A 68054-nucleotide genomic window follows, 5' to 3' on the forward strand; every position below is an offset into this window, starting at 1 on the left:
TCACAACCAGAAACCTCCACGAGGACACACTTGGTCCCAGTGCCTGATGCAGCCAGGCTCAGTGAAGCCCTCCCTCTTCCTGAGAAGAGTCACGCTGGAGAGAATTCCCCAGACCTCGAAATGCCACCCTTCACTCTACAAATAAGGAAACAAGCTGAGCAGGAAGGGGCTTGTGCAAGCTCAAGTGACAAGTGAATCGGTGACAGTCAGATCTGGAACACTCATGGCATCTCCCCACCCAGCTTCTGTAGGCCTTTCCGGGCTGTCCCTCAGCCAGCTGGGCACCTGCTCTACGGGAGGCACTGGGGCTGCTGAGTCAAGGCAGCAGCCTAGGTGTGAAGGATGCCTGAAATGGGGGGAGGGGGCGAGGCAGCTCACCTGAGCTCCTGGAGAGCAAGGACCTGTCCCCCCTCAGCCTCTACAGAGAGGGGCTGCAGCCTCCAGAGTCAAGTTCAGATCCTGCCTCGGGTGATCACACTTTCTAGGTATGTTCTCTTATGTGAGTTAACTTTGCTTTGCTTTTCTTTCTTTCCTTCTTTCTCTTTCTTTTTTCCTTCCTGTCTTTTTTTTTTTTTTGGCCTTTTTAGGGCTGCAGCCATGGCATATGGAGGTTCCTAGGCTAGGGGTCCAAGCAGAGCTGCAGCTGCTGGCCTACATCAGAGTCACAGCAATGCCAGATCCGAGCCGCGTCTGCAACCTACACCATAGCTCATGGCAACGTGGGATCCTTAATCCACTGAGTGAGGCCAGGGATTGAACCCGAAACCTCATGGTCCCTAGTGGGATTCCTTTTCCATGGCGCCAAAATGGGAACTCCCAGCTTCGCTTTTCTGATCCTCGTTCCCCGAGGAGTAAAGCGGGATGAGTAATACAAGCTGGCTGGATTTCCTGAAGGCCTGGAGCAAGTCGGCACATAAGTACTCAGTGAGGCATAAAGTGCTACTGGGGAAGGTACCGCGGCACACAGAGAACACTCTGGAACTGGGGGGGATCATTTCATGAAGGGGATGGGCCAGTAGCCAGGACAACAGGCTCAGGCAGGGGCACCTCCTCCCACCCCACCCTGGCCGCACACTTGAACCCACGCAGACACTCCCACTCGCACTTTATTATGTCCGGGAGGACTAGTTACAAGAGGGGAGGGGGCGGCGGGGAAGGCCCAGCCCCCACCCCCACCCCCACCGGCACAGGATAATAAATAAATAACTGGGGGGTGGGCACAGGAGGGAGGTGGCACAGCAAACACTGACAGCACAGGAGGGCACTAAAGCCCCCTTCCCAAGCTGTGGGCACTGTCAACACTGGTCTGGTACCATGATTAGGGAGGGGTGGGGCTCTCAGCTACGGAAGCCCCCAGAGCCTCCAAGTGGCCCCCTTCTTTGGAGAGAAGAGGTGTCTTCAGCATTTGGACCCTTATTTATAAACAGAAGTCTGGATCCCTGGCTGGTCCAGTCAGACCCAGATTGTTAAGAGGCCACTGTCTCTCAGACTTCTGGATTGTTCTATTCAGGATCCAAGAGACCAATGGGTCATTAATACCAGGGGTCCCTGATTGGTCGACCCAGGACCTAGGACATGAGATGGTCGTCATGACTTAGGCTCCCGTCTGGTCCACTCAGGACCCGCCATCAATGCGTCAGCATCACTTAGCCTTCTGATTGGTCCATTCAGGGCTCAGGACAATAATGATTCGTGGTTACCCAGGCCTCTGGCTGGTCCACTGGAACCCAAGGCCAGGACCCAGGAGCAGGTCAAACTCTAGAGACCCCAGGGAGGAGGTGGGGGATTCAGTGCTCAGGGTAGGGGGACACCTTCAGCGGGCAGCAGGGCCCAGATTTCAACAAGGGGAGGGCACAGGGCAGGAAATAAGGCCACCTGGCTGGGTCAGGCCAGGGCGAACGGGTGGGGCAGAGGGAGCAGCTTCTGGGACAGCAGAGGGCATCCAGTCCCTGATGGGACAGGGTCTGAGGGCCCGGACACCTTCCCTGGGTCCCAGCCCCATCGGGCTAGACACTGGAGCCAGGGAGCTTAGCCCTTGATGCAGCTCTTGGCCCCTCACCTCCATCTATGGGATCAGGGAGAGGGAGGGCTGCGGCTGCGCTGGCAGGTCAGGTGGGCTCAGCCCTCCAAGCCCTCCATCAAGTCCGCGATGCTCTCCACGTAGTAATGGGGCACGAGGTCGTGCTGGCCGGCCGCCAGGTAGGCCTGGGCCTCCTCCAGGCGGGAGACACCCGTGAGCGTGAGCACGGTGGTCAGGCCACAGCGGTGGCCGAAGAGAATGTCGGTCTCCAGGCGGTCGCCCACCATCAGCGTGCGGCCGGGCTCCACGCTGAAGGCCTCGGTGATGCACTCGAACATGTAGGGGCTGGGCTTGCCCACCACCAGGGCCTGGCGTCCTGAGGCCGTCTCCACGGCGGCAGTGAGGCTCCCGGTGCCTGGGGGGGGGGACACGGAGACTCAGTCATTGCGGGTGGCAGCCACGCCCTCAAACTGGAACTCCCCCAGAGGCAGCCTGGCTCGGCGGCGGTCAGATTAGTCACCGAAATGAGTCAAAAGCCTGCCTGCTTCCAAGGCTTAGCACAGGAAATTTTTTTTTCTTTTTTTTTTTGTCTTTTTAGGGCTGCACCCATTGCATAGGGATTCCTAGGTAGAAGCTGAACTGGCGCTGCAGCTGCTGGCCTACACCATAGCCACAGCCATGCCAGATCCAAGCCACATCTGCAATCTATGCTGCAGCTCACGGCAACACCAGATCCCTAACCCACTAAGCGGGGCCAGGCATCGAACCTGCGTCCTCTTGGATACTAGTCAGGTTCTTAACCCACTAAGCCACAATGGGAACTCCAGCATACAGATTAAGAGCACAGACTCTGCAACCAGCTTGCCTGCGTTCACACCCCATCTCCGCCTTTCTTGGGCAGGCTATTTAGATTTCTTTTTTTTTTTCTTTTTTGGCTGTCCTCCGGCATATGGAGTTCCCAGCCCAGGGATCAGATCCGAGGAACAGTTGCAACCTATGCCACAGCTGTAGCAATGCCAGAGCCTTTAACCCACTGTGCTGAGCTGGGGATCGAACCTACATCCTGGCCCAACCGAGATGCCGCCAATCCCGTTGTGCCATAGCGGGAACTCCCTTGGGCAAGCTATTTAACTCCGCTGTGCCTCAGGTATCCCTTCTCTAACATGGGGGTATCAGTGGTACTTTCTCATGTGGGCGTTGTAAGGCCTGGATGAAGCATGGCAGGTAACCAGGCCTGGCTCAGTCAGCCCTGCCCGAGGGTCCCTATTTCACCCCGGCAGCCGCCCACCTTCGAGCAAGCCACCTCTGAGTTGCCCTGGACTCGCTGGAAAGGGTGATCCAAGCAAAGCCTGCTTTCAAAGGGGCGCTGTGGGCACCACAGGGGCAAGGGCTTTGGAAACGGGAAAGCATGTAAGAAACAGCAGTTGTGGTTATTGCTCCAAGAATGTGCGACCCTGGCCTCGGGAACTGCCACAACCCTTGTGGAGCACAGCCTGGCGCTGACACGTGTGCCCCTCTGACCCAGTCAGCCTCCGCCGGGAAAACGATCACAAGGCGAGAATTCAAACTGGGGACAAAAAGCTGCAGGCTTGAAGATGTCCGTGGCCGCAGCAACTCTAATAAGGAAAATCGTGGAACGCACCCAAGCGGTTAACAATAGGAGGACTGTTTAGCAAAGGACAGTTCTGAGTCCCAGCTCAGTACCATCCCGCCCCACACAATGAGTCCACTGTGCCCGTCCCAGAGGCACATCTTTGTTCCAGAAGGTTCTACCTTCATACTAATGTCCCCGAGCAAATGATGATAATAATCACAATGTACTGGGCACACTCTAAGGTGCCACGGGCTGTGCGGGTGCCCATGAAAGCCCATTTCACAGATGAGAAAGCTGATGTTCAGCATTGTTAATTACGTGTCCAGGGGCGTACAGCTTCCCAAGTGACGGATAAAAGATATGCATTCCGGCAGGTCTGACCCTGACAGGTGCGGGGCCAGCTTGTACTGGCTTGGAAATGCTGAATGCTTCATTTTCAGGAATTCTATGAGCTGGTGGTTAAACACAGCCGCTAACTGGGGGGCCACGGCCATGGCCTGCAGAAGTTCCGGGGCCAGGGATGGAACCTGCGCCACAGCAGTGACCGGAACCAGAGCAGTGACAACACTAGATCCTTAACCACTAGGCCAACAGGGAACTCCCAAAGCCACTATTAAAAGTCAGCTTAGGAGTTCCCTTGGTGGCTCAGTAGGTTAAGGATCTGGCTTTATCATTGCTGTGACTCTGGTTACTGCTATGGTGCGTGACTGACCCCTGGCCTGGGAGCTTCTGCATGCCACAGGTACTGCCGAAAAAAGAAAAAAAAAAGTCAACATATATGAACTGACAATCAAATGAAATATTAAAACAAAGGTAATTGGAGTTCCCGTCGTGGCGCAGTGGTTAACGAATCCGACTAGGAACCATGAGGTTGCGGGTTCGGTCCCTGCCCTTGCTCAGTGGGTTAACGATCTGGCGTTGCCGTGAGCTGTGGTGTAGGTTGCAGACGCGGCTCGGATCCCGCGTTGCTGTGGCTCTGGCGTAGGCTGAGGGCTACAGCTCTGATTAGACCCCTAGCCTGGGAACCTCCATATGCCGCGGGAGCGGCCCAAGAAATAGCAACAACAACAACAACAACAACAAAAAGACAAAAAAGACAAAAAAAAAGGTAATAAATTCTCAGAACTCATCACTTCGTAATTATTTACCATTATCTATGCTCTTGAGGTTTTTTAGAGCCATAATGATGGAAATACTACACAATGGTGTGTCCATATCTTCCCAAGCCCACATTGGGAAGGGACTTAACGTCGGTAGCCTGAAAATGGCCATGGGCAGGGGCAGTAATTTACACCACAGAAATGGGGGAATGGTATAAACCAAGGCTCTTCCAGTTACTAAACATTTATTTATCAGTACTCCACTGGGTCTGACCCCAAATGCTCTGGGCTTCGTGTCTCCCTCCTCACAGCGGATGACACTGAACTTGATTAAGCCAAAGGCACAGAGGTGCACAAAAGCTAGATTCCTCTGCCCTGCGGTCCCCAGATGAGAAAGAGAAACTTCCGCAGCATCAAAGCAGAGCCGACCCAGAGCAACCCCATTGGGAAGACCTCCCCGACCTCTGACCGAGGACTTGCCCGCTTGTTTTCCCGAGTAGGGAAGAAAAGTCATTTGCTCTGTTGGATAGAAATCCCTTCCAGGAGGGCAAGGGCTCAACTGAGTCACCCCAGAGTGACTTTCTCAGCTCAAGGATGGGAGCTCTTGGAGGTCCTGTCGTGGCTCAGGGGGTTAAGAATCCAACTAGTATCCATGAGGCTGCAGGCTCATTCCCTGGCCTTGCTCAGTGGGTTAAGGATCTGGCGCTGCCACAAGCTGCGGAGAAGGTCGCAGACGCAGCTCAGACTGGGCATGGCTATGGCACAGGCCAGTTGCTGCAGCTCTGATTCGACCCCTAGCCTGGGAATTTCACATGCTGCAGGTGCTGCCCTAAAAAGAAAAAAAAAAAAAAAAAAAGAAAGGATGGTAACTCTTTCAGCAACTTCTTTTCCCACCAGGTCACAGCCGATTGATCACCCTTGGCCCCCATGTCCCACCTCCCTCACTCAGCCATTGTCACTGAGACGCCGCCTAGGCATGGGGGATAGGGCAGTGGATGCTCCGTACCCTAGTGGAGCGAGCATCTGAGCAGGGGAGTCTACGAACTTAATTCTGTCCCAGGCCACCACAGCCTACTCTTCTCCACATCCTGTCATCCAAGGCTGGCATATGTTTTGCTGGTGACGTATGCCTAAGACAGCAGGCATTTCTATCTGCCAGCTCAAGTGGCTGCCAGGTGGTAGTAAGGTAAAACACACAATTTAGGAGACCCATAAGGACGGAGGAGAGGGAAGAGGGGTGCGAGATCTGCATTTCAGATTTTATGCATATTTGGGATATTTAATAAGATTTTTACTCCACGCTCAAAGCTGCATGATTCTGTTGTGCACACACAGGACAGCGGCACTGTGTTTGTTAAGCTCTGCCTCCCCCTCTTGGCTGTGGGGATGACCAGCAGAGCCGGCAGGCAGAGCCAAGTGGGTGTTGAGACCCAAGGGGCACATGTGGGCGGGGCCTGGTCTCTCCCCAGCTCCCCCACACCATCCTTCCAGAGCCCCTGGGGGAGCGTCTTAACCTGAGCTTTGAGGCCTCTGGAGAAACCCACTTTTCATGGCATGGCCTAGCGCAGGCAGGAGCTGCTGCAGCTGGGAGCCCTGACCAGTGCCCTCACCTGGGATTTATCGGGAAACGGAGACAGAAGTGGTCATGCAGCTAGGAGGTCTGCAGCAAAGCTAAGACAGGCCTAGGATGATAAGATTCCCAGCCTGGAACTGGTTCTGCCATGGTCCAAACCCTGCTCTATCCCCTGGTGTCCTGTCCCGCAAGATGCCTCCTCCAGGAAGCCCTCCCAGATCTCCTCGGCTCTAGACTCTCCCTGCCTTCGCATCATAATACTGCATCTATTCCTCCGTCAATTCCACTCTGCCCTCCCAGGATCTGATATCAATTGAGTCAGTGGCCAGCAGGGAGGGTGTGATGGAGAGCCATCTCCACCCTCAGCCTACCGCCTGCACACTCACTATTGTCACTTAGCTTCTTCTTACCATCTGCTCTTGTCTAACTTGAACGCTCCAAGATGTAGGAGTCTCGACTGTTCCCGCCTCCTCTGCAGTTCTGAATTCCCAGATGACAGCCTTGGATGGAGGGGGTGGGATTTCGGGGTTCAGGTAAGGTGGTCTCAAGAGCCAAGTTCAGGTCCTCTTGCTCTTGGGCAGCTCACTTCCCTCCTCTTAGCCTCAGTTTCTTTAACTAACAAATGGGACAATAACTTCCATCTCCAGAGTAATTTTGAAACTAAATAACAGATACCAAGACGCTTCACACAACTCTGTAACATGAGAAGGCTCCGGATAAAATTGGCATCATCTGAGCACCTACTATGTAACAGACATTCCCCTGATCACTCTCTCCATGAAACTGCCATGTTTAGTAGTCCCACTTTACACCCAGTGTAGAGATGCTCCAAGGTTACATAACTCAAAAAGATTACAGAGCCTTGGAGCTGGAAGTGGAACTCAGGTCAAACTCCATCCACCTCGGGCTCCCCACGCACCTGCCTTCAACCTGCCCCTGGAAACGTGTTCCAACAGTCCAGTTCTTCCACTTTATCCCCAGCTCTCCGACCTCACCCCGACGACGAGTGGGGCAAAATGAGCCCCTGAAGATGGTTCAAGAAGGCTTGGGTTCCTAATCCAGGGAGTCGGAGCCCTGGATTCTGTCTGCAGCTCCCTGATCCACAGTGGGCCTCGGTTTCCTCATTTGTCAAAGGGAGACCCCAGGGCTGCCCTTCACAGGCTGCAAGAATCACCAGATGTGGACATGAAAGCATCCTGGGGGCCATCCTCACGTCCCTCCTGCTCGCCACCTGTCACCTGGGGCCGCCCTTCCCCTCTCACCCCTAGGCCTAGAGGTGAAACCGCAGGCTGCGCCCCAGCTCAGTTTCCCTGCCAGCCCCGCTCTCACCTGGGGTCCGGCTGCCGTCGCTGAGCGGGTGCCACGGGTCGCGGTCGGTGGCCACCAGCAGGCAGTCGGGGTCGCGCAGGTGCGCGCAGGCCTCGCTCAGCTTGGCGAAGGAGAAGTGCTCGTCGTAGCCCACCAGCACGGCGCGCACGCGCGGGGCCGCGCCCGGGTCCTCGCCGGGGTCCCCTGCCAGGCGCAGCCCCGCGGCGCGCAGCTCGGCCCGCAGCCCCTCGCCGCCCAGCACGAATACCGCGCCCTGCGTGTCCGGAGGCCCGAGCAGGCGTTGGCGCAGCAAGCGCGCGGCGCACAGCGCGGAGCTGAAGAGCTGCTCGGCGCGCAGCCCCCTGAAGCCAAGGCGCGCGAAGCGGAGGGCCAGCTCGGGCCGCGCGCGCCGGCTGTTATTGCTCACGAAGAACGCCGCCTTGCCAGCCCGCGCCAGGCGCTCCAGCAGCTCCGGGGCGCCCGGCACAGCGCGCTCGCCGTTCCACAGCACCCCGTCGCAGTCGAACAGGACCCCCTGCGTCCGGCCCAGCACGTCGCGCAGGGCCGCGCCGCGAAGCCGCTCGCAGCGCGCCATGCAGCCGGGTGGCTGCCCGCACGCCCGCGCCGCGCCGCTCTCTTTCCACGGGCACGGCGCGCTCGCCTCGCAGCCAGCCAGTCCCCGCCACCTGCCAATCGGCGCGCTGGAAGAGCCAGGGGGCGGGGTCACCGGGGGCGAGTCTTGGGAGCAGAGAGGCTGCGAGATAACCCCGCCGAAGAAAAGAGCGGAATTACGGCCGCCGCGGCGGCAAGAGGACTAATAAAGGCCTAGCCTGCTCCTTCGTCCCTCCCCTTGCTCCGTTGGGCGAGCAGCCGTGGAGCTTCTGCCCAACAGGAGGGTGGGAAGCTCAGAGACTGACACTCCTTTTGCCCAATAAGAAGTTAGGACTAGAAACTCTAGCCCGCCCCGCGTCTGCCCAGCCAATCAGAAGCTTAAGACAGCTGGTTGCTAGGAGGAAAATAGATGGTAAAGATGTTATCTTTGGGTCAAATCTCATTGCCCTCTGACCCGTGGACGCTCTAGTTCCGAGCGAAGTCCTGAGAAGCGGGTAGGTGTGCTGGGGAGAGTGGCACATGGTGTCCTCTCGGACGCTGGAGCTGTTGGCCTAGACCAGTGGCTTTCCACCCTGGCCGTAGAGTCCCCTGGGGAATGGATTTTTTTTTTTTTTTTTGAGATATAATTTCCGTCCAGCAAGATGCGTAGGTCTTAACTGTGCAGTTCGATGACTTTTGACAAACGTTTTAAAAAATACCGATGTGTGGCAGGACCTCAGAATTGTTAGCTTAATTGCTTTGGATGAGGCCCGGCTTTAAAAAAAAAAATTAACGAAAAAATTACCCAGGGATTCTGTCGTGAGGCCAGAGAGGCACTGGGCTAGAGGCAGCCGGTCACCGGTGGACCCTGGAGAGGGGAGACAGAGCAGCAGTGGCCAGTTGCCCAGGGTAGAGATAGGACCTGGCTGCCTAGGTCCTTACTAGGGGAGGGATGTGTCACACAATTCTGAGATTGTCTGCCAACCTCTGAGAGGGCTCTGAAGACCTGTCTGACCCTCAGGAGCAAATGAAGCTTCAAAGACCTGGGAAAAGCCACATCCTGTCACTCAGGCTCTGAGGCTGACAGTTCTTGCTCCCCAGCGCCCCGGACTTTTGCTCCTGGCCTTTGCATAGCTGGTCTCCTCAGGTCAGAATATTCTTCCTTCTTTTCTTTTTTTACCTGGCCAGGTCCTGAAAGACTCCCCCTCAATATCACCTTCTCCTGGAAGCTTTCTTTTTTCCTTTTTCTTTTCCCTCCTTTTTTGGCTACCTGGTGGCATATGGAATTCCTGGGCTGGGGATCAGATTCGAGCCATAGTTGCAACTTAAGCCACCGCTGCAGCAATGCCAGATCCTTAACCCTCAGTGCCGGCCCAGGGATTGAACCTGTGTCCTATTGCTCCCAAGACGCCTTTATCCTATTGCACTACAGTGGGAACTCCCAGGAAGCCTTCTTGACATCCACCTTCCACACACACACACACACACACACACACACACACACACACACACACACACACTTGCATATACATACAGTCTGGGTTAAATGGCTTGCATTTAAGTGGGCTAACATGGGCTCCCAGTGCCACAACCCTTGACTCTAATTATATTGTCAGTTCTCCCGTGCATTTCCAGAAGTTCGCGGCATGTAGGGCTGAGCTGGGACCTAATTCAGAGTGGAGCACAGAGCAGCTTTAGGGAATGTTTGAGGACAGATCCATCCCTGATCCACCGAGAGCCTTCCTTGCCTTCTCTGGGAACAGGGAACCCCTCAGGTTGGGGTAAAGACCATCAGCGGAAGCTGTCACTTAGAGGGCACTTCCATGTGTAAGGGCCGTGCTTTGGTCTCTGCAAGAGTGTCTCATTTAATCCTCAAAACAGCACTTCCACTACGGCCATACCACCCTGAACGCACAGGATCTCCTCTGATCTCAGAAGCTAAGCAGGGTCAGGCCTGGTTAGTACTTGGATGGGAGAACACCACTTCCATGGTGGAAGCTGTTAAACAGTTTCACAGGAGTTCCCTGGTGGCCTAGCCGTTAAGGATTTGGCATTCTTATTGGGGTTCAATCCCTGGCCTAGGAACTTCTGCATGCCGAAGGCATGGGCCAAACAAACAAAACAAAAAAACAAACACCTCAAACCAAACTAAAACAAAAAAACCCCACATGGACCAAAAACCCCAACAGTTTCACAGACGTGGAAAAGAAATTAAATAAATTGCTCAGGGTGTGAGGGACAGGTCCAGGCTCCGGAATCCGGCAGACCTGGGCCAAGTCCTGCCTCACTTGCAATGTGATCTTGGCAGGTCCTTTTTTTTTTTTTTTGCCTTTTCTAGGGTAGCTTCCTGCGGCATATGGAGGTTCCCAGGCTAGGGGTCTAATCGGAGCTGTGGCTGGTGGCCACGGCCACAGCAATGTGCGATCTGAGCCGTGTCTGCGACCTGCACCACAGCTCACGGCAACGCCGGATCCTTAACCCACTGAGCAAGGCCAGGGATCGAACCTGCAACCTCATGGTTCCTAGTTGGATTTGTTAACCACTGAGCCATGACGGGAACTCTGGCAGGTCCCTTTCTGAGCCTCAGTCTTCTCACCTGTAAGATAATGGGATTTACTTTCCTGGAAGAGGAGTAAATGGAAATCACACATAGAAAAGCCCAGTGCATAGCAGAGTAAGCACTAAAAATGCTGACTGTTACGATTTCAGACAGGAAAAAAGATAGGAGGCAAGAAAAGTAATTTTTTCTCCTTTATGAAAATGACTTTATTTCAAGAATAGAAAATAAAACTATCATTTGGGCAGCTGCTCCAGTTTTGTCCAAAATAATTTATTTGCCAGCCTCACAGAAAATACATTGGCAAGAGAAAAACGGAAGCCCTGGAGGAGCAGACAAGCCTCTCTTTCCTTCTGGCAGCATCCCTGGGACCCTGCCAGAGAGTGGGGAGCTGGCCGAGGGGGTCCCCCAAGCCCAGGGTGGATCCAAGAAGGAAAAGTCTGGACATGGAGGGCTGTCCTGAGTCCTCCTTGCCGTGGGGGCCGACCCAGCGGACACCCAGGCACTTGGAGGCGAAGGCTGGAGGCCCCACCCCCTCGGGAGGAGGGGGCGCTGTGTCCCGAGGTGGGAGGCAGGAGATGCTGAGGACGGTCGGTTGGGGAGGAGCTGCCGGCTCAGTCGGTCTCTGAGGCAAGGCTCCTGGGCCGGGGCTGAGGCGGGATGACTGGGGAAGTGGGGGCCCTGCCTGCAGCTTCGGGGGCCTGTCCCTCCTCTGGGGCTGTCCCCAGGTCCGCGTCTGCAGGCGTGCTCAGAGAGACTGGGCTGGGGGAGGCTGGACCTGGGGAGGCTGGGCTGGGGGAGGCTGGGGAGGGTCGGCTCTGGCGCCGGGCAGGCTGGGGAGCAGTGGGGGGCAAGGGGGGTGGCACTGTGGGGGCCCGGAGGCCGCTGCCAACCAGGCGGCGGGGCAGAGCCCGGGGGGTCACTGGACTGCCAGAGCCAGGGGGCGGAGGGGGCGCTGGAGGGGAGCTGCGGGTGCTGGAGACCTGGGGGGGCGGCATGGTGGGCCGGGCTGGGGCTGGACGCTTGGCTGTGGAGGAAGGAAAGGGGAGGTTAGGTGTCTACACCGCCTGCAGCAAATCCCCAAGCTCAGTGGCACCTGAGGATCTTTGCAGCTGCCGCTGCCTCTGCCAGGAACAGTTTCCATGCTGGCTCCTCACCGTTCAGGCCTCTGTCCGAGTCCCTCCACCCCCTCAGCTAGGGGACCCCTCCCCCACCGGGCCCCAGTCACTGTCATATCTTCCGGCCCTGTTTTCTCCGTGGGACTTCTGGCCCTCTGAAATCATCTCGTCGGTTTTAATGTGGCTTGATTATTGCTTTGCCTCCCTGACTGGAATGTAAACTAAGAGAGGCCATCTCAGGTCCAGCTGGCCAGCACCGAGCGTGGCCAGAACGGAGTCAGCATTCAGCACGTATTTGTTGAATAAAGAAATGCTGCCTGTCCCCCCCGACGCCGGGGTCCTGCTCACCTCCTCTCAGGGGCCCGCAGGACTGCCCCCCACCCGGGCGCTCAGATCCTCCGCTGCACAGTCCAACCTCGGGAGGCAGCTGAGGGGCTGGGAGGGGCCAGGACGTCCGGATGCTGTAGCTCTGCCTCCACCTGCTGGGGGCCTTGGGCAGGTCACCTCCCCCCGGGAGCCTCCGTTTCCTCATCAGTGAGGCAGGATGACAGCCTTGCCCTCCCAGGGCTGACATGAGGACCAATGCAGGTGATGCTGTGACAGCCCTTGTGTTCTGATGAGCAAACATCCCACTTGCCTCCCACCCGGGAAATGTGGCTAGAGGCCCCCTCCTGTAAGAAGGTCCCCATGCGGCCTGCCAGTTCCAGACGCTCTGTCCGCTGCTCCATCTGCTCCCAGCTCTACGCTGTACACCAAGTGGAAATGTCTAGAGCCTCCTGGGCTGGGTGGGGTGTCCCAATTGTCCTAGTCACCCTAACAGACTCTTTGTCTCTACCCTTGCCTGCTCACCTGCCTGGCTTTAGGCCACCTCAGCAGGTGTGTGCACTAAGCGGACATGAGTGGGGCCCGCCCTGCCCTGGACAGAAACACCTTTCCCTCCCCCACCTGACACTAAGAAGAACATGCCCGGAGAGCCTCCCTTTTTTTTTTTTTTTTGTCTTTTTGCCTTTTCTAGGGCCGCTTCCCGCAGCATATGGAGGTTCCCAGGCTAGAGGTCTAATCAGAGCTGTAGCCACCAGCCACGGCCACAGCAACACAGGATCCGAGCCGCGTCTGCGACCTACACCACAGCTCGCGGCAATGTCGGATCCTTAACCCACTGAGCAAGGCCAGGGATTGAACCCAAGTCCTCATGGATACTAGTCAGGTTCGTTATTGCTGAGTCACAAGGGGAACTCCTGCTCTATGTCTCTTGACTGAATTCTTTTCCTTGGAGGACAAGAAAGGAGGAATTGCCGTGCTACTGGTAATTAAGGGGCTCAGAAGGAGGCCACATGACCACTGCCACTGCCACTGCCACCCCTCATTGTCTTCATTTTTTTTTTTTGTCTTTTTGCTTGGGCCCCTCCCATGGGCATATGGAGGTTCCCAGGCTAGGGGTCCAATCAGAGCTGTAGCTGCTGGTCTACACCAGAGCCACAGCAACTCAGGATCCGAGCCGTGCCTGCAACCTACACCACAGCTCACGGCAACACCGGATCCTTAACCCACTGAGCAAGGGCAGGGATCGAACCCGCAACCTCATGGTTCCTAGTCGGATTCGTTAACCACTGAGCCATGATGGGAACTCCCCACTCCTCACTGTCTTTAGAAGACGCCCTCCTCCCTCTTTGCTCCGTGATCTTTGGGCTCCACTACCCGCAAGGATGCACAGTCCAACCGAGGGAGGCAGCTGAGGGGCTGGGAGGGGCCAGGATGTCTGGATGCTGCAGCTCTGCCTCCACCAACCGGGGGACTTGGGCACATCACAATCACTGGTTTTTTTTTTTTTTTTTCTCTTTTGGCTGCCCTGTGGCACATGGAGTTCCTGGGGCCAGGGATCAGATCCGAGGTACAGTTGTGACCTAAGCTCTGGCCGCAGCAACACCGGGGTCCTTAACCCACCATGCCGGGCCGGGGATCAAACCTGCAACCCAGTGCTTCCAAGATGCTGCTGATCCCATGGTGCCACAGCGGGAGCTCCACAATGGCTGAGCTTTATCTAGCATTTACTGTGTGCAGGGTATGGGCTGGGCAGCGCCATTTAATTCTCCAAACAGCCCCGCAAGGTGGGTGCAGCTACTGTCCCACGACACAGAGGAGGAAGCTGAGGCACAGATGGGTAAAGTCACCTGCCCAAGGTCACAGAGCTGGAACCTGAACCCAGAGCGTCAGGCAGACAACCTGGGCTCTTAGCCACCTGGCTTTCTGGCCTCCCCTGGTCTGAAAACAGGGGACAGCCTGGGATCGCCCACCCTCTGCCCCCCTTCTCTTCCCACCGCCAACTCACTCCTCCGAGCTGTGTCTTCTGCTGGGGCGGCTGCCTCCGGGGGGTTCTTATTGACCTTGGGGGAGGTTGGTCTGGGGGGCGCCTCCGATTCCGTCCTGCGAGGGAAGGAGAGTCAGCGTCAGCCTTGGCCATCGCCCGGAGGTCTCCGGGAATCCTGAGGAGACTCCCAGCCAACAGGCTGAGTTTGGGTCCTCCTGGGACTTGTCCCCACCACCTTGTGGCCAGGTCTGGAATCTTTTCCTCTGAGAGGATGCTTCTGGCATTGGCCGGAGTTTGTATCCATGGAGCCCTGGCTGCTGTGTGGCACCGTGACAGTGTCCGTGGTCCCCGATGTGGCCAAGATGGGGACAGGCAGAAAGCTGGGCCTCCCCTCTGCCTCAGCCTCCTGCGATCTTTACAGGATGTTCTGGCCACTAGAAGCCAGAGAGCAGACGAGAGGCAGAGGAGGAGGCCACGGCTCATTCCTGGCTCTGCTCAGCTGGCTGCCCTTTGGGGAGGCCTTTCCTGACCCCTCGGCTAGAGCAGTTCCCGACTCCATCACCCAACCCTGCCCCCCGCTCCCCAAAGTGGCACCACCTGACAATATATTGTAGCTTTATCAGGGAACCGGCTGACTGTCTCTCCCTGTCCCCTGGAATGCAAGTTCAAAGGGCAGCACTTGTCTGTCTTGCTCATCTGAGGAAAGTCACTGGGCTCCCAAGGTCTGTGACAACTGAACAAAACTCACTTGCTATGAAGGAAACACAGCACCACACAGCCCTTTTGGGTTTTTTTGTGTTGTTTTGTTTTGCTTTTTAGGGCTGCACCTGCTGCATATGGAGGTTCCCAGGCCAGGGGTCGAATCGGAGCTATAGCTGCTGGCCTACACCACAGCCACAGCAACGCCAGATATGAGCCACATCTGCGACCTAGACCACAGCTCACAACAACGCTGGATCCTTAACCCCCTGAGTGAGGCCGGGGATCCAACCCACATCCTCATGAATCCTAGTTGGGTTCATTAATCGCTGAGCCACGATGGAACTCCCCCTTCTGAGTTAAAGGATCAGGAGAAGACTGGAGTTCCCATGGTGGCTCAGCGGGTTAAGAACCCAACAGAGGCTCCATGAGGATGCCGGTTTGATCCCTAGCCTCACTCAGTGGGTTAAGGATCTGGAGGTGCCGTGAGCTGAGATGTAGGTCGCAAACTCAGCTCAGATCTGCTGTTGCTGTGGCTGTGGTGTAGGCAGGTGGCTACAGCTCTGATTGGACCCCTAGCCTGGGAACTTCCAAATGTTGCAGGTGCAGCCCTAAAAAGAATAAAAAAACCCCCGCAAAAAACAAAAAGTTGGAAGGCACAGTATTTACAAATTCCAAAATGATCAGCTCCCTAGTTCCCTAAATCTCCGGGGCCTGAGACAGTGCCCAGCACATAGTAGGTACTCAGTAAAGAGCCACATAACAGAGCAGGGAGCACATCAGAGGCTGCGAAGAATGTGTGCCTGAGTCTTCCCTCCACCCACTCCAAACTGGGAAATCTGGCATTTGGAATAAAAATAGAATAATTTTTTTTCCTTTTTTTTTTTTGGTTTTTAGGGCCTCACTCGTGGCATATGGAGGCTCCCAGGCCAGGGGTCGAATCAGAGCTACAGCTGCTGGCCTACACCACAGCCACAGCCAGATCCTTAACCCATGGAGCAAGGCAAGGGATCGAACCTGTATCCTCATGGATCCTAGTGGGGTTTGTTAACTGCTGAGCCATGAAGGGAACTCCCAATTCTTTCTCTGTCAACGTTGTCAGTTGCCCTGAGAGATGGTGCCTCAGGGTGGGCATCTGGGAGCCAGGCTGGGGCCGCTCACACCGTTCAGTCGTTACCTTTCCTTGGTAGCTGCTGAAGCCGGGCCAGGGGCTGGAGCGGGGACAGTGGCCGGGGCGGGCGTGGCCATTGTTGGAAGCTCCTCAGAAGCAGCCGGCCTGTCGCTGACCTTGTCCTGGGGGGCAGGCGCTGAGAACAGGCCTGACACGCTAAAGTTGATCTCTGCAGACAGAAGGGAGCAGGTCTGAACATCCCGCGCTCCCGCCAGCCTCTCCGCCTCGGCCGGTGTCAGCACCAGTCTCCTGATCCCCAGGGGTCTCTGGACGGCGTTTCGTCTCTCTACTCCCACGCGGGCCTCGCAACCATCCCACAAAGCAGGCACGACCACCCCCACTTTACAGATGAGAAACTGAGCCTCGGCGTGGAGAAGCCACTCCTTCCAGGCCTCGTGGTGAGTTTGGGGGGCTGTCAGGGACCGAAGCTGAGTCTGGAGGGCACTGAGGTGGGCAGAAGAGGACACACAGGGACGTGTTCCCAGGCAGGAGCTTTACCTCCAGGGAAGAGGGTGTCCGCGTTCTGTATCAGAGCCTCGACCACGCCCACCACCTGGATGGACCACACCGAGGCTGCATCCAGCTGGGCCAGGTCCCTGGGACAAAAAGTGAAAGTGAGTCATCATTTAGATACACCTCGGAAGCTCCTGTGCGGTGCAGTGGGTGAAGGATCCGGCGTTGCCACAGCTGTGGCACAGGCTGCAACTGCAGCAGGGGTTTGATCCCTGGCCTGGGAACTTCCACATATAATGGGTGCGGCCAAAAAAAAAAAAAAGAAAGAAAGAAAGAAAAGAAAAGTCTAGGAATTCCTGCTGTGGTGCAGTGGGATGGGAAGGGTCTCTGGAGCACTGGGACACGGGTTTGATCCCCAGCCCTGCACAGTGGGTTAAGCTCCAGGGACCACATTCCTGTTTCCCTGATGTTATCTGGACCACGTCTTGGCATAGATCGCAACTGTAGCTCGGCTTGGATCTGACCCCTGGCCAGCGAGCTCTACAGGCTGCGAGGTGGCCAAAAAAAAAAAAAGGAAAAAAAAAAAGGAAAAAAAAAAGTCTAGTGACCCCCAACTCTCGGGCCCTGTGCTGGGCACTGGGGACACAAGAATCAATGACATTGAGTCCCTATTCTCAAAAAGCTCACAGGAGTTCCCTGGTGGCTCGATGGGTTAAGGATAAGGCATTTTGTCACTGCTGTGGCACAAGTCAATGTTGGGGCGAGGATTCAATCCCTGGCCTGCGCACTTCTGAGTGCTGTGGGCGTGGCCAAAACCAAAACCAAAAACTTACAAACCACCAGTGTATGGCATATGTGCCACTCCCATCCCCCCAAATTTCCCCTTCCTTCACCCACGACAGACGTCACTAGTCAGTCGTGGCACCCTTTCCCCCACGGATCATGGATCTAGGCAGCCTCACCAACTCGTCTTTGCCATCCGTGGCCAAGTGACTACGAACCCCTCCTCGATCATGTCACTTTACAGTTTACCACACATTTCTCCATTTATCTCGTTTCCAAAGCAAAAATCCTCCATGTTTATCTCATTTCTTTCCAATTTATAGATGCAGAAACGAAGGTCCAGAGTGACTTTCTAAGGCCTGTCTCTGGGAGGTGGGGTGGGGCTAGAACCACATCTCTGGGATCCAGCCCCCCTGCAACAGGCTGCCAAGCACCCCATTACTGCCACGACCCAGAATGCCCATCTCCAGAGCCCTGTGGGGCCCACGAGCCCTTCGGGCTGCTCCTCACAGAAGCCTTGATGCTAGGAGCTGCTCAACCGACTCCAGGGATGGAGCAACTGAGGCCCAGGGGAAAACAAGCAGAAGATGGGTGTGTGTGTGTGGGGGGCGCTGCCTTCCCCCCACCCAAGGCCCCTCACCCTTCTTTCTCTGGAGACCACAGCAGGTTGGGCCCCAGGACAATGGCGATGTTGCTGGGCGTCATCTTGTTCACCTCCTGCTCCTCGGCCAGCCGTGCCAGGAACTTCATCAGGTACCTGGGGGGTGGGAAGGGGTCTTGGGCTAGTGGCAGGGCATCTGGGGGCTGGGAGCACCTAGGGCTGCCCCCCAAGACCCAAGACTTCTTCAGTATAGAGTGTCCAAAGAGTGGCAAAGACACCACAAAGGACATTTAACAAAATTTTACTGGTTACATCAGCTGACCTACTGAGCACCGTCTCCGTGTCAGGCACCAAGCGGAGAACCTCTCCCCCAGCCTGCGGAGCAGGGACTGTGATGCTCCACACTGTCCACAAGAGGGCGCTGAGGCACGGAGATGTTAAATTGCTGGGCCAGGACCACAGGGGGGCAGAGGTGGGATTCCAAGCCAGGTGGCATGGCTTCAAGGTTCAAAGTATGTATTCAATTCAATGTCTGGTACTAAAAAGTACAACCGGCGTTCCCATCGTGGCTCAGTGGTAACAAACCCGACTAGTATCCATGATGCAGGTTTGATCCCAGGCCTCGCTCAGTGGGTTAAGGATCTGGCCTTGCTGTGAGCTGTAGTCGCAGACATGGCTCGGATCCTGTGTTGTTGTGTCTGTGGTGTAGGCTGGCAGCTACAGCTCCAATTCAACCCCTAGCCTGGGAACTTCCATATGCTGCAGGTGCGGCCTTAAAAAGACAAAAAAAAAAAAACCCAAAAAACAAAAACCAAAAAAAACCCCCCAAAAACAAAAAACAAAAACAAGTACAGTTAATACGTCCAAGGGGTATTTTCAGAAATATGCCTTAGGACAAGGGGGCAGGGCTCAAGCCCAGGACCCTTCAGTGCTAGCCGACCCTTGGCTTCAGGGAGGCCCTGGGTGGTGGTGGGTGGGCTGGGGGCTCACCTGAGGTTGCTGAGGTTCTCGTGGGGGAGGCGGCTGCACACCTCCTGGAGGGCCTCCAGCCGGGCTCCAGGCTCCTTCAGGCTGCGGAGGGGAAGAGATTGGTGAGCCTGCCCTGGGTAGCCCTCTGCAGCCTCGTCCTCCCCAGCACCAGCCCCCATCCTCACCTGGCTGCCTTCATCCAATCGTCATAGAGGTCAAAGGTCATCAGGGGCTCCGGCAGCTCCCGCAGGTAGGACTTGAGGGCACCTGGAGTGATGGTGGGGCTCAGACGTGCCCCCCGCGCCCCCGAGCCTCCCCTTCTACTACCCCCAGGAGCCATGTCTCTTCACCCTGAGAACCTCTAGCCCTCATTCGCACTAATGTGTCTAGGTCTGATCATTTCTTTGGGCCACAGGCTCATTTGAGAAAATGATGAAGCCGAGTGATCTTGTCTGCTAAAAAAAGGTACACGCGCTTCAGGGGCTCATCTCGGACCCCATGCTAAGGACCCCGAGGTCTCCTCAGATGTCCTCTCAGCAGATTCTCAGGCCTTAAGCCAAACTGTCCAGGCATCATTTCAGGCGGCTTCGGGGAAGGGATGCAGGGGGCAGGCCCTCACGCAGGGCCCCTCTGAGCTGGTACCTGCCACGGCGTGCGGGTCGGAGCAGAACTCCTGCAGGCTGCGGGGGTCCGAGGCCATCGTCTGTTTGAGGCGCTTCAGCACCGAGGCCCCAGCGGCCAGACGGAAGAGGCCCTGAGGAGCGAGAAGGGACGGGCAGGGGGGTCATGGACGGGTGGGCGGGGCAGGACACCCTGGCTGGGAGGCCCTGGCCCGCTCACGGCCTGGAGTGGGCCCGGAGGGGGCCCCACTGGTCTGTCTGGTGGGCAGAACGAACACGACTGGGTCTGCGCTTCCTCTCCACTCTCGGGGTCTAGGATTCTGACCAAGTGAGAGGGCTGGAGGAGCCGGGAAGTCGTGGGGAGACAGGACAGAGCAGAAGAGGCAGGGGGCCCAGCCGCCTAGGTCTGTCTTTGAATGTGATCCGCCTCCCACGGGTCTGACTCAGGAAAGGAGCCGAAAAACTAGCACAACTGCAGTGCGAAGGATGGATGAGGGCAGCGGGTGGCTGTGACACACGGGGGAGTCCCTGGCTTCACTGCCACCTTCTCACCCTCCCCGTTAGCCACTGTCTCCCCTTTGCACCCTGGAGCCGGTGAGGGCTCCCTCGGGGGGTCACCGGGGTGATCCAGGGGAGCAAAGAATACAAAGGGCTGACCGCACAGTGCCCTGCCCACATGAGCATCGCAAAGGGGGGGGCGTGTCCATTCAGCAGCAGGAGGCCATGCCTCCTGGCCGCTGGGTGCCAAGGGTGGGTGTGGGACCCAGCGAGGGCCCTGGTGCTCCCTCCCCGCCCACCCCAGCGAGCCCCACCTCTTCCTTCATGCCCTCAGAAAGCAGCATCATGACGCAGGCCTCGATGGGCAGGGCGATGTCCCGGCCCAGCTCTTGCAGGTGGGTGCCCAGAGACACCCCATACACCCTGGAGAAGGGGGCGGCCGTCATCGAGGGGGAGGGGTCTGCAGGGACGAGACAGATCAGAGGCCCGGGGTCCTCCCACCCCGGAGCAGCCAGGTCAGGGCAGATGGGGGCACCCCCACATGTTCCCGAGGGGCTACCACCTCCCTCCTGACCATCCATGGATGTCACACACTCTGAAATCCCCCAGCACATGTCTAGAATCCACCCACCTGCACGGTCCCCACCCCAGTCCAGGCCACCCACCCCTCCCTCCTGCCGCCTAACAGGTCTTCAGTCCCGCCCCTTCATTCCATCCTCTGTGCGGCAGCCAGAGCAATCCCTCCCCTGCTCAGAACTCATCCATGGCTCCCTATTGCCTTCTCAGGATGCAGTGCAAGCTTTTTTTTTTTTTTTTTTCTCCTGGATGTGCCTGTGGCATGCAGAAGTTTCCAGGCCATAGCAATGACCAGAGCCACGGCAGTGACAACACTGGATCCTTAACCCACTGAGCCACCAGGGAACTCCGGAGTGCAAGTTTCTTAACATGCCCCCCCAGGCAGAGGGGGATCAAGGGTCCCCCTACGTCCCCACCTGCTTGACTGTGATTCTCCTTCAGCTCGGCCAGGGCCGTGTCCAGTGAGCTCAGAGACTTGCGATGGTAATCAGCCTGAATCTCCATGAGCTGTGGAGACAAGGGGGCACCTTGGGCGGGAAGCGAGGGAAGCGGAGCCTCCCCCAGGGGCCGCAAATGCGGAACCCCTCCCTCCCACCATCTTGCAGGGGGTTTCAGAGGCCCCTGAGCTCTGGGTGACTGGAGCCCAGGCTTGGACTCACGTGGATGAAGTAGTTGGCGTATGTGTCCTCCTTGGTGGCAAAATGGTACAGGTCTGCCAAGTATTCATCCTTGGGGACAGAGAGGGGTGGACTTATACCCACAAGGCTGGGGCCCAGTAGGGAAGCTTGGAGGGGGTAGTGACTTTCCCAAGCTGTAAGGCAGAGGTCGCAGCCAGCTCTCCCCTCTCTACTAAGATTGGCCAGCTCACAGGAGCCCCTTCGAACTCTCTTTTCCCCTTTTTGGCCGCCCTGAGGCTTATGGAGTTCCCTCGCCAGGGATCAGATCTGAGCCACAGTTGCGATTACACCACAATTGCAGCAACACTGGATCCTTTAAACCCACTGTGCTGGGTGGGGGACTGATCTGCACCCTGGCGCTGCAGAGAGGCCACTGAATCTCGTTGCGCCACAGCGGGAACTCCCCCCTTTGAACTCTTGAGGGTTTTTTACAGCTTCATTCATTCCTTCGCTCACTCAGCAAACACACCGAGATTCTGGCGAACAGACCGTCTCTCCCTCCCAGGTGTTTGCATGTGGTATAGACAGAAGAGGCTACAAGGTAATGGCTAAGTACACAGACTTTGGAGCCTGACTGCCTGGATTCAAATCTTAACTCTGCTGCTTCCTAGCTATGTGGCCCGGGGCCAGGCACATCGCCTCTCTGAGCTTCAGTTTCCTCATCTGGGGAATGGGGACAGCACCCGCCCCCGCCACCCTCCCCACCCCCTGCAGGAAGCCCGGCTCTCACCTTGCACTGCTCCACCTTCCTCTTCAGCTCCTCCTCCTCCTCCTTCAGGCTCTCCACCTTGTTGGCTGTGGTGGTGTAACTGCCGGGGCCGCCGCCCAGGGTCTGACCGCTGCCTGAGCTCTTAGCTGCCTGACTGAGCCTGGGGATGATCCCAAGGTCGGGGGGGGGGTGTCACTGTCCCCATTGCATGTCCAGAGCCAAGGGCCCCTCGGTAGACCTTACTAGGTAGGATTCTGAGATCTACAGGTGCAAATCCCAGAGCGGGCCCTGGGTCTCTGGGGCGCCTCTTGGTGGCAGGCTTGGTGACCACGGCCGTGCACCTCTGGAGGGGGGGGTGGGGGCCCCCTCTGCCCTCCAGGGACCTTGGACATTGTTCAAGGCTACTCTAGGCTTTGGGGTTACCCCGAGTTGGCACACACTCCTGTCCACACATGCACAGGGGCCCCCTCACGTACGCTGTCACCATAAGTGCTCCCAAGGAGCAGGCGCGGGCTCAAGGACACACACTGTACTCAGGGGGCCCTGCGGGGTCCTCCGGGTGGGGGAAGGGCCTCGAAGCTCTGTAGCCACATCCGGGGGCTGACCTCGGCATGAAGCCCACTTGGAGGCTGTGGCTCCCACCTGCTCTTGAGTGTGTTCCAGTCAGACACCAGCTTCTGAAGGCTTTTCTTGTGCTTGAGGATGGCTGGCAGCTCCTCCTGGGGGCGGGCAGAGGGAGGGTTCAGCAGGCGGTGGAGGTGGGAGCTAGAGGCTGAGGGACCTGGGGGCAGGGCCAAGGTCACCTCACTCAGCCTGCTGAGCGGCTGCAGGACATCCTTCTCCAGGGTCATCTCGAACTCGGCCAGGATGCGGGCCAGCTGGTTCTGGATGGCACAGCTCATCTCCAAGGCCTTCCTGTGGACAGAGCACCCGTGGGCCCGGGCTCCCACTGCCCCTCACCCCCATCTGGAGAGCCTGGGGGCCGTCTCCCTCCCAATCACCTTCTGTCCCTTCTTGTTTTGTTGTTGTTTTTTTAGGGCTGCACCTGTGGCATATGGAGGTTCCGAGGCCAGGGGTCGAATCAGAGCTGCAGCTGCCAGCCTGCACCACAGCCACAGCAATGCTGGATCCGAGCCTCATCTGTGACCTACACCACAGCTCATGGCAACACTGGATCCTGAACCCACTGAGCGAGGTCAGGGATCAAACGCACCTCCTCATGGATGCTAACGGGGTTCGTTACCACCGAGCCACAACGGGAATGCCACCTTCTGTCCCTTCTCTCTCTCTCTTCACTGAGCCCAGCGCCCTCCCAGGCCTGCCCGCCAGCCCTGACCTGCACCCTCTCCTGGCCCAGACCCCTCCTTGGCACCTCCAGGTGAGGGCCAAGGCCCCTATCCGTGCTCACCCCATGCTGGAATCGGGGTCCAGCTCCTTGAAGCTTTCAGCCATCGTGGTGGACAGAGCCATGAGGGGAAGCTTTTTCTGCAGGGAAGGGCAGGGTCAGCTGTGAGCATGAGTGTGTGTCCTCACCCTCCACCCGGCCGGGGCACACGGCAGGTCCCTCGGGGGCAGAACCCAGCCAAGGCCCTGGGCGTGGACAGGGGAGGCGGGAACCCAGGAGGGCCACAGTCGCAGGTGAGAGTGGAAGCCGGATGATGACCAGGCCTGGTGGAGGTGACATCTCCCTGTGACCGTGTACAGAGCCCCCGCCCATCTGGGGTCCCCTTTCCGCCTTCCAGAAGCCACTGGATCGGGTAGGAAGGAATGATCAAGTCCCATCACTGAATGGAAAACTAAAAACAGAGGGTATGGGGCTTGTCCAAAGTCACACAATTAGAGGGAGAGGGGAGGAGCCAGGAACACAACCTCAGAGGGGGCTCTTTCTCTTGGGGAGCTCAAAAGCCTCCTTGGCTCCCTACTGCTCTGGCCACACTGAATTGTTGCTTGATTACAAAACATGCCTCCTACATCATGCAAAGCACCTGCATTGGTCAGAGAGACCAGAGTTCAGATCTCAGCCCTGCCACTTACTAGCTGTGTTACCTTGACTGAGTCACTCAACCTCTCTGTCTCCATTTCCGCCTCTGAATGCAGTGGTAATAAAAGCAGCCTCCTTCTAGGGTTGTTTTCAGCATTAAGTAAGGCAATGCATCAGCGTATCTTAGCAACCCTTAAGTCCGTAAATACTGGCGGCTGATTGATACTGTGAGTAACACCCCAAATCCAGCTCAAGTGACGCTTCCTTCAGGAAGCCCTCACGGGCTGCTCTGGGTACTGATTGGATGGAGAAGTTCAGGTGCTGTCAGAGGCGTGGCTTTGGCTCAGAGGAGGAGGGGCCAAGAAGGAGCCGGGGAAGAGATAGGACCTCATGAGTGGGCTGCCTAAGGGGCTTGAGACAGATCAGTCTCCATTCCTTGGTGCCAGAGACTCAGACTGGTGGGGAGATGTCAGCTCTGGGCTTGCTGCCCCCGTGCCCGGGCCCCTCCTCCCTGGGACCCCCACTCACCACCCGCTTGTCCATGTCCGCCCCGCTCTGGCCCTGCAGACAGGCTTGCAGCCGTTTGTGGACATTGTGGGCTGCTCGCTTGGCCGGTTCCAGCCGCTGCTCCACCTGGGAGGGAGTCCTGGGGTTATGGATCCTGAGAGGTTGTCGGCCCCGTTCTGCCCCAGGGCAGGAACTACCTTTCTCTCCTCTCTTCCTGGGGACCCCATGGCCTACAGCATGGGAATGACTCAACTCGGGCCCCCAATTGGCCTCCATGCCCCGCCCTCCGCTGACAATCCTGCGCAGGCCTGCCTGCCCCCTGCTGCCTGCCGGCCCGGGCACGTACCTGCTGCAGATCCTCACCCAGGAACTCGGCTGTCTCCGGGGTGCTGCAGGGGGAAGAGAGCTTCTGCTGAGCTGGCCCAGGTTAGGAACCCCCTGCCTCCTCCTGCCCCCCCCAAACAGGGCAACCAAACCCCAGGTGCTTCCAGTGCCCCTCCTGGTCAGGCGGCCCTGGGTGGCCCGCCTGCCTCATCCCGGTCGGAACACATTCCATGGGGGCGGGAGAGGATGCTGGGCTTTTTCCTCCTCCACCCAGGGCTGTGCCCTGAGCGAGGGGGAGGATGAAACCCAAGTGGGGACTCTCGGGGAGCCTCTCTCGTCTGCTGACCCTGGGAGGGGAGGGGTGGCCCGGGCTGGCCCCAAGAACGGGAAGTGTGTGAGCTCAGGCTCCTGGGCTGTCACCCAGGACCCTGTACTGCAGGGGTGGGCAGGCCCTGGGCCCCCTGCCCGGGGACATGTGGGGACACTGTGAGGACACTGTGGGGACACTGAGGCTCTGCGCAAGGCGGCCTCACTGCCCAGGCTCACACAGGTGTCTGTGCCAGCACGAGACCAGAGTAGGTCTGTGGACACCAGACCCCTCCCCTGGGCCCAGAAAATGAGAAACTCCCAGCACAGGGGGAAGAGGAGGCTCCGGGGGCTCCCCAAATTTCCGGCCCCCCCATGCCACCAGGGCTGTGGTGGGAACAGAGGGACTTGGGACGTTTCCACCTGATGCTGGGAAAAGCAGAAGCAAGACCCAAGCCGGAGGCCTCCGGGTGAGGGGGAGGCGGGAAGAGGCCCGGGGCAGGACGGGGGCAGGCCCCTCCTCCCACCATTGCCAGGACCCTGTCTCTTCCGCTGCTCCCCCCCTCCCCCCCGGGGGTCTGGGGCCCCGATCACCCCTCTCCCCAGACCACCAGAGATGGTTAACAGTCCCCATTCTACAGAGGGGACAAGTGAGGCCAGGGGGTCCCTCCACTCAGGCTTTCAGGGAGACAGAGAAGACCCAGCATCTTTATCTTCCCCCACCCTCCAAGGGGGTGGGGGGGCCCCCTTCCGTCAAAGGCCAGCGCCTGCCCCTCCTGCTCTGGCCGGGAGGTGCGGGTGGCATCCAGAGGGCTCAGAGAGGTGGCCAGTCAGAAGTGGTCGTCCAGCTGTCCTTACCTCACCCCCACCCTCACCCCCCACCCGCCTCCCCTAGGGTCCTGCGGGGTGGGGGGTGAGGACGGGGCTGGAAGGCAGGGGGCGGACACTCACCGTCCCAAGCTGCCCGTCTGGGCCAGCTGCCGCATGCGATGCAGCTGCCTCTTCATCATCTTGCGGGCGGGCTGGGGGCCGCGGGGTCACGCTGGGGGTCGAGGGCCCGGCAGCCCCCCGGCCCAGCCTGCCTCTGCCCGCGGCGCCTCTCTCGCCCCGGATGGGTGGGCGGCGCTCTGCGCTTCCTGGGCCCGCCGCGCTCGGGCTGCCGCTCGCTCTCTCCTCCCCCGCTGGCGGCTCCGCCCCCGGCCCCCAGGTCACTCCTCTCTCCAAGTTTGTTTTCTGGCTCTTTCGCGTCTTCCGGGCCCCCCAAGGGCCCCCAGCCAATCCGGGCGAGCGTGGGTCCGCTGGCCGCTCGGCGGTCCGCAGGTCGTGGGCGCCGCCCCCCGTCCCCGCGCCGCCCCGCCAGCCCCCATGGCGGGAAGCAGGTAAGCTCCCTTCCAGCCGCGCCTGCCCGGCTTCCTGGGTTCCTGCCCCACCCGTCGGCCTGCCGGCCCTGGGTTAATAACTCTGGCATCCTCCTGAAGGGGAAACAGGCCTCCATGCTTAGGAGGCCGAGGCCAAGGACGGATCCCTCTGGGCCTCCCACACGAGGCTCCCCTGGACTCCCTTCTCAAAGGACCTCCTGGTCACCCTGAGCCAAAGGTCACCCCTGCTCCCCTACTGGAAGATTGGCTGGAGGCTTTGGCTTCCTGGGGCCACCTTGCTGCAGCGTGCCCTTGGACCAGTCCCTAGAACTCTGGGCCGAGGTCTCTAGAGGCCGGCTAGGTCGGCTGTCCTGACCTTGCCCACCTGGAAGAGGGGACAGGACACCCCTGCCTGCTCCTCCAGCATCCATGCTTCAGCTCCCGTGGCCCGTTCACCGCCACGGCAAACCCTCCCAAAGCAGTCCCCGGACACCCGCACTCTCCCAGCCCCCGTGGCTAGTTCCTGCCGTCTGTGAAGTCCCTTCGGGCAGACTTCCTCAGTCCCTGCCCCAACGTCTGTAAGGCGATGCTGGGTGCTGCTCAGCCCCCCACCCCCACCCGAGTCAATGGTCGTTCTCTCTTTGGGCCTCCACGCCAAACCGAGTTGGACCTGCAGTCAGTAGAGGCTCCATAACTGCTAGTCTTTTTGGTTTGGGTTTTTGTTGTTGTTGTTGTTTGGGTTTTGTTGTTTGTTTTTGTTTTTTTTTTTGTCTTTTTAGGGCCACACCCATGGCATCTGGAAGTTCCCAGGCTAGGGGTCAAATAGAATCAGAGCTGTAGCTGCCGGCCTACACCATGGCCACAGCAGTGAGGGATCTGAGCTGCATCCATGACGTACACCACAGCTTGCAGTGACCCCCGATCCTTAACTCACTGAGCGAGGCCAGGGACGGAACACCCGTCCTCATGGATACTAGGTGGGAACCACAGTGGGAACTCCCCTAACTGCTAGTTAATACAAGACGAGAGCCTTTGGGAAACAGCAGGCGCTCTTTCCTCTGAACCCCTGCATCCCTGGGGGGAGAGGGAAGGGCCTGGGGAGAGTCCTGGCATACCCTCTGTGCACTCTGCCTTGGAGTTTCAGTTCAGTCTGAGAATTACTTTGAGGATCTGCTGTGTGTGGGTGGGCAGACTGGGCACTTTGGAGGGCAGGACCTCCACCTCAGGCATCTCACTGTGCCCAGCATGGGCCCGGCACACAGTGAGCATGTGCTGGACGCTGGCTGGCCCTCCAGTCTTCAGAGGGAGCCAGGGCGGGGTGGGAAGGGGCTGCACAGGGAACTCCCAGCTGCTGTTCTTTGAGCCATCGGAGTGTGGCACCTGTCTGGAAGGTGGGAGATCCTGGATCAAAGGCTCAGGTCAGGGTGAGGGCATGGATCCCAGGCAAGGTTCCCTCCCACCAGCCTCCTTCTCCCAACTGGAAAGCCCATGGGGAGGATTCTAGAAGGGGGCAGGCCTTGTGTCCACGAAGCAAGACGTCGGAGCCCGGTGTAGACGTGGTATCACGTGGGGCCAGGATTTGTAATGCCTGGGTTCTAATCCACCTTGCTCACTGGACAGATCCCAGAACTTCGTGGTGACTCAGTTTACCCTGCCTCTGATATGGGCACAACCTACTGTGTGCAGAATTAGGAAACCGAAGATTCCCAAGGCAGCAGGTGCCATTCTCCTGTCATCTGAGAAATCTCCAGCCTTCATGGTGTTCTCCATGCTGGTCAGCCCTGCCTTTGGCCCAGACCACACCGGCCTGCGCCTGTCCACATCACGAGCTGTTCTGAAGTCCCTGAAGGCAGGGCCTGGCTTCTACCTCTGTCCCTCTTGTCTTGCCCAGGCCTGGGCCCCCAGCTCGTCTGCAGAGGGGTCAGTCCATGTGGGCTGTAGCAGCAGCTGCTGTAAAATCAACTGAGCCACTTAATCAGGCCACCTGAGCTCTGGGTCTCCCATCTCTGCCCCCTCACGTCCAACCCAAGAGCCTTTGCAGGAGAGGCATCTGGCTCCTCCTTGTCCACCCTGGGTGGGGCAGCTCTATCTTTTGGCCGGGTGAGGGGCACATTTTAGGGCATATTTAAGCCCGAGCACACTCAGATGTTGACTCCTGAGAAGACTGGAAGTCCTGAAGTTTGGATCATAGGCTCTTTCATCAAAGGATGTTGCCATCAGACTTCTGGACTCAGAAGTTTATTGGTGAATGTCGAGATCACAGTTTTGGAACTGCAGGTGCCTCGAAAGTGACCTCAGAGCTCAGCAGCCAAGCCCTTCTCCAAGGACTTGGCTGGGTCTCCTCCCAAGGAGGGCCTGGGTCTTGTCTGGCTCTTGCTGACTTCAGGGGCTTAGCAATGTGCTGTAGTCACAGGAGCTCAGTGAACACAGGTGGCTTAATGGCAAGCGAAGACGTCGCATCAGTGATTTCCAGCCCAAGAGACAGCAAGAACAGAGCTGAAGGGTGTGGATGGAGCCAACTGCGGGCTCAGCGGGGCAACCTGGGGAGAGGGAGTTCCTTTCCGAGCCCGCATCCTCCTCCGTAATTTGAGGATAATAATAGCATCTACCTGATGGGTTGTCGTGAGGGTTAAATAGGTTAACATGTAAGATGCCTACATCAGTTCCTGGCCCTGTTTCTTTCTTCCTCCAGCCTGCAAAGTCAGGAATGGGAAAACCCTAGAGCCTCATTCCTGCCTCAATTGCCCCCCCCCCACATGTGTCCTGCCCCCTGGGGACAATGACTTATCATCACGTACTTTTGCACATTCTGCAGTGAGGTGGTATCTGTAGTTTTATAGGTGAGCAGATCCAGACCCCTGGCAGGTCCCTGGTCCGCCGAGGGGGCCGAGGCTCAGTTAGAAAGCAGATCTGACTGGCTCCAAAGCCCCATGTGCTCTCCTGCTGGGCCAGATGGCGCTGCCTGGAGACTCCAGAAATGCGCAGCCCTGCCCCCCAGCCCCGCCTTAATCCCCGGGGCTGCTTCTGGGGCCCAGAGGCTTTAGTAGATTGCAAAAACCTGTGACAGTCTGGGAAACGTCTGCTGGTGGAGCTCCAGCAGGATGTGGGCAGGGAGGCCAGTGGGCGGCACTGAGGTGGCGGCAGCAGGGGTCAGCTGTGGGGCCGCAGGACCCAGCGAGAACATCCCATTTTAGTGACTTGACAGGTCATTTGTGGCCGTTACCGGTGCTGCCCTCCACGTGGAGGCTTCTGCCCAGAGCAGCTAGGCCTGTGGTGTGGTTTCTGGGGCTCTGAAAACTCCCTTGCCTCCTCTTCAAGCCAAAAGGACTTGCCAGGAAACCCCGGGTGGGGCGGAGGCACAGGACTCCACCAGCACCCTGACCGCCCTGGAGAGTGCCCTTAACCTGGGTCCCACAGGGCAGCGGCTGATGGGGGCTGGGCAGGGTGGGCTCCGAACTGGGGGACAATGTGCTGTTTGAGGGGCCCCTCATAGGACTTGGGCCCTACTGTGCACCCTCAGGCACTTTGTAAGCTCCCTGAGCCCCAGTTCCCGCTGTCACGGGGCAGCTGAAGGGAGAGGGGCACGCTGCTGGCTGAGCACAGTGCCCGGCCTAGGGCTGGCTCCCCTCTCGTCTGCCTTGCTGGCCTGTGCCCCTGCGAGGGGGGCCTGCAGAGAATCCCTGGGCGCTGGGACATCAGGGAAGGCCAGCGGTGGCTTCTGTTTCTCTTGGCTGCTGTGAACAGATGAGCAGTGTGCTGTGGTTGCTATTTAAAAAAAAAAAAAAAAAAGCAGCTGCTGCCTCTAGCCGCACAAATAGAAGTGGAAGTGTGGCCTCAAGCCTGGGAAGTCCCAGCGCTCCTGGGGTGGGAGCTCTGAGGACGGGGCTGTGCCTGGCACGGGAGCTCCTCCAGACGCGCCTACAGGATGGACAGACAAGAACAGAGAAAGTGGGTGGGTCTGAAAGACAGAGGGGATCTCCCTGCCCCTGGGACATCCTGGGTCACCCCAAGCCGACAGCCTGGGAGACCCTTTGGCCCCAGGACTCTTCAGAAGGCCTCGGAGGGGCCTGACAGCTGTATCCCTACCCCCTTTCAAACAAGGAACCTAAAGGCCAGAAAAGGAAGCACCTTGTTCAGAGTCACACAGCCAGCCAGGGACCCCGCGGGAAGAGGCCCAGGCTCCAGCTGGCAGTCACACCAGCCCTCCCACGGCCAGTAGACTGCATGCCCAAGAGGGTGTTTCTGAGACCGCAGGGAGAATGTTACAGCAAATAGGGTTTTGTTTCATGTAAACGAAGAACCTTCCTTTGGAGTTCCTGTTGTGGCTGAGTGGGTTAAGAACCAGACTAGTATCCACAAGGATGCAGGTTCAATCTCTGGCCTTGCTCAGTGAGTTAATGATCCGGCATTGCTGTGAGCTGAGATGTAGGTCACAGATGAGGCTCGGATCTGGTGTTGCTGTGGCTGTGCTGTAGGCTGGCAGCTGTAGCTCCGATTCTACCCCTAGCTTGGGAACTTCCATATGCTGCAAGTGCAGTAGTTAAAAAAAAAAAGCAAAACTAAACGAAGACGCTTCCTTTGGAGTTCCCTGGTGACTTAGCAGGTTAAGGATCTTGCGTTGTCACCGCTGTGGCACAGGTTCCATCCCACACTGTGGGTGTGGCCCAAATAAAGGAAGACCCTTCCAACCAGAGATTATCTTTTGAAGACATCACAAGTGTTTAGGCAGAGTCTTGCGGGGGGGGGGGGGGGCAGCAGGAAGGAGGCCAGGGGGCTGAGATATCAGAGCATCTGGAGGCCATGATAAGGGACGGGAGTCACACCGTGGGGACCTGAGGGGGGTCCCACTGGAAAGGCCGCTCAGAGGCCTGCTCCCTCTCCTGCACCCTGGGCAGCACGGCCCTCGTGGAGCTCTCACCCTGAGCTTCCAGAACCGGCCTGGCACAGAGCAGGGCCCTCGCTTGGTAAATGTTCAAGAGCGCACAGGCCAGGCAGCTGGGTGTGTTGGGCTCTGGGAAACCCGGAGGGCTGGGCTGGTCTCCAGCCTCCTCAACAGCATCTACACAAAGGGGTCAGCGGCCAAGTGCACACTGGGAAACACTGGGTTAAGACAAAGTGAAACTGGCCTCTTAAATGCACAACTTCCACCATCTCCGAGGACCGGCCAACCAAGACTTCTGTGAGCAGGAACCCTCCCCGGTAGAGGGCAGGGGCCCTGGACAGCCGGCCCCACATCCCAGGGCGAGCCCCCAGACTAACCAACTCTTGGCTCTGCTCGGCGCTGGGTGGCTCCCTCAGCTGCCAGCCTCTAAGCCATTCCCCAGGCCTGGACCCCAGCCTCCCGGTTAGAGTTAGAGAGACACCGATAACCCCGGGACGGGCGTGCTGCAGCTGGAGAGGCAGGAGCCCCCTAGGAGGGTCCCTGGGCCTCTCCAGAAACAAGCTGCCCTTGGCACCTTGCTTCCTGGTCTCTGGAGAAAGGGAGAAGCTGAGGCATGGGCTAGGGGTGGTGCTGCACTGCAGTTGTGTTTTGAGGGCTGAGTGTAGCAAGAGGAAGTGGCGAGTGGCCGGGGGCCTCCCCGTCAGCGTCTACAGCAGCTGGGGCTCCTGGCAGGCCCCCGCGGCCACTCGGTTCCAGCTGGGATGGCTCTGGGCCATTATAAGCCTGGGTCCTCTCTGGTGACTCAGCAGTGGCCACAAGGCCCTGAGCAGGGCCTCTTCCGGTGCAGGGACCAGGAGCGGTGAGGAGAGGAACCGTGGGCTAATCTCCAGGGAGAGGCAGGTCTGCAGGGCAGCCCCAGGGACCTCCCACGCCTGGACCCCGCCCAGCTCCCTCTGCCTCAGAAGGGCCACGAGAGCAGCTGGTCCAGGAAAAAGGACGTTTTATTTCCATAAATACTCCTGCCCTCACTCGCACACTGACCCCACTTCTGCCCATGGACAGCTGGACGGACAGAGACCAATGAATGACACTCGCTGGGAACTCCAGGGCAGGACCTCCCCTGACCAGGAGCCCGGAAGTCCCTGGCTGGGGCACCCACCTCTGGCATGACCCGTGGGCCAGCACAGTCCCCCGGGGAGGCCTGACAGCAAAGAGGCCAGGCGAGTGGAGTGAGATCCCCAGGAGGAGTGGGGGACCAGTGGGGCTCTCCCCACGGTGCCCCCTGAGATGGTGACCACGGGGCCACCCAGCAAGAAAAGCAAAGAGAGTCAAAACCACACACCGAGAGTGCAAAGAGCTGGGGGTGCAGGTGTCACCCCCCCAGTCACCCGCTTCCTACAGAGGAGGCCTGAGCTGGTCCCGGCGCCAGCATAGCCCCGAGTTATGGCTGGGCCTTCCCATAAGGCATAAGAGACAGGCGGGACGACCCCTCCCCAGGCTGAGGGCGGCGCTGGGCCTGAGGGCCTGGCCTTGCCCAACAGCCATGCTTCTCCCCACGACCCCAAGTCCTTCTGGGGCCGTGCAGCCCCTTCCCGCTCCAGGCGCCCACCCGGATGCGGGTCCCCAGTGCAAACCCAGGCCCAGCCTCCTGCTGGGTTTGGCGCAGCAGGGGAGGGGGCAAGAGACGAGGGGGCCGCAGGGGTGAGGGGAGAAGCACCAGACCCAGGGGTATGTGGCCCTGGGAACCGAAGGTGTCCTAGGCCACCGCCGGCTCCCACCCAGGCTCCAGGGTGGCCGGTCCCACTGCCCCTCCTCTCCCCAGCCCCTCTCTGTTCTAGAGGCTCCCCCAGGTCTCTGGTGGGGGGAACTGGTCCACGTCCCCCATCTCGTTGTAGGTCTGGTCGCCCATGGTGAACAGGAGCTTGTAGCGGAGGCGAACCTTCTCCTGAGGCAGAGGTGGTGAAGGCAGAGGGTCAGAGGGGGAGAGGGGCTGCCCCCACCCCACGGGGGCGCCCTGTCACAGCCGGGCCCCTCACCTTCTGCGGGTTGGCCAGGAGCAGGACCTGGGTGATGGCTGAGGGGTGGACGATGGGGTTAAAGGCCGGTAGCTCTGTGCCCGAGGGCGGCTGCAGCTTCACTTTCATGACCTGCGGTCAGAAGCACAGGACGCGGCGCAGCTAGCCCCGGATTCTCGTCCCAGTCCCTGGAGAGTGAGGCTCAGCCTCTGGCCAGCGCCTCCTCTGGGGACCCTGTCCTTGGGTCCCCTTCAACCCCAACTCCCCAAGAAGAGAGAGAGACAGGCCCTACCCCCAGCCCTGGAGAGTGGGCTTCCCATCCAGCCCAAGTCACCCTGCCCTGAGGAGGGAGGTGTGCCCATGTCACCTTGGGGACAGCTGACTGGAAAACGATGTTGCGGATGGGGTGGGGGGCGGTGCTCAGCATGGAAACCACCACCACCAGCACGTCGGAGCGCCCGGGCAGCGGGTCTCGGGCGAAGTGGAAGAGGACCCGGAAGCCATGCTGGTCGTACACGGTCACTGGCAAGATGCTGCCTGGAGAGGGGGGGGGGGAGGGGGAGGGGGCGTTGGGCGGGGGGTGCCTCCGACACCAGGCACTCGCTGCTCTGCTGGGAATGAATGAGCGTCCCCAGACCCAGGCTCTTGCCTCGACCCTGGGTGGCAGAGCGGTCAGGGGTGTAGACAGGCCCAGACTGGCAGATGAACTTCTGGTGTGACAGTGGGAACTGAGTCCCAGCTGGGCTCCCCCGGGGCCGTGCGGCTGCTTCCTGGTGAAGGGTGGTGTGCGAGCCGCAGTCACACACTCACTGTGTGACCCTGGTACAATCACACTGCTGCTTGGAGCCTAAAATCCTCCATACTGTTAAGATAGTGGCACTACCACTCAGGTCCTGGGGACCTTACCAAGGCTGTGACACCCTCGGTCACAGGGAGCCCACAAGACAGACGGTGCCAAGAAGACTCGCCCGTCTTCACCTGTCTGCTGATGACCTTGGCCGGGACCCTACTGCTCCGGGGCAGGAGCAGCTCAGGCCTGGACCTGGCTCTGTATCCTAGTCTGGTTTTGTGATCCTGGGGAGATTCCCAAACGCTGCTGTGCCCGGGCCCCGCCTTCCTGGGGGCCACGTGTAAGAAGCCCTCTTGCCTGGGTAACCCTGGGGTTGAGGACAGTTTTGTGACACTCCAGGACAGATGAGGAAACCGAGTCCTGGAAAAGGGAAGGGTCTTGCCCACAGGCCCTGCTGAGTTGGGCAGGTGACCTTCCCACCTGCTCCCCCAGATGGAGCTCCTGGCAGGACGTGGAGGCGGGTATACCCAGCCTGTACCCACTGTGCCCCCACCCTACTCACTGGGTTTGATGGACTCCAGAGGCACAGTGACATTGGCCAGCGACAGCTCCGTCGGTGTGGGCTGTTGTGGAGGCCCAGGGGGCTCGGGGGACACGGTGTGGAGAAGGCTGGTGGCACCGGAGCTGAGCGAGCTGCAGCTGCTTTTATTCTGCAAGTCCCGGAGCGTGAGCCGGGGGGCTGGCTGCTGCTTCTCCCTTATCGGGGGCAGTGCATTGAGAGGTGACTCTTCGGTGGCCAAGAGATCAGGGGTACAGGCAAGGCAGGGCTTCCTGGCTGTCCCTGACTGCTGGCTCAGTTGCACCCCCACCCTTCCAGCCTCGGTCTCTTCACCTTGGAAGGGGCAGCTCTTGCTTCCCCCAACCCCATCCACCTGGGCTCAGTGCCCTCAGGGGCAGCCCCTGGGCCTTCAGTCTTGCTCAGCTGCCAGCAGGCCTAGGGGAGGGCACAGGAGTGGGGCACAGGTCCCCCTGCTCCCCTTGGACGGGCCTTGCACCTGCTGCAGTCTCTGCTGTGGTGCTCAAGCCCAGGGCAGTGCTTGGCACACGGTGGTGCTCTGGCAGCACTGCTCGTGGGAACAGACTGGCACCGGGCCTCTCCTGGCTGGGCGTAGGGCAGGGTCTGGGCCAGGGCGTGCCCTTACCACCGCACTTGCTGGGACTCAGGGGGCAGTGACTGTTGCAGGAGCGTCTTCCCCAGGAGGTCCAGGTCATCCAGACCACTGCTCGTGGGCAGGGACGTCCGCGTGGGGGGCTGACTCTCCGTGCTGGGGGCTGGAGTCGGGGCCGGGGGTTCAGTGCCATCGGATGACTGTCAGGCATACAAAGGAGGCAGGTGGGTGGGGCTGCGCTGAAAGGGCGTCGGGGTCACCCGCTGCTGCTCCGAGGTCCTTCCCCCTCCCGGCAGGGGACATCCGGGGAAGCAGCAGCAGGGATGCGGACAGTCTTCCTGCTGGCCTTGGTCCAGGGTTCTACTCTAGAAACCATCCCATTCCAGGAACCCCGGTCACCCTCAAAAGAAAAGGAACCAGGAGCCCCTGTTTCAACCGAGGGAAACCCCAGGCTGAGACCTGCAGGGAGATGCGCAGGAGAGGAGAGGCCGGCCCGCCTTCCTCCATCCCAGGCGGGGAGCCTCCGCCCCCGGCCACCCCTGCCCTCCTGCCCACCTGTCCCTTCATTGCCCCCCTCAGGCTGCCTGTACCAGCCGCGCTCCCCGGGGACAGGCCCCTCCTACCTGGAAGCTGTTCCACCCGGCACCATCCAAGCTGGGGCCCGAGGCGGGTGTGGGGTCACTCAGGCCTGCGGGCAATCAAGACAGAAGTGAAGGAGCTGGATTCGTGGGAAGAGGCAAGAGCTGGGGCACTATGCGCTGGGTCAGGGTCCCCGGCTTCTGGCTCCCCCTGAACCCCCTCCGCTGAGAGGCTTAGCTCAAAGGGGAAGCCCCCTCCCCCTCAGACGGAACTAGCAACGGAGCAGAAGTAGAAACCCAAGACCCAAGAGCCTATCCTCTGGGTTCAAACACGCTTCCTCTCTTGAAGCTCAACTCCTGAGGTCAGGACTTTCGCCTTCGCTCAGCTGCTGGCAGCCAGGAGCCGGGAGTCGGGGAGGGGAAGAGGGAGTGGGAGACACCAACTGAGGTCCCTAAACCTCACAGATCCATGCGGGCAAGGGTCAGCACCACCCATCCAACAACTGACTAGAGGGCCACCTGCTGAGTGTCAGGAGGGTGAGGCGGTCCAGGGAACAGGGCCATAGGTCCAGGCCTGGCCCAGGAGCTGAGCAACCCCAGTGGCCCTGAGTCTACCACTCACGCCACCTCTCAAGGCCCTGTCTGCCCTGGCACATGCCAACAAGTCTGGCTGACTGCTGCAAAGGAGGGCTGCGGCCCCTCTGGAAGGGCCTGCAATTGCCTGCTGATCAGTGGAGGGCAGTAGGTCCCCAGCCGGTCTGACCTCCGCCTGCCCAGAAGCACACCCCTAGCCAAGTTCACCCTGCTTTCTTTTGGCAGGGAGTGGAGGTGGGGGTGCACCCACGGCACACAGAGGTTCCCAGGCTAGGGGTAGAATTGGAGCTGTAGTCACTGGTCAATACACAGCCATAGCAACGCCAGATGCAAGCCACATCTGTGACCTACACCACAGCTCACAGCAACACCGGAGCCTTAACCCACTGAGCGAGGCCAGGGATAGAACCTGGATCTCATGGACACTAGTCGGGCTCGTTACCGCTGAGACACAAAGGAACTTCCCAGTTTTTAATTTTTTTTAATGGCCGCACCTGCAGCACACAGAAGTTCCCGGGGCCAGGGGTTGAACTGGAGATGCAGCTGAGGCTGATGCCACAGCCATGGCAACACTGGATCCGAGCCGCATCTGCGATCTATGCTGCAGCTTGTGGCAACGCTGGATCCCTAACCCACTGAGTGAGGCCAGGGATGGGACCTGCATCCTCACAGAGGCAATGTCGAGTCTTTACCCCAGTGAGCCCCAACGGGAACTCCCACCCTGGGTTTTAAAGAGAAGCCAAGTTATCCCATTTGTAGCAAAGCCTGAAGAAGTGAGGGCCAGCCTGCAGTGCTACCTGACAGGCAAAGGTGACATGTTCTCTGGACAGGCCGGAGACCAGGGACAACAACAGTGGAACCTGCTCACAGCCCCCACACTTGTGCTGGCGCTTCGGATGTGGGTCTCAGTCCTCACACACCTTCCAAGGTGGGTGTGGGGTTCTAGGCCTGCTTTAGGGAGGGGGAGAGGGACGCTCCGAGGGGTTGAGGAACCCGCCCGGGTCACATAACTGCCAAGTGGCAGAGACGGGACTTGGACAGAGCATGGCGGACTAGCGCCGTTCACACACAGCTCTGCCACTTAGCCGTGTGGCCCTGGGCTGGCGACCACCTTCCGGTGCCTTGTGTGTAAGGCGGAGACAACAGTAGCACCGACACCAGAGGACTGTGTGACTAAGAAGAAATCAGACGGATCAGACCGAGTGCAGGACTGGGGCGAACACCTCTCCACAGACAGGAAGTGTGCTGACCCCACCCCCGCCCCTCACCCTTCCTGCCCGGGAGGCGTTTAGGACAAGCCCCTCTTGTGGTCCCCAGGCTTCCTCTGCTCCCCGAGTTGGGGAGCTAGGCGGCTGCTGGCCCGCCACTTCTGGTTCTGGTTCCCACATTTTCTCTGCCTTTGAGTAGCAACCAGAGGAAGCTGGAGGCTCAGGGCTCCGCTCGTGCAACTCAGGGGCAGGAAGTGCAATGCACAGAGCGCAGCTCACGGGAAGGCGGCTTCGCCACAGCCACTTGCTGGGGGCTGGGCCACACACCCCCGCTGCCGGGCCAGGTAGCTGCCGCCTGGTGCTGGCTCTGCTGTGGAGGACCAGCCAGTGTGGGCTTTCTTGTCCCTGGCCTGTCTTTACTTCTCTGTCCAAAGGGGCCAGGGATCTTTCTCCGAGTCACCCTGGCTCTGAATGAAAAGGGGGCAGGTGGGTGGGGCTCCTAGGCATGTCTGTGGACATGCTGTGGTCAGAGCCTCCTCGGTGCGGTGCTGGCTGAACGGCCCACAGAGGGGACCTCCATCGGGTCCAGTGTCCCCCTGGTTTCTTGCTTCTCAATCCAATTCCTCACTTCCTTTTCCTGACTGATGAGCTGGATCAGAGCAGCCAAGAGGCTCCGAATCTGAGCACTTCGCCGCCAACCTGGTGCTGCTCTGAGTGCCAAGGCCTCAGCCTTTCTAAGCCTTGCTCCCGCATCTCCTGTGCGCAGTGGAGAGCGGGCTCAGCTACAACAGCATTTAGGGAGGCACATACCGGCCACCTGCTGGGACCTCAGCAAACTGTCGCTTCTCGGAGTCTGTCAGGTTTGACTTTCCTCTTGGAACTAACTCAGGAGAAGACAGCTGGATTCAGCTTCTAAGTTAGTTTCCCAACATATCTTTTTTTGGTCTTTTTAGGGCTGCACCTGTGGCAATATGGAGGTTCCCAGGCTAGGGGTCTAATCAGAGCTGTAGCTGCCAGCCTACACCACAGCCACAGCAACACGGGATCCGAGCCGCATCTGTGACCCACACCATAGCTCTTGGCAACACTGGATCCTCAAACCACTGAGCGAGGCCAGGGATCAAACCCACCACCTCATGGATGCCAGTCGGGTTCATTAACCGCTGAGCCACAACTGGAACTCCCCAACATATCTTTTGAGGCTCCTTTGCCAGAGCCCCTCCACTCCCTTTTCTTTTAATTTTTACAGCTCCAGGGCCACTGTGTGGAGGCTGCTCCACGCTCTCCTGCTCTGGCTCTCAGATGGGGCTGCTGCACCTGAAAGCTGGAAATCTGAACACTGCCTGGCTGGCTGGGTGCCCTCTGCTTCTTCCCCGGGCATGACCCCATTCCCCTGCGGGGCTCTGAGGTCCTGACCTGCCCAGTGACTGCAGGCTGGGCCTGGACCAGCTCGGGTCACAGAGCACCTTTGTGCTCTGGCACCGGCTGCTCTGGAGGCTCCAGGGCTGCGGAGCCCAGAACTCTCTCCCTCTTCCTCTCAGTGGCAGGAAGTCACTGACGTCTGCCTGGGGTAGCTCCCCAAGCGATTCAAGGCTCCAACCTGCTGCAGGGAAATCCCTCCATTTTCCCTCAGGCCGCAGGAGCCTAGGCTTGGCTGGTTTATCAACCTCCCCCTCTGACTGCAGGGCCTGGCACCAGCTCCTTCCCTCCCGAGCCTCAGCTTCGGCAGCTGCGAAATGGGCCCAACGCCCAGCCCCCACGCTGCAGGGGACTCACAGGCGGAGAGGGGACACGCTGACCTGACCCCCCACCGAAAGTACCTTGTGTGCTGTGGGCATAACCCCCCGCCACCCCCTGAGCCGAGCCCGGACCCTTCCTCACCCAGAGACATGAGCTCGTCGTCAAGCAGGGAAACGGAGGAGCTGGGCTGCTCGGGGCTGGCCTGCTCGCCAGGGCGGGTGGGCATGGCTGGGTAGGTGGTGCCCGCTGGAGGGAGATCCAGGCCCGAAAGGTCCAGCAGGGCCGAGGTGCTCCCTGAGGTGGGAAAGGAGAGTCGGCCCTGGGTGGAGGACCCTCTGAGTCCCTGGGGACTGGGGCGGTAAGCTCTCCCCTCCGGGGCCACCCGCCCCTGCCCCTGACCGCTCGCCAGGCCCTTTCTCTAGCACACGGCGGCCCCTCTGTGCAGAACAAATCCCCTTCTTCTCTCTCGCTTGGCTGAGTGCCTCCCATCCTTTAAGGCGGCTCTTAGGCTCTGCTGTTTGAGCGGTGCCCCACCCCCGCCTCCCCCACACAGGGCCAACTCCAGCCTCCTGGGGCGGGCGGGGGCAGGGGGTGGGGGGGATGCCCAGGCGGTCACTCTACCCTGTGGGAGCCGAGCCTGTAACATTTATGCATCAAAGCCTCCCTGCCCACTTTTAATAACTAAACTAAGCCTGAGGGGTGTCATCTTGCCCCGCACACTGACTGCCGGACGTGTCAAATGAAGGAAAGGCCTTCCTTTTTCTGCCCGTCCTTGGCTCCCTCCCTGTCCATCCTGCATCCAGACTTGCTGCCCCCACAGCTGCAGGCCTGGCGCAGACACCACCCCAGCCTCAGCAGGCCCCCCATCTTAAGGGGTCAGGGTCACGGCCACCAACTCTGAACTAGTACTCCACCCTGGACCCTGTGTCCCTGGCTGGTGTGCCCCCCACGCCCCCAGCTCTCCTGCCACCTGCTCACCCGGGATGGAGGCGGGTGTGGCATCACCGTTGACCTCTTCACCCCGCACCAGCTGCTTGTACAGGTTGATCACTTGGGTGAGGTTGTCGTTGGCTTGCAGGATCTCGGCTGCAACGGGCAGGAGGGGAGAGACCAGGCTGAAGGAAGGTGGGGGCCCCTGGGCGGGGGGGATCACCCCACATCCACCCAGGCCTCAGGGGAAAGGGCGGGGCTGGGGGGCAACCCGTCTCGTCTCCTCAGCCTCAGGCCCTCCGAGACCTGCCCTCGCCCAGTCTCTTTCACACTGGCCCCTGCCGGGCCCTGAGCACGTGGCCCGGCCTCCAGGCCTCCAGGCCGGCTTTGCTGTCTGAGGCATCCTGCTCTCTGCACATCTGCGCTCCTTCCCTCCTCAGGTTTTTACCTAGTCATCTCAGGGGGCCCTCTCTGACCCCCATACCCTCAGGGGGCCTCTCTAACCCCCAGCCCCACACCCCCGTCCCTCCCGTTTGTTTTTCTCCACGGCTCTTGCCCCTCCTGACAAACTGCCCCGGCGCTCGCCTCAGCCTTACCGCTGTCTCCTCATCAGGCTGCAGGCTCTGTGAGGATACGGCTCTGCTGATTTCCATCTCTGCCACACCCTCCACCCCCCCCACACCCGAGCCTAGAGCTGCCTGGCGAACGAGGCCCTCACCCCGAAACCTCCTTGGAGGTCAGGGCTTAGAGGGATCTGAGCAGCCAGCCTCTTGGGTGGGGACCAGCTACCTGGCACGTGGGAGGCACTCAGGGAACTTCTGCTGAGTGGGGCTGAGATGGTACCTGGACCGCTGCCCGAGAGGCCCAGCTGATGTGGTGGCACAGAACAGGGACGAGACCCCGAGGAGTGGCCCTGGCAGAAGCGCCAGGGCCCAGCTCTGGAAGCGCTCAGGCCCGTGGGCTTCGCTTTGGGCTTCCAGCTCACCCTTACCAGGGAGGCGTGGCTGGTCCACCTGGGCTCTGCCACCATCCTGCTCTGTGACCTGGACGGGTCACTTCCCTCCCCAGCTGCAGCTTACGGGCAGCCAGTGAGCTGCCTGCAGAGAGGCTTGGCCCTGGGGGTCTCTCAACCATGTCAGCCCCTGATCTCTGCTGCTTCCTTCCTTCAAGTGGAGTTCAAGGTTACTGCTGGAGAAGGGAGCCCCCTGGTGGTGGCTCCTTCCAACGGCGGCTCACCCAGGGCCTCGTCATTGTCCTCGGTGTCGCTGGCCAGTCTGAAGAGCGTGGGCCGCATGCGCTCACAGCGCTGGTACAGCTCCTGGGGGCAGCAGGGTGGGCAGGTCAGGGCTGGCGGGGGGCCTGCGGCGGGCGGGGGCTGGGCAGGGGCTGGGCGGGGGCGGGCGCACCTTCATGAGGTCCTCGCTGCTCCGGGCTGCGGCACCGCCCTGGCTGTGGTTCATGACCATCTCCGTCAGCAGCTTCACGTTGTTGTTCACCTCCTCGATGGCGCTCACCCGCTTCGAGATCTTCTCCATCCGCTTCTGGTCCTGGGGAGGCGTCGGCAAATGGCCGGAGAGAGCCTGCGTCAGGTCTGGCCCCGAGCCAGGCACAGCGCCCTCACCAGCGGGAGGGTGTCTGCGGGGTGTGGGATTGGCTTCTGCCAGGAGCCTCTCGGGCCCAGGACAGGGCCCTCTGGTCGCGTCCTGTCCTCCTGCCAACGCTGCCTGGACCCAGGCCTCTGCACCAGCCCATCAGAAACTCCGGGCTGGAGTTCCTGTTGTGGCTCAGGAGTTATGAACTTGACTAGCATCCAGGAGGACGCGGGTTCAGTCCCTGGCCCCGCTCAGTGGGTTAAGGCTTCAGCGTTGCCGTGAGCTGGGGTGTAGGTCGCAGACTTGGCTCAGATCCTGCATTGCTGTGGCTGTAGTGTAGGCCGGTGGCTATGGCTCCAATTAGACCCCTAGCCTGGGAACTTCCACATGCCATGGGTATGGCCCTAAGAAGACAAAAAGGAAAAAAAGAATCTCCAGGGCTGGCTCTGGAATCTGGGTTTCCAACACTCTGGCCAGGTGACTGGGGTGGCCCAGGACTAGCCCTACACCTGCGGTTTACACAACCCTTGCCCTTGTCCCTTGAAAGGGTGTTCCTGCACTTATAAGCTAAACATAGATTATTCTCTCTCTCTCTCCACGCACGCTTTATACTTTAAATATAGAAAGACCTAATTTCCTTCTAACTTTTACAGAGGAGGGAGTCAGCTTCAGAGAAGCCAGGGCAGGTCAGCTCGGCTGCTGGGAAATTCTTCCTGCCATACACTGACCCTGGCTCTGCCCAATGCCCCCCCCACCTCCCCCAACTCGGTCAGCCAGCTCTGCTGTCGCCACCCTCTGGCCGGGCCAGGCGGGGTTCCTCACGTGCACGTGCACACACAAGTGCTTTTGCTGGTCTGGCTCACCACCCCACCCGGCAGCCTCCCTGCTCTCTGGGCTCTGCCATCACCTCCTGCACCATCTCCTTGATGAGTTTGTTGGCCGCTCGGAGGTCCTCGGGGTGGGAGCTCTTCAGCAGGCGGGCCAGCATCTGTGGACACAGAGGAACGTGGCTGAGACGGCGGTCCCCAGGCCTGGGGCTGTGCTGGCTCTGCTTGCTCGTGGTGGGACCTACATTACTTAAGCCCTCTGTGGGATGGCAAGGCTCCACTGACACCTTGCGGGGTGGCCGTAGCACAAGGGACACATGGCACCTCAGGGCTCCCCCCAGCGCCAGGCAGAAATAAGTTCTCCACAAATGGTGCCCAATGTCACCGCTAGAGAATTTTCCCTGAAAGACAAACAGGAAACTCAACAGCCGTTACTCTCTGGGACCAGACCAGACAGAGAGGGGCTTTGCCTTTTTTTTTTCTTTTCTTTTCTCGGCTGCACCCGCAGCATGCAAATGGTCCCAGGCCAGGGAGGGAACCCCTGCCTCGGCAGTGACCCGAGATGCTGCAGTGATAACACCAGATCCTTAACCTGCCAAGCCATCAGGAACCGGGGAGGAGCTTTTGCTTTTTATCTTATCTCCGGTGCTGTTTACTTTCTTGCCCCAGAGCACATGCTTCCTTAACAAAAAACTAATAAAATTCCTGTTGAAAGGGTCACAGACACGAAAACAGGTAAGCTCCGGATCAACCTAGGAAACAACCCAAACTGACCCCGGGGCCACTGCGTTTCCGGAGTCCTCAGCAGGCGCCTCTGCTCCAGGGGCCAGAAGCCACTGACGCTGGCCTGCCGTGGGCCCGGGTCCCTCTCTGGCCCTCACCTTGGATTTCTCCTCGTCCTCAAAGATCACATTCTTGGGCCGCGGTGGAGGAAGGGGAAGGGCGGCGTCATCCGGAAGCTTGGGGTCGGCCTTCACGATCCCTGCAGCAGACGGTGGTGGGGACACGGTCACAGGGGCTGGGCCAGGGGACATGCTGGCCCTTGAGTGTGGGCAGGAGGGGCAGTCAGTCCTGAACTACCATGTCCAATAGCGTGTGGATGGCGTTTGGGAACCTACAGGCTGAGGCCACTCCGCGGGGGCCGCTCCCTGAGAGGAGGCTGAATCAAACCCACCTCCTCCACCCGAGCTAGCTTGGGGCAGAGCCGAGAGAGGCCCTGCCGGCTTGTTCTGGAGACGTTAAAGGGCAGACCCGTGACCTTGCTGCCAGGAGGCCCTGGAGCTGCCGGAGGCCGGCTCTGCTCCGGGAGGAGGGAGGCGCTCACGCCGGCGCCCTGGCACCTCACCCTGCTTCTTCAGCATCTGGTAGGCCTCTGCGATCTTCACCTCCTCGGGGAGGCCGACCGTCCAGCTGTAGAGGAGCTCCAGGATCTTGTTCTTCACCTTCTCCGACGTCCGCGAGCCCAGGTACTTCGGGGACCAAAGGGAGGAGAGGCCTCTGCCACTGCCCGGCTGCAGTCCCTGCAGCCCCAGTCCCGGCTGCCTCCCCAGGGCTCACAGTCCACCCGACCAGCCGGGCCCACTCCCAGCCCCCCACCTGTTAACTGGGGGTGGCGGCAGCGTGCTGAGGATGCAGAGCTGACACAGGGAAGGCGCAGAGCCCAGTGCCTGCTCACGGCCTGTGACCCCTGGGAACAGGAGCCACCAGGCTCCGGGCTGACCAGGGAGGGAGCAGGCGTGGAGCTGCTCGGCCCGGCCTGTTCTGTCTCCCAGCCGCAAACGAGGCCAAGGGAACTGGCCCTCGCATGAGGCGCCTCCTGAGAGGTGCTGCCAGGTCACTGAGCTGCTCTGGGCGAGGCAGGGGTCTGGGCAAGGCTGGGTGGGGCGGGGGGTGTCTCACCCCAGGGCCCGTGGGAGGGCTCCTCAGGCCCAGCCCCAGGTGCAGCCCAGCAGCAGGCCCTGTCACTCAGGTTTGGGACCTCTGCACCCCAGGCCCCCCTTGCGAGGTGGGGACAGGGAAACCCTCTGCTAGAGGCCCAGGCGGGGCGCGTGGCCAGGTCTGCAGGGAGAGATCTCAGAGGCCGCGCAGCCCGTGCTGGGGAAGCCGCACAGCGCTCCCGCCATGGCTCCCAAGTGCCGAGCAGCTCCTGAGCCGACCGGCCGCCCGTCAGCCTGGGAGCGCTCTTCCTGGAAACCCAGCTCCCCGGACTCACCTGCAGGAAGGGGGCCATAAGAAAGGGTCTGCATTCGGGGGTCAATCACTGCCCCCAGGCCGATCTGGGGATCCTGGACCCTCAAACCCCCAGCCCCCTGACGGCGCAGTCTCCACGCACACTGGAGCACCCACCTTGGGAGACACGACCTTGATGAGCTCGTTGAGGAAGCGGAACTTGCCCACCTCATCGTGGAACCTCTTGCCACAGCTCTTCATGCATGTTTCCAGCACCTGCAGGGAGGGCGGGGACCCCCGGGGAGGGTCAGAGGAGGCAGGGGCCCAGGGACCGGCGCTGAGAATGGGGAGGGTGACTCGTGAGAAAAAGAAGATTCTGAGGCGCAGAGGCCCCCAAGTCTGGTCACCATCCCCTGGGAGATGGGGCTGGGCCACACCGAGAGCCCAGCGATGCCCAACTCGCAGCACAGGCTCAGTCCCTCCGCAGCTTGGCCCCGTCTGAGGACCACCTGTAAATTACTTGCTTACTATTTTCCTTGGAGGATTTTTTGAAAAGTAAATACATACCATCTACCTCAGCCTTTCCTAAGCTATACATAGTGAAATCAGAGAACTAATATATGTTTGAGGGAAAAAACCCCAAACCCTAGTGTCTTAAAACAAATACATGACTATTACAAGGGAAGCTGCTGCTCCACCACCATCTAAAATCAGCTGTGCTGTATGGTCAGTTGCTCTGTGACCCACGCTTGGGGACCACACGCTGTACAGCCCGCTCTGCTACAGGCTCAGCTGACACCTCTGGTCCAAGCCAACTGTCACCCCACGGGGAAGGACAGTGTTGTCCTGTGTCTGGAGGCCATCGATGGCCTGGCCCGGCCCCACGATGCCCCTGGGGAGTTCTATAAGCCCGCGGAGGCCTAGACGCAGACACCATGGGGGTTCTGGTCAGCAAGTCTGGGGCAGGGGCGCTGATTCAGCCTCCTGAAGGTCTGATGCACAGCTGGACCGGAAGACTGAGGCGCTTCCTCCCTGCAAGAGGCCTAATCGTGCAGGTCTGGGGTAGGCGGCCAGCCCATGGGCTCACTGGGTGCCACGGGACCCTCAGGGGTTGGCCATCCTGGCACAACTCCCATGGGCTCTAAAGAAGGGCTTGATGGGACGCTCCCCCACCCAAACCTCAGCCTTGGCCTCCCCCGGTGGCATCCACATGGTCAGGGGACAGATGGCTTACCGTCAGGGCCTGGATCGCTTCCCACTCCTGCGGGGACTGGATCTTGTGGGCCAACAGCCGGGTGGCAAGTGGAGGCCTGGGTAAGAGGAACAGCACAAGGCAGACTGAGCACAGAGCCCTGGGCGCGCTGGGGCAGGCCGCCACACTCCCCGCTGAAACTGCAGCCTGCAGTGGCTTCTGCAGGGCACATGCAAGGGCCCGGCTCCCTCTCCTGATTGGGGCCAGAGACTGTGGCACAACAGGGCTGGGCTGGGTGGGGAGCGCGAGCCAGGGACCTTCGAAGGGCATGAGCTCAGCCCCACGGCCGGTTTCCTGAGAGCTGTGACCCGCCGTGTCCTTGGCCTTCGGCAGAGACAAGTACAGAGGGCTGGCCTCAGCCTGCAAGGGCCTGGCCTGGGAGCAGAGCCTGACAATGTGCACAGAACATTCTGCTGGGAGAAAGCACAGTGGAGGTAGTGACACTGCCTCCCGGCTTGTAAAGGACCTGTCACCAGAACCAGTAACAGCCAGCACGGACCAAGCGCTTAGGACGTGTGAGCGCCCCACAGCCATGTTCCTGGCCAGCCTTCACAGGAGCCCCTGAGGCAGCAGCGCTGCGGCCCCCACTTTACAGCTGAAGCTCCAGTTACTTGTCCAGGAAACTCAGCTGAGAGGGGGTGGGATTTGCACCCGAGCAGCTGGACCCGGAGCACACACGTCACCATGTCCGCCCAGCCTCCCGCGTGGCGTGCGTGAGCTCGGGGGGGCCGTGGAGGGGAAGCACACCGCACCGAGCTCCCTAAGCTGCAGCACCACCTGGGAGCCTGCCAACAACGTACACCCCACACTCCCTGCTGGGTGGTCAGGTGCAAGTCTGGGCGCAGCCCCTGAAAGGCCATTTTTTGACCAGCACACTGGGTGATTCTAATGCAGATGGTTCTGGCGCTTCCTGGAGCAAAGGGCCTGCTGGCCCCTCTCAGCTGGGGGCATGCAGTTCTCTGGGAGGACAAAGCACGGGCGTGGGACAGGCAGCCCTGGGCCTGATCAAGCCCTGGTTTCTTCACCTTTAAGATGGGTGTGGCCAGGCCCACCTCAGAAGGTGGCACACAGTGGCACTGACTACAAAGTGTCCACTGCCATCACTAACTTGGGAGCACATTAAAAACGGGAACTGGGGGGGTTCCCATCGTGGCTCAGCCGTTAATGAATCCGACTAGGAACCATGAGGTTGTGGGTTCGATCCCTGGCCTCGCTCAGTGGGTTAAAGACCTGGTGCTGCTGTGAGCTGTGGTGTAGGTCGCAGATGTGGCTCGGATCTGGCGTGGCTGTGGTATAAGCTGGCAGCTGTAGCTTCTATTGGACCCTTAGCCTGGGAACCTCCATATGCTGCAGGTGCAGCCCTAAAAAACTGGGGAGTTCTCGCTGTGGCATCTCTGGAGCACCAGGACGCAGGTTTGATCCCTGGCCCAGCACAGTGGGGTTAAGGATCCAGCCCTGCAGTAGCTGCACGTAGGTCATAACTGTGGCCCAGGAACTCCATAGGCTCAGGGCAGCCAAAAAAGAAGAAAGAAAGAATGCAAAATGGGTCTCAACCCAGCCTCGTCTCCACCTGAGGTCAGGGTCTGTGTGCGCATGGCAGGGGCACGGTGGGTATGTGGGCAAAAGATGGAGAAGCCACCTACCCCTCAAAGTCCTCGTTGAGCTGCTCGCAGAAGCCGTTGATGCTGGCCCAGTTCAGCTCCTTGTTCAGAGGGTTTGTGGCTCTGTCTGGAGGAGAAGAGAGGCCAGTGAGGCCTGGAGAAGGGGTCCTCGCCCTGGCCCCGGGGCTTGGTCAGGACAGGGGAGGGCGTCTGATGGAGCGCAGGGAAAGGCCTCCCCTCTCCCTGCTCCCACGGCCCCAAGACCCAGGGCTGACGTCTGTCAGCACCCAGAGGGGCTGCTGTCTGCTAGCTTCCCCTCGCAGACTCTCCCTGAAGGGCCCACGTCTAGAGACCGTGCTCAGGGGTCGGTCCACCCCGCCGCTGTGCGCCCTCCTGACCGCACCGCCTCCGGTTCTGCTCCTGCAGCGCCCCCCGGATTCTCCTGGAATTCACTCTCAGAGGAGAGCCAGAGGTAAGGGGAAAAAGCCAGCGTTCCAACCTCAAGGAGCTTTGCAGCTGGGAAGTGGGCCAAGGGCAACTCGGTTCTCAATGAGATGTGACAGAGGGAGGCAAAGGAGCCGTGGGAACCGGGAACCAGAGTAGGGGACGCCGGTGGTGCCTGGGCCCAGGGGAGGCTGCCTGGAAGAGGCAACACAAGCACTGGAGGCAGTAATCAGGCTACGGAACACAGGCCTCCGAAGGGCTCAAGGGCCTAGGGGAGGGCCGCTCAGGCATCGCTGCCTCCCCCCAACCCCACACCTGCCCAGGGCGGCACTCTCCCCTGGCCCCTGGACCTGACCTTCATCCTGGGCCCCCGTCTGCTACAGCACCACACCCGCAGCTTGTACGCCTGGCCGTCTCCCCCAGTAAATGAGTGACTGGACGAGGGCTCAGCTGCGGGCAGGCAGGGGGAAGTTCTGGGGAATCCAAACCCAGGAACATGTAGTGGCCGGGAAAGGGCCGCCAGGAAGAGGTGGTAGACAAGGCCCGACAGTACCCCTGACCCCCAGTGTTGGTTAAACAACAATCAAGCAGGTCACATAACTTTCCCAAACCACCATGTCCTCACTTGTAAAGTTGGAGCAAAATACAGAGTGATACGGGGTGACAACATACCCCACCCAGAATAAGGAGTGGGGGCCGCCAGAGCTGGATCTGGCCTGTGGAGGTTCCTAGGGATCGAACCTGTGCCACCGCAGCGATCAGAGCCACAGCAGGGATAACACTGGATCCTTCACCTGCTGAGCCACCAGGGAACTCCACCAAGAGCCTGTCTCTAAGCATCACCCTGTCCCGCTCAGTTCTGCCCACACCTGAGGAATGAGTTGGGGTGCAGAGGGAACAGCCCAGGAGGTAGGAAGCAGAAGGATCTGTGGACTGGAGGAGGCTGGGGACTCTGCACGTGGTGCCTGCCTGTGTGGGGCCCTGTGCTGTGGCGGGAGGCCTGGAGCCCTAGGATCCCAGTGCCTGGCGGCCAATCATTCAACTCCTATTTATTCAACAAATATTCTGAGTGTGAGGCCAGGGCAGTGAACAGGACAAAATCGCCACCCTCCTGCAGCTCATGGCCCAGCAAGAGAAACGCTGACTACTCAGATAAACGATCACAGGATACTGTGTATTGTTGCAGAGTGCTATGAAGAAAAACATAGCAAGCAAGCAGGCAAGAAAGAAACAGAGAAAGAGAAGAAAGAAGGGAGGGAGGGAGGAAGGAAGAACAACAAGCAGAGCAGGGAGAAGGTACAGACAGCGTGTTCAGGAGCACGGGCTCTCAGAGGTACAGCTGAGCGGAGTTCTGAATGAGGCACTTTCCCTCTGCATACAAATCCTTCCCAGAAGCCCTGCAGAGCTCCCCAGTCCCAGGAGAAATGAAGCCCCTGCTGATCACCAGGAATAGGCCCCTCCAGCTACTCTGCCACCCAGCCCCCCAACACCGTCAGAGGCGGGGAACACCAGCCTGCAGTGAGAAAGATAAACTAGGGCTGGCTATTGCCTACCCAATGACATCCAGCTGGGGACCCTGAATCAGGAAGTCCTGTAAAGTGTCAGAGACGCAGGAGTCTGAGTGAGACAGAGAAGCTGGTTCTTGAGCCTGCTTCTGAGTCACAAGCCAGGGAGGAAGAAGTAATGGCATCATAAGACATTGTCTCTGCATCTGGTTCAGAGCGAGGGCCTCTGGGTCCAAGGAGCTCTGACCAATTTCTCTGGCCCTGGCCCCCAACTCCCAGCCCCCTTACCTCTGCCTGGTGGCGGGGGGAGCACTCTCCCCAGCAGGCAGCCGGGGAGAGCACCCAGGGAGGGAGGGGGTGTTTCACAACAGGGCGTGACTCTGCTCTGTCACCCTACAGCGACGGGAACATCATCACTTACCCACCAGAAGCTACTTTTTACCTCCAGCCACTGTGAGGGGAGAACTTATAATTTTGTGAGGGGACAAAAAAGAAAACAATCTCAGCCCCAACTGGAGTCCAGCCTCCTGCCAAACCTGTGTGCCCTGACTCCTGTCTGTTCCTCAGATCAGACCCTCTGGCCCTGCAGAAAATCCCCACTGCTGCTCAACCTGACACTGGTTTTGTATCAGCCACAGCCCAAGGCCTGCGGCGGTCAGATCTATCAACCAGGGCCCTGCCCATCCCCCCCAGTTATTGCTGCGACCTGGACACTTGTGGCATTCCAGAATAGTCTCGATGGCCGCTGAGTGCTTCCTTTCCAGGCCCTCCCCGTCCGCTAGAGACAGTGTGATTCTGGGACCAACCTCAGAACTCAACTCTGCACAAGACTGGCTTCAAAGGGGCTGATCATAACCCCCCAACACCCTGGGCAGCTCCCTGGTGTGCCTGAGGCCAGGAGGCTGAACTGAAGGTAGACCCGAGCAGAGGCTGCCCTGAGGTCCTGTGGCAGATGTGGGCCCAACAGGAAGAAAGACTTGAGAGGGAGCTGTCACCAGCCCAGGGAGAAGCAAGCCATGCTTTGAGGAGTTGTGAGAGCTGAAGAGCTTCTGTAGTGTGGGATAGGGAGGTCAGGTGGACCGTGTAGCGGCTGATACTCTGAAAGCCAGGTAGTAGGAAGAGACACAGGAGGGGATGCAGAGGCATTTGGAGGAAGCCAGGAAAGGGCTGGGAAAGGAGTCTGGTGAGGGTGCAGAAGCCAAGGGGCTGGGTTGAGGGCAGGGATAGAGACCTTGAAATGACTTCTGGAATCTGAGACCGGACTCAAACCTGTAGGGTTTAGGGGTTTCTCACTATGTGGCCAGAACTCGGGGGTTCTCATGGGTTTGTGGACCCTCCCTTCCTGGGTGGGGGAACGAGCAAATCTGAGCGGAGATGCAAGCTCAAGGAATGGATAGGAGCGAGTCACGCATGCAGCGTCAGAAAGCGGAGGATTCGGGGTTCCAGGGGAGCAGGATCCCTCCCTGTCGGGTCTGAGGTTCAGCCCCAGGGGCTGCTCGCTTGCTACCATCCCGGGCTCCTTGGAAAGACTAGGGCGTCCGTTCCGCGTTGAAGTCTGGGCCCGAGGGGGTTGGAGGCTGCTTTCTCCATCCCGGAGGTTCTGGGCACAGAGAGGGGCGCAGCTCACTCCTCCCTGGGGGTCGCTGCCCTCGGATCGGAAGGGTAGGCGGCGCCCGCTCGCACCGCCAGTCCGCGCACCTGCTGGGGTCTCTATTCAACCCAGGGTCTGAGGTACCGGCTTGGGACACCGTCCCTCCCCGGGCCGGGGGCGGGGCGTGAGGAGGGGGCGCCCCGTACCCCGCCTCCGTCGGGAAGGGGCCCGCCTAGTGCCCCTGGTTCCGGTTCCGGTCCGGCCCGCGCCCCTCCCGGACACTCACTGATTCGCGCCTCCAGAGTCTCCGGCTCCATCGCGGGCTCCATCCGCCACGGGCCCCCAGCCTCGGCACCGCCCCCCGCCCCCCGCCGCTCTCGCGGGACCTCCTCGGCACCGCCCTCGGCCGATTAAAGGGGCAACGTCCGTCCCAACGCGCGAGAGCGGAGCGTGAGCGCATTCAGCACCATAGAGACGAGAACTACTCGCCTAGAGCGTCACTTGCTCGCCCAACCCCTCCCCTAAGCGGCGACTGTTGGGGGAGGAACGGGTTGCCTGCCGGAGGAAGCAAAGGGACTCGGGGCTGAGAGCTGCACCATGGAAACCCCGCGGGACGCTCTAACTCGTTTCGCGTCACGAAGACGCTTGTGACCGCTTCCGGCCGAACGTTCCACCGCCATCTTTTTGAGGGGCTCTTAGGTCACTTCCGGAACCCTGAGCGGGTATTTCCGCTTAGATGTAAACATGGCGGGGCCTTAAAAGGGCAACGACTTACTTGGGCCGTTAAAGTTTATTGAGTGTTTACAGTTGTCCAAGCATCGTTTTAAGTACTTTTTTTTCCCCTTGGCTGCGTCCAAGGCATGTGGAAATTCCCAGGCCAGGTATTGAACCTGCGGCACAGCAGTGACAACAGGGGATCCTTAGCCGGCTAAGCCACCAGGGAACTCCTTTGAGGACTTTTATACATTTTTCTATTTACTCCTCACAACAAACCAATGAACCGGATCGTTTGAGGTCACACAGGTGGCAAAGCCCGAACCCCGTGCTATCTCCTGCATTCATTCTGAGATCATTTCATGCACCCCGCAGTTTCCAGGCCCTGGGGCACGTCACGAGCTCACCTGGGTCCGTTGCCTTCCGTCGCCCCCTGGCGGCCTGCCGGAGAACTGACCCGTGGTGTGCTCGGGAGCCTCCCTGTCTCCTGGAGGGTTAAAGGGAATCTGGCGAATCCGGTTCTGCTCAGCCGTTGCCTTGGCAAGCGACCTCGATTCACCTTGCAGAACCGAGGTGACCTCATCAGGGAGTTTGAGAGGCATGTGCTTGGGTCAGTTTTTCCCCTAAACTCAACTATTCAGCAAACCGAGATGCTTTTCCCAACTCTCCCCCACAAACCATTAAAATTATACAGGAAAGTGATATGTATGTTTATTGCATTCCTCAATAAAAGCTGTAACATAATATGTACTTAGAGCTCTTTTCGTTTGTTTCTTTTATTACTGTGACATGAATTATTACAGAAATAATACATTTACCGCATTGATTTAAGGGCACATTCAGTCTGTCCAGGGTCACGTTTTAAAGAGAGCATAGATTTGACCAGGGTTCAAATTCTGACCTCGCTGCTTTCCAAACTGTATGCCCTAGGACAAGTCACTTAGCCTCCCTGGATCTCAAGACTTCCCATCTGAATCATTCTTGTTAGAATTCAGTGAACCAGTGTTTGCTAAGTGAATCCCCCCAACACAGGCTCCCCACCCACTGTCTCGGCTGAACTTTTCTCCTTAGCACCTGTCTCCACTGATTATTTCTTTTCTTCATCGTGTCTTTTGTCTTTTGCCCCCACTGGAAGGTAAGCTCTGTGAGGACAAGGAATTTCATCTATTTGGTTCATCGATGTATCCTCAAGGCTTGAAAGAATAACTGGCACATAAGTGTTCAATCAACACGCATTGAGGTGTTTCCTGCCGGCTCAGTGGGTTAAGGATTCGGGGTTGTCCCTGTTTTGGCTCCGTTTGCAGCTGTGGCGCAGGTTGGCTCCCTGGCCCAGGAACTACAGCATGCCATGGGTGCGGCCAAAAAAAAAAAAAAAATCATGCATTGAATGCATGAATGAGTTGAAACTATTATTCATAAGCTTTACGGTGGAGGGATGCAGGAATGTGCCCATTGTTGCACAGCAAATGGGGAGCGGGGGAGCCAGGTCATACATTTGATGACGGCTCTAGGCTTGCCTCATTGAGTCCTGGAGAGCAGGGTTGGTGACGAGTCAGGAAAGTGGCTATGCAGGTAAGGCCTGGCCCAGACTGGGGCTCAGGGTACAAGGTTTGGAAGGAGGAACTTGAGAAGGGGGATGAAGGCGAGGATGGTTGAAGGAAAGACCAAGAGAGCAAACAGGAAACTCAGAAATTGGGCTCTTCGGGGTTTTTTTGTTTGTTTGTTTTTGTCTTTTTGTCTTTTCTAGGGCTGCACCCAAGGCATATGGAGGTTCCCAGGATAGGGGTCTAATTGGAGCTGTAGCCGCTGGCCTACACCAGAGCCACAGCAACGCGGGATCTGAGCCACATCTGTGAACTACACCACAGCTCACGGCAACACTGGATCGTTAACCCACTGAGTGAGGCCAGGGATTGAACCCGAAACCTCAGGGTTCCTAGTCAGATCCATTAACCACTGAGCCAGGACAGGAACTCCAGAAATTGGGCTCTTTGACGGCTGTTCCTGTTTCCACCACGAGTTCCTCTGAGTGACTCAGGGAACCCCTAGGAGGGGCTGGGGATGGGCAGGTAACGCTGAGCTGTCCTTGAAGCAGCTCCCACTGACCTCCAAGGATGAATGCCCCAGGCCCACCCCAGGGAAACCCCTCCAACACTGGAGATGCTGGTGAGGATGGGCCGGGGAGGAGGAAAGAGGAGAGATACGCATGTGAAGGGCAACTGATCCTTTCTCAGGGGGCTTGTGGGGGGTTCAGGGAATAAGTTGACATATGGTCTCAAGTCCAGCCCCTCTGACCTCAGCCAGAACTTGGAGCACATCTCGCTTCCAGGCAGACCCCTGGGGATGGGGACACAGAGGCCCACGGCTGTCACTGCATAGTTCTCACTCAGACCTCAGATTGGGAATTACTCTCCCTGTTTTTTTTTTTTTAATTAATTAATTTATTTTTATTCTTTCTGATTTTGGCCATGCCCATGGCACATGGAAATTCCTGGACCAGGGATCAAACCTGCAGCACAGTGGCGGCCCAAGCTGCTGCAGTGACAACGCCGGATCCTTAACTTGCTGTGCCACAAGGGAACTTCCGAGGAGTTAACATTTAAACCGAGAAGCCAGGAGTTTCTGTTGTAGCTCTGCAGGTTACCAACCCCACTTGTATTCACGAGGATTTAGGTTTGGATCCCAGGCCTCGCTCAGTGAGTTAAGGATCCGGCATCCCCATGAGCTGTGGCGTGGGTCACAGACATGGCTCACCTCCTGCATTGCTGTGGCTGAGGCACAAATGCAGCTCCTATTTGACCCCTAGCCTGGGAACTTCCACATGCCACAGGTGTGGCTCTGAGAAACAAAAATAAACAAACTGAGAAGCCCGATGTAGGAAGGAGGTCCAGGCAGGGAGAGAATAGCAAGCATAAAGGTCCTGAGGTCATCTAAGACCAGAGCCAGGACTTCCCTTGTGGCACAACAGGCTCGGGTTGCTGCTGTGGCGCTGGTTCGATCCCTGGCCTGGGAACTTCCCCATGCCATGAGCATGGCACAACAAAAAAATCAGACCAGAGCCAGAATTTGACCTCAAGCTTGTGTCTGCACACAGAGTCCATGCTTGGTCCCAGGAACCACAATTTGAGGCGCCACTGCTGACTGAGGAGAGAGTAGGCATCGGAAAGATGGTAGAGCAGATGGAACATATGTATTCAACCCCTTGTGTATGTGGGCAGGGGCAGAAAGGGGGCTCACATTTTCCGAATCAGAACTAGGCCAGAACGAAGATTCTTGCCCTGATTTATGAATGTACAGAAATGAACAGGCTCAAAACGTATTAAAATGCAGCCCTATTTCCCTGTACATTTAATAAATTTATCGAAAAGGATGACCTTTTCGATAAAAGGAAATATAAATTCAGAACAAGTGTAGAGGCCTCTGTTACAGAAAATGATATAATTGGTTGTTTCCAATTAATGCTTTCCCAGAAAATCTGGATTGCCTGAAATAAGGGGACAGCAAAAATAAAATTTGATTCAAGGGAGACTGAGTCACTTCTTGCCTGTGGAGGGAGAGGACTGAGGCCACTAGAGAAGTGAATTTGTCCCTTGGGCTTTTCCATGTCCTAGGGGTGGGGGTGGGAGTGGGGGAGGGGAATCTCCCTCGGGACAGTTTCCTTCACTGCCTTTGTTCTGATTCTATGATAAGGATAATTCACTCCTAGTCATTGATTCACCTGCTGTATGCCATGACTTTTTCATATATAGCCTACCTTTTTTGTGTGTGTGTGCATCTTTTTTTTTTTTTTTTTTTAGGGCCTCACCTGTGGCATATGGAGGTTCCCAGGCTTGGGTCAAATGGAGCTGTAGCTGCTGGCCTACGCCACAGCCACAGCAATGCCAGATTCAAGCCGCATCTGCAACCTACACCACTGGCAACACCAGATCCTTAACCCACTGAGGGAGGCCAGGGATCGAACCTGCATCCTCATGGATACTAGTCAGATTCGTCTCCGCTGAGCCACAATGGGAACTCCCTATATATCCTACCTTTAAAGTAGAGATTAGTCTCCCATTTTACAGAGGAAGAAACTGAGGTCTGGAGAGGTTAAAGCAAATCTCGACTGAGGCCACAGCTTAGCGGAGAGCTAGCATCAAGTTCTGCTTGATCTCCTGGGGTGTACTCCTTTTCTCTGAGGTGACTACCCATGTCAAAATCCCCTGGGGAGCTCATTTAAAAATCCAGGCTCCTGGACAACCTCATATTCAAGCAGGACTCTGGGGGTCTGGCCCTGGAATTTGCAGTCCAAGTTTAGCTGTGCACCAGACCCTGCACCCTGAATCCCCTTTGCCTGCTCTGGTTCCTCAGGGATCTTAGATTCCGATGTGCAAGTCTAGGGTAATACAGACCCACCCTCTGCGGCTTTGTGGGACCACGGTCCCGGGCTTCCCTCAGCCCCAGCTCGACGATCGATCCATCATAACATCAGCCTCCCCCAGCTCTGGTGCTCAGGGTGGGGGCCTCACCTCCTGGTGACTGAGCTGCGTGCCAACCGGGGTTGCGGGGAGTGAAGAGTCTAAGCAACCTCGTTATTCTCCGCCCTGGCCCCGCCCTGTTTCCAGCCGGTAGGAAGATCTGGTTGGAGGTTTCACGGAGCCAGACATTATGACCCTCCCTCCACCAGCTGGAAGGAAACCAGAGCCCCCGGATTTCACCAATAGGAAGGCAATATGCAAATAGTGCCCTGCGTTAATTGGCAGATGGACGGATGCGTTCCATTCATTCTTGCGCTGTGAGACTTGGAGCCTGAGTTTGAGGTAGAGGTTACACATGGAAGCATTTATTGAGCGCCCACCTTGCGCCAAGTCCTGTGTCAGGTCATACAGGCATGAATAAGAGGGGCAAGGCACCACCCTCAGGGAATCTACATTCTAGTAAATTAATAAGCCCCTAAGTGAGTGAACAAGATCGGGGCGGTGTCCGGAAGACAATGCACCAGCAAGCTGTAACACCAGCAGTGCCATTCCTAATCCTCTCTGGGTATATTCTAAGCACAGCAGAGGAGGCCAAGGTCATTCACCAGGGTGGTGGAGTGAGGGGTGAGTCAGGATAGAGCTGAAGAAGGAGGAATTGCTTTTCCTAGAAGAGGGGACGGTCTGTAGCAAGTAAGGTCCTTAGGAACACAGGGAAGTCTGATGTATCTGGAGGGGGTGGTGTGCAGGGCTGGAGGGAGCAGAGTCATGTGACTTTGGGCAAGTCCTTCACCTCTCGCGCCTGTTAGCAGATTCGAGATAACGTGTGAAGTGCATAGCGTATATGTGCACTGAATAAATGGTAAATGAATGAAGAAAGCTCCAGGGAGCTCCTGTAGTGGCTCAGCGGAAACAAATCTGACTAGCATCCATGAGGACACAGGTTTGATTCCTGGCTTCGCTCAGTGGGTTAAGGATCTGACATTCCTGTGAGCTGTGATGTAGGTCGCAGACAAGGCTCAGATCCTGCATGCTGTGGGTAGGCAGGCAGCTGTAGCTCCGATTTGACCCCTAGCCTCCTGGGAACCTCCGTATGCAGAGGGTGCGGCCCTGAAAAGCACAAAAAAAAAAAAAAAAAAAAAGAAAGCAAGCTCCAAGTGGTGACTCCTATTATATTAGGAAAGCCCTCAATTCTCCCTAGGTTTAGGGTTTGGGGTCTTACCCTTTCTCTTCCCTTTCCCCCAAAGTTACACCTTCAGAGCTTCTGTCTTCACTTCTCTCCCTGGAAGTTTACACACTGGCATTTTGTCTTCCTGCCTCCTCAAGGGACAAGGACTCTAAGTACAGCAGGGAAGGCTTGGATAAGCGCCAGGAAAGGACTTCCTTGTCTTTCTGCGTGAGTTGCAGCTGCTGGGGGGAGGGGACAGGGCATGCTTCCCACAGCTTCAGAAAATTCCAGAGCTGGAAGAAAGCTTTTAGATAACTTATCTAGTCCAGAGTTTTTCTTCTTCTTTTTTTTTTCCTGTCTTTTTGCCTTCTCTAGGGCCGCTCCCTCTGCATATAGAGGTTCCCAGGCTAGGAGTCTAATCGGAGCTGTAGCTGCCAGCCTACACCACAGCCAAATCAAGGCGGGATCCGAGCCGTGTCTGTGACTTACACCACAGCTCACAGCAACACTGGATCCTTAACCCACTGAGCAAGGCCAGGGATCGAACCCTCAACCTCATGGTTCCTAGTCAGATTCGTTAACCACTGAGCTATGACAGGAACTCCAATCCAGAGGTTTTCAATCTTTCTTTTGGACAGCTATTCAGTGTAGGAAGTATACTTTACTTCAGGACCCAGGACCAGGGGAACTCAAGGTTTATGGAAGCTGAAGTTTGTAAAAATGTAGAGACCTCTTTAAAAAACCAGAATAGGCGCTTCCGTCGTGACTCAGGGGTTAACGAATCCGACTAGGAACCATGAGGTTGCAGGTTTGGTCCCTGGCCTTGCTCAGTGGGCTAAGGATCCGGTGTTGCTGTGAGCCGTGGTGTAGGTCACAGACATAGCTCAGATCCCGAATTGCTGTGGCTGTGGTGTAGGCCAGTGGCTACAGCTCTGGTGTAGGCCAGTGGCTACAGCTCTGATTCGACCCCTAGCCTGAGAACCTCCATATGCCACGGGAGCAGCCCAAGAAATGGCAAAAAGACAAAAAAAAAAAAGCACCCAAAAAACCCAGAATATAAAATTATTATTGTTGTTGTTGTTGTTGTTGTTATTATTATTACAATTTGCTTTTTGTTTTGTTTTGTTTTGGGTTTCTTTGTTTTGTCTTTTTGCCTTTGCTAGGGCTGCTCCCTTGGCATATGGAGGTCCCCAGGCTAGGGGTTTAATTGGAGCTGTAGCCGCCGGCCTACACCAGAGCCACAGCAACTCGGGATCCGAGCCGCGTCTGCAACCCACACCACAGCTCACGGCAACGCTGGATCCTTAACCCACTGAGCAAGGCCAGGAATTGAACCCGCAACCTCATGGTTCCTAGTTGGATTCATTAACCACTGAACCACAACGGGAACTCCCTATTATAATTTGCTTTTAAGGCTGCACCCATGGCATATGGAGGTTCTCAGGCTAGGGGTGAAGCAAATCTGAGCTACAGCTGCCAGCCTACGCTACAGCCAGAGCAACGCCAGATGTGAACCAACTCTGCAACCTACACCACAGCTCATGGCAACGCCAGATCCTTAACCCCTGAGCGAGGCCAGGGATTGAACCTGCAACCTCATGGTTCCTAGTTGGATTCATTTCCACTGCGCCACGATGGGAACTCCAAAATATAAAATTATTCATGCAGGAGTTCCCATTGTGGCTCATCGGTAATGAACCCAACTAGTATCCATGAGGACTTGGGTTCAATCACTGGCCTTGCTCGGTGGGTTAAGGATCCAGCATTGCTGTGACTGTGGTGTAGGCTGGCAGCTGAAGTTTCAATTCAACCCTGAGCCTGGGAACTTCCATATGCTGCAGGTGCGGCCCTAAAAAGACCAAAAAAAAAAAAAAAAATCTCACATTGACTTTAGAGGGAGAAAAAGAATTCCTATAAATTACAAACTTTAGGCATTCTTGTCGTGGCTTAGTGGTTAACGAATCCGACTAGGAACCATGAGGTTGAGGGTTCTATCCCTGGCCTCGCTCAGGGGGTTAAGGATCCGGTGTTTCCATGAGCTGTGGTGTAGGTTGCAGATGTGGCTCACATCTGGTGTTGCTGTGGCTGTGGTGCAGGCCCGGTGCTACAGCTCTGATTAGACCCCTAGCCTGGGAACCTCTGTAGGCCACGAGTGAGGCCCTAGAAAAGACAAAAGAAAAAAATAAACTTTAAAATTCTGACAAATACCATAATCATAAAGTCAGGACAATAAAAAATTTTTACTTAACTACCTGACATGATGCTTTAAGACTTTGTTTTTTAGACCCCTAGCCTGGGAATCTCCATAGGCTGTGGGTGCGGCCCTAAAAATGCCGCGGATGTGACTCTAAAAAGACAAAAAAAAAGTTGATTTCTTTTGCTTTTTAGGGCCACACCTGCGGCCCATGGAGGTTCCCAGACTAGGGGTCCAATCGGAGTGGCAGCCACCAGCCTACACCACAGCCACAGCAACGCAGGATCTGAGCCTGTGACCTACACCACAGCTCATGGCGACACCGGATCCTTATCCCACTGAGCGAGGCCAGGGATCGAACTTTCATCCTCATGGATGCTTGTCAGACTTGTTACCCGCTGAGCCACGATGGGATGTCCAAAATAGTTTTTTTTTTTTAACAATTTTATTTTATTTTATTATTTTATTATTATTACTTTTTTGTCTTTTTGCTATTTCTTGGGCCGCTCCCGCGGCATATGGAGGTTCCCAGGCTAGGGGTCTAATCGGAGCTGTGGCCGCCAGCCTACGCCAGAGCCACAGCAACGCAGGATCCGAGCCTCGTCTGCAACCTACACCACAGCTCACGGCAACGCCGGATCGTTAACCCACTGAGCAAGGGCAGGGATCGAACCCGCAACCTCATGGTTCCTAGTCGGATTCGTTAACCACTGCGCCATGACGGGAACTCCCAAAAAAGTTTTTTATTATTTTAGAAATTTTTTTTCTCAGCTTCATAATCTGCTATCGGTACTGTCATGTAAATCTTTGGTTTTTAAATTTGTCAAATATGGGAAAACAAATTTTTTGTGTTGTTTCACCAGGAGCTGCAGATTTTGTCAGAGCAAAATGTGACGTGTGTGAGATAAAATCCCATGGTGATCTGTAAGACATTCAAGGTCACACATCGGCGTCCTTGCTGCGTGCTGGGCTGCTGTGGGTTGGCGTTGACAGCAGAGGCGGTCTGATCAACACTATTGCATGTGATTAGCCCCCCGAAAAGAAAATAGCACGCAGTGCATTTATAATGACGTATGCTGTGTTATTCGTTGTCTTCCCAATGGCATGGATTTTTGCTGTAACTAGGTCAGCGGGAACTGAATCCTCTGCTTGTAATTTTACACGTCTGAGAATTGGAAGAGTTTGCCACATTCTAGCTTCTGGCTCTCTAGAGTTCACCTCCTACATTCTTTTCGTGTTAGGTGCCTAGGTCATAGGTCATGGTGACCTAGTGATGTGACCTCTGTCCCCGCACCCTTAGGTTGGGATGCCCGGTGACTCGGTGGCGTGGGTATGGGTGATTGGAGTACCTCTGGGAATCTTTGATCACCCTAGGACATCTAGCCACCACATAATAATTCTGGAAGTTGACTGCGAACCTTTTAACTCTAACCCCCTAAACTCCAATTAAATGAACGTCCAACTCAGCTTCTCACTAGTTGGATCTCAGTTAGGTGGACACTGCCTTTGGCAAGAGAAAAGTATTTTATTGATATGGAAACATCTCCAAGATGGATGAAGAGAAAATGGAGTTCCCTGGTGGCACAGTGGGTTAAGGATCCACGTCAGGTTGCTGCTCTGGCAAGGACTGGATTCCTGGCTCAGGAACTTCTGTATGCCTCAGGTGCAGCCAAAAAATAAATTAAAATAAAGGCAACCCTTTGTGGCTTAGTGGGTTATGAACCTGACGAGTATCCATGAGGATGCAGGTGTGATCCCTGGCCCAGCTCAGTAAGTTAAGGATCTGGTGTGGCTGTGGCTGGGGTGTAGGTCAGCAGCTGCAGTTCTTATTGGACCCCTAGCCTGGGAATGTCCATATCCCGCACCTGCAGCCCTAAAAAGCAAAAATAAGTAAAATAAAATAAAAATTTAAAAAAGAGAGAATAGGAGTTCCTGCTGTGGTGCAACAGGATCTGTGGCATTTCTGCAGCACCAGGAGGAAATTTCTATTCCTGGCCTGGCACAGTGGGTTAAAGGATCCAGCGCTGCCGCAGCTGCGGCCAAAAGAGAAAAAAAAAAAAAAGAGGAAAAAAAAAAACCCAGAGAATAAATCCAGATACAGGACAATGAATATGGCACACCTGTGGTATGTAGGGCATCTACTGGAAGGAAGCAAGAGAAGGGTATTTGCTTCCAGGTGGCTGTGGGGAATGGGGTGGATGGAGGATTAGCTTTTCTATAAAACCTTTTTGAGCTTTATGAAGTTGTTTGTTTGTTTTTGTTTTTGTTTTAATTTAGGGCTCTTTCCAGGCCAGGGGTTGAATCAAAGCTGCATCTGCCAGCCTGTGTCAGTCACAGGAACACCAGATCCAAGCTGCATCTGTGAACTACACCACAGCTCATGGCAACGGCAGATTCTTAACCCACTGAATGAGGCCAGGGATCAAACCTGCATCCTCATGGTTCATCCTCATGAACCACAACAGGAGCCCAAAGTTTGTCTGTTTGCTTTTTTTTTTGTCTTTTGTTGTTGTTGTTGCTATTTCTTGGGCCGCTCCCGCGGCATATGGAGGTTCCCAGGCTAGGGGTTGAATTGGAGCTGTGGCCACCGGCCTACGCCAGAGCCACAGCAACACGGGATCCGCGCCGCGTCTGCAACCTACACCACAGCTCACGGCAACGCCGGATTGTTAACCCACTGAGCAAGGGCAGGGACCGAACCTGCAACCTCATGGTTCCTAGTCGGACTCGTTAACCACACTGTGCCACGACGGGAACTCGTCTGTTTGCTTTTAATGGCTCTACATGCGGCATATGGAAGTTCCCAGGCTAGAGGTTGAATCAGAGCTGCAACTGCTGGGCTACATCACAGCCACAGCAATGCCAGATTGGAGCCACATCTGCAATCTATGCCCGCAGCCCATGGCAACGCCAGATCCTTAACCCACTGAGCAAGGCCAGGCATTGAACCTGCATCCTCATGGATACTGGTCCAGTTCTTAACCCACTGAGCCACAAAGGGAACACCTATGAAGTCGTTTTTTTTTTCTTTTAATCACATGCATGTCAAAATTTTTTTGAAATAGGTTCTTAGCAGTCGGCAAGCTGTTTTTCTTCCTCATTTAGAGTGTTCTCTTAGTGGCCAGCAGGGGGAGGCAAATACTGTCTTTCTCTTGGAGAGAGGCTTCTGCAACCTCCAGAAAACGCCATAGCTCTGCCCTGTAGCTGGAATCCAGACTCCACGTGGGGTTTTAGAAGGAAAATAAGTGTGAAGACAAACAAACAGAAAAGGAAAATAAGTGAAAATAAGTTGTCGGGAGTTCCCGTTGTGGCGCAGAGGTTAACGAATCCGACTAGGAACCATGAGCCTCGATTAGACCCCTAGCCTGGGAACCTCCCATGTGCCGAGGGAGTGGACCTAGAAAAGGCAAAAAGACAAGAAAAAAAAAGAAAAGAAAAGAAAAGAAAAGAAGTTGTCATTATGAATTCTAGGGAATGTCTGTTTTTTAAAGTAGCTGTATTGAGTTATAATTCACGTGCCATATGATTCACACATTCAAAGTGTACAATTCGGAGTTCTCATAGTGGCACAGTGGTTAACGAATCCGACTAGGAACCATGGGGTTGTGGGTTCCATCCTTGGCCTTGCTCAGTGGGTTAAGGATCCGGCGTTGCCGTGAGCTGTGGGGTAGGTTGCAGACGCAGCGCGGATCCTGCGTTGCTATGGCTCTGGTGTAGGCCGGCGGCTACAGCTCTGATTAGACCCCTAGCCTGGAAACCTCCATATGCCACGGGAGCGGCCCTAGAAAAGGCAAAAAGACAGAAAAAAAAAAACAAAAAAACACTAAGTGTACAATTCATTGTTTTTTGGCACATTACATTATTGATTTTAAAAAACTGGCAGAATTTATATAACATACCATTTTCCATTGTGACTTTTAAAATTTTTTTACGGCTGCATCCTCCACATAGGGAAGATCCTGGCCAGGGATGGAACCCAACTGAACAACAGCAACCCAAGCCCCAGCAGTGACAATGCCTGATCCTTAACCCTCTGCGCCACCAGGGAACTCCAAATCCCAGTCAATTTAAACTGCAGTTACAGATTTCTCATGGCTGCATCTGAGAACAGCACTGACAACCCTTAAAACTCCCTGGCCTGGGAACTTACATGTGCTGCGGGTGCGGCCAAGGGGAAAAAAAAAGAAGCCCCCCCTCCCCCCCAAAAAAGAGAGAGAGAGAGACAGCAGATACAAGTCCTCTCCTAAATCAGGGATCATAGATTCAAGTCCCAGTCTGAGTTTTGGTTGGGTTCAAGTCCCACCTGAGAAGAAGGGTGGTTTCAACACCATTTGTGGTTTCTTCTGTCTTCCTTCTTTCACTGAGCATAATGTCTTTTTTGTTTGTTTGTTTTTTTGTTTGTTTGTTTTTTGCCTTTTCTAGGGCTACACCCGAGGCATATGGAGGTTCCCAAGCTAGGGGTCTAATTGGAGCTGTAGCCACCGGCCTACACCACAGCCACAGCAATGCAGGATCTGAGCCACATCTGCGACCTAGGCCACAGCTTGTGGCCACACTGAATCCTTAACCTACTGAGCAAGACCAGGGACTGAGTCCACGTCCTCATGGATACCAGTCAGGTTCTTAACCCGCTGAGCCACAACGGGAGCTCTGCATGCCTCCTTTTTTACATGCAGTAGGTGCTGTTCACCTACTGTGGGGAGAGTCTGAAGATTCTTCCGGATTTGCTTTACAGAAAGATTTCGCTTCTAGAAAGATTTGTTTTACAGAAGAATAAGCCCCTGGAGCCACAGCGGGAACTCCTGGAAACCTTGATTTTAAAAACCAAACATGGGAGTTCCTATCGTGGCTCAGTGGTTAACGAATCTGACTAGGAACCATGAGGTAGCAGGTTCGATCCCTGGCCTTGCTCAGTGGGTTAAGGATCCAGCGTTGCCATGAGCTGTGGTGTAGGTCGCAGATGTGGCTCGGATCCCGAGTTGCAGTGGCCGTGGCGTAGGCAGGCGGCAACAGCTCTGATTAGACCCCTAGCCTGGGGACCTCCATATGCCGAGGGTGCAGCCCTAGAAAAGGCAAAAAATAAAATAAAATAAAAATAAACGAAATGTGTTTGCTGCTTGCTGGGAAATGGACAGACTCTGGTGAACTAATGATGAGATCTCTTTTCCTCTTTGCAAATCGGCGCCGGGACTCTAGTGTTTGGCAGGGAGAGGGGCACGTGAATCCGCGAGCAGAACAGAACAGAGGAACCTCCTGCCCGAAGCAGGTAGCGCGGGCAGAGGGAGAAACAAGACCCAGAGATCCTGGACACGGAGCCGGCAGGTCATCGCTCCCAAAGCCTCCTGCTGCGGCTGGGGAGACCTGCTGCCATTGGGGCGTCTGTGTCCAGAGGAGAGGAGGATTTTCTGCAGAGCGCCAGCCCTGTGCAGGGCCCCGCGAGCCTTGCAGTGAATCAGACGGTGTTGGAGGGGCCTCACAATGGCCCAAAGCACGGGCACGTCCAGTAAATGCCAGCCCTCAGCTGGTAGCTACAAATAACAATGGCTAAATACCTTTTATTGTGCCAGATTTTTTTTTTTGCCTTTTTCTAGGGCTGCATCTGCGGCATATGGAGGGTCCCAGGCTAGGGGTGTAACCGGAGTTGTAGCCACCGGCCTACGCCAGAGCCACAGCAATGCGGGATCCGAGCCGTGTCTGCAACCTACACCACAGCTCACGGCCACGCCGGATCTTAACCCACTGAGCAAGGCCAGGGATTGAACCCGCAACCTCATGGTTCCTAGTCGGATTCATTAACCACTGAGACGGGAACTCCTGTGCCAGATTCTCTAAGTCAAGTCCCTTGCATATGTTCTCTGATTTAAGCCCATGACAATCTTGTGAAGTAGAATTTTTTTTTTGGCTATACCCACAGCAGGCGGAAGTTCCCAGGCAGGGGTTGAACCTGCGCCATGGCGGTGACGTGAGCCACAGTAGTGACAAAACTGGATCCTTAAGCACTTGGGAACTCCCTGAAATAGGAATTCTAAAAATTACTTTCCAGGAATTCCTGTTGTGGCACAGCAGAAATGAATCAGATTAGTATCCATGAAGATGTGGGTTCGATCCTTGGCCTTGCTCAATGGGTCAGGCATTCGGCCTTGGGGTGAGCTGTGGTGTAGGTTGCAGATGAGGCTTGGATCCTGTGTTGCCGTGGCTGTGGCCATGGCTGGCAGCTGCAGCTCTGATTCCCCCGCTAGCCTGGAAACTTCCATATGCCGCAGGTGCAGCCCTGAAAAGCAAAAAGAAAAAATAAATTACTTTCCAGGTGAGGAAACCAAGGCCACCTGGCCTACCTGAGGTCACATGACCAGCAGGAGGCAGTCAGAACTTGAGGACAAATCACCGTGCTGGTTAGTGGGTTTCTGAGCTTGTGAGGTTGACATGCAGGATATTACGGGGCTCAGGTCCTGCAAAGGGAGGGCCAGTCTCTGAAATGGCTCTTTCCCCAATGATCTCATGGGCCCCTGGAATCCTGCAGCATCTTCTCTCTGCTTCTGGAGTGTGAGCCTCTGGAGGCTGCGAGGTGGTGATGGGCAGAGCTTGGAACCATCAGCCCAGGGCCAGGGCCAAAATCTGAGCATCTTTATACCCCATCCCATCTGGACCCCTCTAGGCACAGCATAGTGCCTGGAAGCCAAAGGGTCTTGACAAATCTGACTGGTAGACGGACACAATGCCAAGCACAGCCATGTGGACAGAGGGATGGACCTGGGCCCCCTGCCTCCAGCCCGTAGGAATCTGCAAGTGTGGTATGGGGGTGGTACCACCTCATCCTTCTCCCCACTGGCCAGGATGCTCTTTCTAGAGCCCTGTGTTCAGCCCTGGAGGCCTTCGGGATATAGGAAGCAGGTGACTCTGCTCTGCTTCCACGACCGTAGGACGTCACCTCTCCGAGCCTCAGTTTCCTCCTCCATTCAATGGGTGTGATGACACAGAACGTAGGTGATGATCAAATGAAAGGATGTGCAAAGCACCTGGCGTCCGACAAGCACCAAACAGACATTGGTCCCCTTGTTCTTATCCTTTCTGGTCCTCATGCTTTGAGGAGGAGGGAACGGTGTCAGGCTGAGTTTACCAACCAGTGTGGCCCCAGAACAAGGACTTACTGAATACTGTCTGTTGGTGAAGCAACTGACCAATCGGAACAGAAGGGCTGAAACGTTGAGGAGTCTGGAAACCACGTTTCCTCTCAGACCTTCAAGTAAGAGCGGTGGTGGAATGAGGGCTGTTCCTCCTGCAGGAGAGAGGGTGGGGAGGCCGAGCCAGTCCTCCGACTGTGGACATTGTGAAGGCAGCAGGGCAGCTGATTCCATGTGGCTCTGGGGGCACAGCAGGGCCAACTTGGCTTGGGGAGGTGGTGGTCCCCAGGGACAGATGCCAGCTCAATCAGAGGGAGGTCTTTCCGGGGGCCTTGGTGGCTCAAGGTGGACCAGAGGCCTTGGGAGGGGGCAAGCTTCTCTGGTTGGGGACTTCTTTGGTCATTTCAGGACTGATAAATGCCCTCCCCGCCCCCCATACGGACACAAAGATGGCCCATCTGCCCTGGGGCAGATACAGTCCTGACCTTGGATTTGTCAGGCGCCGGGAGGGGGTGGGACTTCTCCTTTGGGGGTTGTAAGCCAGATGATGTTTCCATACCCCAAGGACCTGCCCCATCAGCTGTGACCAGGCCATCAAGGAGCTGTGACCAGGCCATCAAGTTCTGATAGCCATTGTCCACAGGAAAACTGGGTGCCCTGGACCCAGGAGGAGAAGCTGGGCACAGGGCTGGGTTCTCCTTTCCCCGAAGAAGGGCACTCCAGGACCGCCCAAGGAACAGAAAGAGCTTGCTTGACTGTTTAATTTCTCCAGAGATGCTCTCTATGGAAAATGTTCTTGCCGCTTATAAGAAGCTGAACATAGACTATTATGGTCTCTGTGTAAATCCATCCAGGACCACATGTCCTTAGGTAGATGTGACCTTGAAGGATCCTCCCTGGTCCAAAGGGCTTGGGTAATATGCTGGGAGGTTCCTGCTGTGTATCCATCCAACCAGACAGCCACCCAGCCAGCCCTTCTCCCAACCATCCAACCACCTATTCACTTTTTCATCCTTCCATCCACCCACCCACCCACCCACCCATCCATCCATCCATCTATCCACCCATCCATCCACCCATCTTCCTTTGAGTTAAGACCCACATGACAAGGTCCA

At 57.3% G+C, this 68054-nt stretch overlaps 3 protein-coding genes across 9 annotated transcripts; 1 reads left to right on the forward strand and 2 right to left on the reverse strand.

Annotated features, from left to right (window-relative positions):
• Positions 1-1088: 1088 nt before the first annotated feature.
• On the reverse strand, positions 1089-26190 carry PDXP (pyridoxal phosphatase). Of its 5 annotated transcripts, none has more exons than XM_047786327.1 (18): positions 25995-26190; positions 24760-24802; positions 24435-24539; positions 23334-23410; positions 22729-22840; positions 22568-22644; positions 21947-22085; positions 21199-21267; positions 20956-21046; positions 20278-20423; positions 19488-19599; positions 19031-19112; positions 18867-18947; positions 17916-18032; positions 16538-16635; positions 16046-16208; positions 14191-14285; positions 1089-2435 (listed from the first exon to the last, which is right to left on the reverse strand). In XM_047786327.1, the coding sequence occupies exons 1-18, from the start codon at positions 26051-26053 to the stop codon at positions 2119-2121; spliced, it is 1983 nt and encodes a 660-aa protein (XP_047642283.1). In that variant the 5' UTR covers positions 26054-26190; the 3' UTR covers positions 1089-2118. The 5 variants fall into 5 exon arrangements, with proteins under 5 accessions (XP_047642283.1, XP_047642280.1, XP_047642281.1 ...); XM_047786325.1 differs by lacking the exon at positions 1089-2435 and adding an exon at positions 10936-11134; XM_047786322.1 differs by lacking the exon at positions 1089-2435 and adding an exon at positions 10996-11770.
• LOC125130687 (vasodilator-stimulated phosphoprotein-like) lies at positions 26012-29063 on the forward strand. Its single transcript, XM_047786328.1, has 2 exons — positions 26012-26422; positions 28022-29063. The coding sequence occupies exons 1-2, from the start codon at positions 26033-26035 to the stop codon at positions 28091-28093; spliced, it is 462 nt and encodes a 153-aa protein (XP_047642284.1). The 5' UTR covers positions 26012-26032; the 3' UTR covers positions 28094-29063.
• A 3203-nt stretch (positions 29064-32266) lies between these two features.
• Positions 32267-51917, reverse strand: GGA1 (golgi associated, gamma adaptin ear containing, ARF binding protein 1). Of its 3 annotated transcripts, none has more exons than XM_047786329.1 (17): positions 51575-51917; positions 47791-47875; positions 46130-46205; positions 45073-45171; positions 44072-44195; positions 43608-43708; positions 42807-42887; positions 41714-41854; positions 41544-41625; positions 40356-40463; positions 39519-39671; positions 35881-35945; positions 35291-35457; positions 34651-34844; positions 33666-33835; positions 33320-33430; positions 32267-33228 (listed from the first exon to the last, which is right to left on the reverse strand). In XM_047786329.1, the coding sequence occupies exons 1-17, from the start codon at positions 51615-51617 to the stop codon at positions 33118-33120; spliced, it is 1911 nt and encodes a 636-aa protein (XP_047642285.1). In that variant the 5' UTR covers positions 51618-51917; the 3' UTR covers positions 32267-33117. The 3 variants fall into 3 exon arrangements, with proteins under 3 accessions (XP_047642285.1, XP_047642286.1, XP_047642287.1); XM_047786330.1 differs by lacking the exon at positions 51575-51917 and adding an exon at positions 51396-51514; XM_047786331.1 differs by lacking the exon at positions 51575-51917 and adding an exon at positions 48102-48186.
• Positions 51918-68054: the final 16137 nt, after the last annotated feature.

Source organism: Phacochoerus africanus, chromosome 7 (assembly GCF_016906955.1).
Source record: "Phacochoerus africanus isolate WHEZ1 chromosome 7, ROS_Pafr_v1, whole genome shotgun sequence".
Lineage (NCBI taxonomy): Eukaryota > Metazoa > Chordata > Mammalia > Artiodactyla > Suidae > Phacochoerus > Phacochoerus africanus.

Bases quoted from the DNA above. Each gene is read 5' to 3' on its own strand.
- LOC125130687 (XM_047786328.1), top strand. From the start codon at position 26,033: ATGCAGCTGCCTCTTCATCATCTTGCGGGCGGGCTGGGGGCCGCGGGG. The intron at 26,423-28,021 runs GTAAGCTCCCTT...CTCACTGGACAG, and splicing joins GCCCCCATGGCGGGAAGCAG to ATCCCAGAACTTCGTGGTGA.
- GGA1 (XM_047786329.1), bottom strand. From the start codon at position 51,617: ATGGAGCCCGCGATGGAGCCGGAGACTCTGGAGGCGCGAATCA. The intron at 44,196-45,072 runs GTGGGTGCTCCA...TGGTCCCCGAAG, and splicing joins TCAAGGTCGTGTCTCCCAAG to TACCTGGGCTCGCGGACGTC. The intron at 34,845-35,290 runs GTAAGGGCACGC...GCCCCCGATAAG, and splicing joins GAGTCCCAGCAAGTGCGGTG to GGAGAAGCAGCAGCCAGCCC.
- PDXP (XM_047786322.1), bottom strand. From the start codon at position 26,053: ATGATGAAGAGGCAGCTGCATCGCATGCGGCAGCTGGCCCAGACGGGC. The intron at 18,033-18,866 runs GTGAGCCCCCAG...CCCACCCCCCAG, and splicing joins GAGAACCTCAGCAACCTCAG to GTACCTGATGAAGTTCCTGG. The intron at 16,209-16,537 runs GTAAAGCTCCTG...TTCTGTCTGCAG, and splicing joins GGACACCCTCTTCCCTGGAG to AGATCAACTTTAGCGTGTCA.